Source organism: Elephas maximus, chromosome 12 (genome assembly GCF_024166365.1).
Source record: "Elephas maximus indicus isolate mEleMax1 chromosome 12, mEleMax1 primary haplotype, whole genome shotgun sequence".
Taxonomy (NCBI): domain Eukaryota; kingdom Metazoa; phylum Chordata; class Mammalia; order Proboscidea; family Elephantidae; genus Elephas; species Elephas maximus.
Window position 1 is genome coordinate 90,948,755 of NC_064830.1, and position 60,948 is coordinate 91,009,702.

The following is a 60,948-nucleotide window of genomic DNA, read 5'->3' on the forward strand; positions in this document are numbered from 1 at the left end:
TCAATTCTAGGGTAGACACAATTACTCTGCCACAACTACCCTCTAGAATCTGCCTATTCTGGAAGGTACTATGCTGCCTATTCTAGGTATGCTGGCAGGTAATACCATCCTGTATTGAAACAGGGTTGTCAGCTCCCTCCCTCCATCCACTTATGTTTCAAAGCTCTTTAAATTTTAACCCTCTTAGTACTACTAAGATGTGGTACTGGAGTTTCTAAGAGGCAGCTGTAAAATATATGTGACAAATATCACCCCGTATGGAAGTTTATTTGTCGTAGCAGAGCCACTCACAGAAAAGAGTTGGAAGTGTTACGGTAATTCCAGGTATGTCAAAGGGCACTTGGGCATCAAAGAAGCCAAGAAGCACTTTAAGTCTATGGAGACTAGGACAAAGAAACCAAAGGAGTTAAGGATAACGCTTCTGAAGATTTGCCAGAGACAAGAACTGCTGGGAGACAGTTGTAAATCCTCTATTTAAAAATCCCTTTTGTTTTAAACTATGCTTTTGCATATTTGTTTTTGTAAAGCAGCCAGGAAAAGTTTGTCCACAACTGTCCCAAATTATGTTTTAAAAAAAGAATAAATTGGATGTCACCATGAGCCTTTAATTCTTATCCTGGCTGAACCAACACAAAGGTCCAAACATTCCCCTCTTCAAGGCAATCACTCAGTACAGCTGTGGGGTCTGGCTGGAGGTCAGTAGCAACCTCCTCTGCACCAGGGAGCAAGCTGTATCAGATTAAGAGCCTGAGGTTATTCCAGAATGGCGAAGTATCCTTTACCCAGAGGGTACGAACGAGACTAGTACCTTAAAACACAACACAATGGTTCTAAAGAATAAGAGAAATTCTCTAACTAGCTTTGAACTCTTGTAGTCCTATGATCCCATGATTTTTGTTCCCTTCTTATTAGAACAAAAAAATTAGAATTTAGTACAGTGTGAGCCTCGCAGGAAGAGGAAGGTAGAGGGTCAGGTAATAATGAACATAAGAAACACCTTTAAAAGACTTTCAGCAGTTTTTCCTCCTTTTTAATTTTCTTTTTAAGATTTTAAACTTCAGAATCAATTTTATCAAAAAAAAAAAAAAGTAAAACATAGTGCATGTAAACATGAGACCTCTGTAGAGTAATTCAACTAATTTTAGTCCCTCCATTAACTTACCACTTTTGCTTGTCTCTATACAACAACAAATCTGATTGTGTTTGCAGTTGGAATCTATTTTTTAAGGTTTTGATAGAATTTTTGATTAGTAAACTGGTGAAGTATCTAAACAGAAATGGAGTCAGAGGAAAAAAAGATCTTGTACATAAAAAAAATCAAGGGTCTCCAAGCCATTGACTAAAATACAGCTCAGTAAACTGCTTGGATTAAACCAAAGCCATTTTGAATTTTAAAAGCTGAAACAGGATAAGGCTGTTCCAAGGCTTTCAAAAGTCCTGTCATGGGATTTGGTATAAATCTGCAGGAAGTCTACGAAAAAGGAAAAAAAAAGGGACTTGAGAGCAAAACCCAGAGATCCTTCCACCAGCCAGATGCTCAATGTGGACTGGGTTTCTTTCCTTCTGGTTTTGGTGGATCAGGCATTGTATATGTATATGGTCCATACTATGGGTTAACTTACTTATTACCCACTAACTAGCTCTCTGGAAGTACACCAGCCATCTTTTGACATTGAAGACCAAAGTCAAGTACTAAGGAAAGTGAAACAGGGCACCAGAGGAGCCTCGTGCCCTCAGGACTTCTCTGAAGAGTTGCATCAGCTGTGCCCTAACTACCTCAAACCTTCAGATAATTCATTAACATGGCTGAGTAAAAAATTCATATATATAAAACAGTCCCCAAATATTAAAAACAAAAAAGAGTATTAATTGGAAGAAAAACCCTATTTACAACATCAACAATAACTTAAAGTGCTCAGGAACAGATGTAAGAAAAAAACAAGAACCCCGGTGGTTTAGCAGTTAACTGCTATGGCTGCTAACCAAAAGGTTGGCAGTTCAAATCTACCAGGCACTCCTTGGAAACTCCATGGGGCAGCTCTACTCTGTCCTATAGGGTCACTATGACTCGACAGCAACGGGTTTGGTTTTGGTTTTATATGAATAAAACTTGAAAATCCTTCAGAGGGACACACAAGGAAACACACGAGCAAATGGAAAGGCATACAATGAATATGGACAAGATGGCTCAAAAATATAATGATACCAATCCCAAATTAATACATGATTTCATGTAATCCCAAAAAAATATCAACAGGATTTTTGGGGTGGGGGAAAGTAATTCACTCTAAAGTTCATAAAGAAAAAACTACAATACTGAAAAAAACTTGGAGGGGAGAAGAGTAGGGTACCAGGTACCAACATTTTACAGAGCTCAAATAATTAAAACACAAATACATGAACAGACAGTAAGATAAACAAAATGGAACAGAAAGTTTAGAAATGGACCCAAACGCACGCAGAAATTTGGTAGATGACATTTACTCAGGAAAAAAAGAATTACATTATAAACGCTGCTTGGGCAACTAACTGCACAGACATCAGGAAAAAAATAAAGTTGTAATCATCCCAAACACTATACACCAAAACAAATGCCAAATGGATCAGTCATTTAAAAGTGTTAAAAAAAAGAAAAGAAATGATGAGAAAAATTTTTCACAACATTGTAGTGGCGAAGGCCTTTCTAAGTATGGCACAAAACTCAGAAGCCATAAACGATTTTAATTTATTACATTTTTTTAAAAAACTTGCAAAATAATAATCTCCTTAAAAAAAAAAAAAGCAAAAAACTGGAAAAATAATATTTGCCACTTATATGACAGACATAGAGCTTATCTTTTCTAAAGGTAAAAAATATAAACAGATTATTCACAAAAAGGGTATACAAATAGCTCTTAAAACTCACGCATAAGAGAAATGCAAATTAAAGGTGCACAAAAATGGAATATTTCATCTTTCATATTGGCAATAGTCAGAAAGTTTGGTAACATACTGTGTTGTCAGGCTGAGTCCAAAAATTCCTCTTATACAGTGCTGGTGGGAATGTAAATGGGCATAACTTCTGGTTTAACCTCTCTGGAAGGCAATCTGTTGACAGCTATCAAAATTACAAATACTTATGGCCTCTGAGCCAACAATTTAACTTCTAAGAATTCATTCTACAATTACTTATGAATGTAAAGGATATTCACTACAGCGAAGTTTGTTATAGTAAACATTTTGAAACAATCTATAGGAACAACCTAAGTAGGTGTTCAACAGGCATTAAATAATCATGGCACATCTCTACAATGGAATGTAATGTCCTTTCAAAAAGTGAGGCAGCTGTATTTGCATTGACATGGAACAAATGAAGATATAAGAAAAAGCAACAGGTAGAAGTATACAGTGGCTTAAAAACATGTTTGTTTTTAAAGCATGTCATACACATGTACACTTATATAAAATATAGTATATCTCTGTAAGGATATAACTACAAGATATAAACATCCATGTAATAGTGGTTGCCTCTGGTGAGCAGAACTAGGCAGCTGGGGCATTGGAGGTGGGAGGGAAACTTACTTTTCATTAGACCCTTATGAACTTTTTGAATTTTGTACCATGGCATTCAAAAACTAAATGCAGTAATTTTAAACACAAACAAATAAAATCGCAGGTTGTCTTCTCCAGGTTAACACACCAGACATCGCTTCTCTTTCCTGGAATGGCAGGAATTCTCCAGTGTACCTAATCCCAGGAGAACAAAGGAATATGAATGAAGCACCAGAGGGCTAAAGACCTCATCCCTGCTCAGCGGCCCCTTAACTCTGTCCTCTTGCCTCACTGCTCACTTACATCCTCTTCCACTCACCTGCTGCCTGCGTTCCTCAAGTTCTCTCTGTATATTTTCTACCACAGTCACAGCCTCTTCCCCGCTTTCGGGGTGCTGGTCTCTCACCCAGGTCTGGAACTCTTCAGGCAAGATGGTCAGGAATTGTTCCAGCACCAGCAGCTCCAGGATCTGCTCTTTGGTGTGCAGCTCTGGTCTCAGCCACTCACAGCAGAGCACCCGGAGTTGGCTGAGTGCCTCCCGGGGCCCTGATGCCTCATGGTATTGGAAGTGCTTGAAGCGCTGGTAAAAAGTCTCAAATGTTGGCGGATTGTACTCCTGCATCCAGGTGCAGTCTTCTTCTTCCACCTTCACTATTAGAAGGTCTTCCTGCTCCTGTGAAGTCTGAGCTGGAGGGTCTAAGTCTATAACTTCCCGGGATTCTGTCATTATCATTCCCACTCAGAACAATCAAATTCTTTTTGAGCTGTTTAAGATCTTCTAAAGGGCACCTTCAGTAGTGTGCAACCTACTGACACATTGAAAATCATTATTAGCAAAGCGAGATGACAAAATGGTCACAGACACCGAACAGAGTAATTTACTTAAAATATGGACTATAAGGCAGCCATCAATCCACCCACAAAATGATTACTAATAGAGTCTATTTCCAACATTTAGGAAATTTTAAAGGAGAGCCAAAAATCCTACACTAGACCCAACGTAAAGCACACCTTTAAGAGGCGAAGAACGGTTAAATTTCAGATAAGTAACAGAACAAGACTTACTAACTAGTCCAGACGCATCTGCTCCTTCTCTCTACAGTAAGTCAAAGAAGTCAGAACAGGGATCAGAAACATTACAACGCTCAAAACTGGCCCTGTCCTTCAACCCACAAGAGCCCGACAGGCCAACGGGTGTCTACATTGGACCTGGACTCCTTGGAACCCGGGTCCGGACACAAACCCCCTTCCCCTCAGCCCAGTCCTGGGGAACTGTCCTGGAAGCCCAGGCTCCACGTAGCCGAGGCTAAGATGTGCCTGTTACAGACTGAAAACCAACGCCGACGCGTCCCAACACTTCCTCGCCGGAAGTAAGCAAACCCAATCCTTCCCAAGCCAACTGGGTTGAGCCATAAGTCCCACCCCCGAGAGCACTTCCGGGTCCTTTCTAGGGCTCCCGGAGGACGCGGTCTCGCAGCTAGAGGGAGGTGCCTACACGGTTTCGCCCCGGAGCGGGATAAGCTCCAATCATCGGGGAGGTGGGGCGAGAGACCGGGATCCCCAGCCTATCTCCCGTAACGGTGTCATTCCCTGGTCCACTGAAGCAACACGTTATGTGTCACTAGAGCGGAAAATCAAATTGAGAAAGAAAACAATGCCATTTAAACAGCCTGAGTTCCTCCTCTTTATTTGGAGTTAGGGTGGCTGGCCTCAGGCGGCTGGAATGGGTTGCTGAGGCAACAGTTGCCACTGTCTGATTGGCTGTGGAACTTGCGTCTCCACCGCTCCCACTCCCACCAACGCTCTCCATCCAAATTTAGTAATACGCTATTCGAAGTACGTCCATGCCCTTCTGCTAGCCCGTAATAGTTACCTAGCTTTAATTTTCGAGCCTTCGGTTTTTCAGCAACCCTCGCCACTCCCCGTACCCGCTCTCTACAAACACTCCCACCTCCTTAACTCTTACTTCACCACTTGCCTCAGTCAGTTAAAAAAAAAAAAAATTACCAGGGTCCAAATCTACTTCACACCTGCGAGTCGCAGGAGTCAGAGGGTCCGAGGACTACACCTCCCAGAAAGCCCCGCGCAGGTCAAGTTGGCTAGCCAATGCAGCTGCGTGTCTCTTTCTAGCGTCAGTCCTACAGGCCTATCAGAATGCGGTAGGGCAAGGAAGTGTGACCTCGGCAGTTAGGCCTGAAAGGTGGGCGTGGTGTGGAACAGGTTGTCCTGGGGCTGGGTAGAGTCCGGGTTGACATCCCTGCATTCATGTGGAAACAGGGGAATTATTTTTGCGGGGTTCCCTTTAGCCAAAGCGTTTCTCATCCTTAATAATCTCTTATCTTGATATTGTGTGTTACGGTTTTCCACGTCTTTTGCCGTTTACAAAGCTGTTTCTACAGGCAGGACAAGAGTTACTATCAACACTCAACATACCGCGAAAGTGAGGTTCAGAATTTCAGCATCTGTAGACAGATGAAAAGCCAAAAACCAAACCCAGTGCCGTCGAGTCGATTCCGACTCATGGCGACCCAATGAGATGGTAATTATTAGTTACAAGTCTCTTCAGGGAGCCTAAAATCATGCATTTTAGGTAGCTTTCTATCTAGGATCAAACTCCTGGTGAATGTCTTCATTGCCGCAGAGGCGGCTCCAACTCATAGCGACCTTATGTATAACGGAACCAAACGTTGCCTGGCCCTGCACCATCATCACAATTGTTATGCTTGAGCCCATTATTGCAGCCACTGTGTCAATCCATTTCGTTGAGGGCCTTCCTCTCTTTCACTAACCCTCTACCAAGCATGATGTCCTTCTCCAGGGATTGATCCCTCCTGATAACTGTCCAAATTACATGAGATGGAGTCTCGCCATTCTTGCTTCTGAGGAGCAATCTGGCTGTACTTCTTCCAAGGCAGATTTGTTTGTTCTTCTGGCAGTCTGTGGTATATTCAATATTCTTCAATAACACCATAATTCAAAGGCATCAATTGTTCTTCAGTCTTCTTATTCATTGTCCAGCTTTTGCATGCATTACGAGGCGATTGAAAATACCGTGACCTGGGTCAGGCGTACCTTGGTCCTCAAAGTAACATCTTTGCTTTTTAACACTTTAAAGAGATCTTTGCAGCAGATTCGCTCAATGGAGTATGTCATTTGATTTCTTGACTGCTGCTTCCATAGGTGTTGATTGTGGATCCAAGTAAAATGAAATTCCTGACAACTTCAATATTTTTTCTGTTTATCATGATGTTGCTTATTGGGCCAGTTGTGAGGATTTTTGTTTTCTTTATGTTGAGGTGCAATCCATACCCATACCGAAGGCTTTATTCTTTGGTCTTTATCAGTAAGTGCTTCAAGTCCTCTTCACTTTCAGCAAGCAAATTTGTGTCATCTGCATATCGCAGGTTGTTAATGAGTCTTCCTCCAATCCTGATGCCCCGTTCTTCTTCATATAGTCCAGCTTCTTGGATTATCTGCTCAGCATATAGACTGAATAAGTATGGTGAAAGCATACAACCTTGATACTTACCTTTACTGACTTTAAACCATGCAGCAGCCCCTTGTTCTGTTTGAATGACTGCCTCTTGGTCTATGTACAGGTTCCTCATGAGCACAATTAAGTATTCCAGAATTACCATTCTTCACAATGTTATCCATAATTTGTTATGATTCACACAGTCAAATGCCTTTGCATAGTCAATAAAACAAAGGTAAACATCTTTCTGGTATTCTCTGCTTTCAGCCATGATCCATCTGACATCAGCAATGATATCCCTTGTTTCACATTCTCTTCTGAATCCAGCTTGAATTTCTGGCAGTTCCCTGTTGATACACTGCTGCAACCATTTTTGAATTATCTTCTGCAAAATTTTACTTGTGTATGATATTGTTCGATAATTTCTGCATTCTGTTGGGTCACCTTTCTTTGGAATGGGCACAAATATGGATCTCCTTCAGTCAGTTGGCCAGGTAGTTGTCTTCCAAATTTCTTGGTAAAGATGACTGAGCACCTCCAATGCTGGATCCATTCGTTGAAACATCTTAATTGGTATTTCATCAATTTCTGGAGACTTGTAATGTTACCTCCTGAAATGTCAACCAATTCTTTTTGGTACAGTGACTCTGTGTATTCCTTCCATTTTCTTTTGATGCTTCCTGAGTCGTTCAATACTATCACTGTAGAATCCTTCAATATTACAACTCAAGGCTTGAATTTTTTCAATTGTTTCAGCTTTCTAACTACTTTGTCTTCTTGAGCTGCCCTTTGAAATTTTCTACTCAGCTCTTTAACTTCATCATTTCTTCCTTTCACTTTAGCTACTGTATGTTCAAGAGCAAGTTTCAGAGTCTCTTCTGACATCCGTTTTGATCTTTTCTTTCTTTCCTGTCTTTTTAATGCCCTTTTGCTTTCTTCATGTATGATGTCCTTGATGTCATCCCACAAGTCATCTGGTCTTCTGTCCTTAGTGTTCAATGTGTCAAATCTGTTCCTGAGATGGCCTCTAAACTCAGGTGGGATATACCCAAGGTTGTATTTTGGCTCTCGTGGACTTGCGCTAATTTTCTTCAGCTTCAACTCAAAATTGCATATGAGCAATTGATGGTCTATTCTGAACCTGGCTGCTGGCCTTGTTCTGACTGATGGTATTGAGCTTCTCCATCATCTCTTTCCACAGATGTAGTCGACTTGATTCCTGTGTATTCCATCTGATGAGGTCTATTTGTATAGTCGCCATTTATGTTGCTGAATAAAGGTATTTGCAATGAAGCTGTTGTTGGTCTTACAAAATTCTACATGTAATCTCCCACATCATTTCTATCACCAAGGCTATATTTTCCAAATACTGATCCTTTTTTGTCTCCAACTTTTACATTCCAATCACCCACTAAACCAAAACCAAACCTGCTGCCGTCAAGTTGATTCCGACTCATAGTGACCCTATAGGGCAAAGTAGAACTGCCCCATAGAGTTTCCAAGGTGTGCCTGGTGGATTCAAACTGCCAGCCTTTTTTGTTAGCAGCTGTAGCACTTAACTACTACGCCACCAGGGTTTCCAATCACCACTAGGATGGTTATTATCACAAAAACAGAAAATAAGTGTTGATGAAGATGTGGAGAAACTGGAACCCTTGTGCATTGTTAGTGGGAATGTAAAATAGCGCAGCTTCTGGGCAAATAGTTTGGTAGTTCCTCAAAAATTTAAACATAAAATTACCATATGATCCAACAATTCCACTCCTAGGTATATACTCAAAAGACTTGAAAGTCGGGACTCATACAGATACTTGTATGTCAGTGTTCACTGCAATACTATTCACAATAGCTCAAGGTAGAAACAACTTGAGTGTCGAATGGATAAACCAAACATGGTGTATCCATACGATGGAGATCATTCATCCCTAAAGAAAAAAGTTCCGATAGATACTGTGACAGGAATGAACTTTGTAAACATTATACTGAATGAAATAAGTCAGATACTGAAGGACAAATATTGTATGATCCCACTTATATGAAATATCTAGAATAGGCAAATTCATAGAGATCAAAGTTATTAGTGGTTACCAGGGGCTGGGAGGAGGGCAAATGGGAAGTCATTGCTTAAGGGGTACTGAATTTCTGTTTGGGGCAATGAAAAACTTTTGGAAATGGATAGTGGTGATGGTTGCACAACACAGTGAAAGTAATTAATGTCATTGATTTGTATACTTAATAATGGTTAAAATTGAAAACTTTTTGTTATATATATTTTATTACAATAAAAAAAATAGAATTGGAATTACATACCCTACTATTGTTCCCCCTTTTACAGCTGAGGAAACCAAGGCACAGAGAGATTAAGTAACTGGCTCAAGGTCAGTAGAAGGTGTGATTCTAACCCAAGCAGTTTGGTCACAAGTTCCATGTTCTGAACTGCTACATAATGACAAGAAAACAATACTGGGATATAAACAGGGTGGCCAGAGAGCTCAGGACCTCAATCATTCGTTCCTCATTTATTGAGAGATACAACTATGAACTTGATGTAGGCTCTGGCCTTTTATAGCCCATAGGCTTCTGCACTGGGTTGTGAATTTAGATTAACCTTGGGGTTTGTGAACCTACTGCCATCAAGTCAATTCTGACTCATAGCTACCCTACAGGACAGAGTAGAACTGCCCCATAGGGTTTCCAAGGATGCAATCTTTATGGAAGCAGACTGCCACATCTTTCTCCTTGGGGGGGTTTGTGAAGAGGGGAAGAAAAAGTCTGGAAACTACATTTTCATAAACATGGGTGTGTAACTTTACAGAAACCCTGAGGAAGAGAATCAGGTTATTTCTTGGAAGAAGTTGGACCTCATTGGCCCTTCTGAGGTCGCCCCTATTGGCCTGGGCCTGGCCTGAGGCCCACAGCCTATAGCAAGAGGACCTCACAGATACTGGCTACCAGGCGAAGGCCACCTGGTCTTTATACTCAGGGTGCAGGTGGTTCTCTTTGGTCAGTTCGGTACAGGGAGCAGGAAGGGTCAGCCAGACATGGGATGTCTGCCCACAGCCCTGGGAAAGGTCTGCTGAGCCAAAGCAGGCCAGGCTCTTGGAAGCCGTCAGGCTGGTCAGAGCAGGTATGAAAAGTTCAAACTAGGGTTCCCCTGCTCCAGAAAGGTCGTACCCTATACACTTCCCCTAATGGGAGTGTCAGAGACCCGATTCCCTACTCTCTCATCAACGCTCACATTATCACTCCATTCACCTTTGCCAGTCTTATAGCTGACAAATGGAGCTGAGGGTTGAATTATGTCCCCCAGAAAGATATGTTCAAATCCTAATCCCTGCACCTGTGAATGTGAACTTGTTTGGAAATAGGGTTTTTTAAAATGTTATCAGTAAAATTAAGGTGATGTCATACTGGATCAGAGTGTCTCCTAATCCAATATGAATCATGACATCCTTAAAAAAGTGAGAGGAGACACAAACAGAGTGGAAGACAGCCATGTGAAGACAGAGGCAGAGACTGGAATGATGCATCTACAAGGCAAGGAATGCCAAGGACCGCCAGGATAACCAGAAGATACAAAGAGGCAAAGAAGGATCTTCCCCTAGAGCCTTCAGAGAGACCATGGCCCTGATGACAAATTTATTTCAGATTTCTGGGCCCTAGAACTGTGAGACATTAAAGTTATGTTGTTTTAAGGCACCCACTTTGTAATACTTTGTTACAGCAGTCCTAGAAATCGAATACAAATAGCATCCCTAGTGTCGTCACTAGTGAGGTTGAGTTTTTCCCAAGGTTTTTTTTTTTTTTTTTAATACCATTTGTACTATCTTCCATGAGTTTTCTGTTCATATCCTTTGTCTGCTTTTCAATTTCATGGTTTTTAAAAAAGTTATTATTGATTTTAAGAGCTTTTTACTCCCCCAATTTTTGTGTATTTTTTTAAACTGTTTATACTGGTAAAATAAAACATTTGCCATTTCAACCACGGTTAAGTGCTCAGCTGCTAACCATAGTTAGCAGTTCACACCCACCAGTGGTTCTACAGGAGTAAAGACCTGGAGATCTGCTTCTGTAAAGTGACCATTCGGCTAGTAAACTGACCACCCCTACAAGCCACTTATGTGGACAGTAACAAATGAATTACTTGAAAGTCTGTGGCCTTATCAATCATTTTGGGAGAATTACAAACCCAAGGCCAGAAAGGCCATACATATAAGAGAAACCCATTGCACCGCAAGCTTCCTTTCCAACAATTTCCATCTGGTTTTAACTGTTCCCCATAGTGATGTTCCTCATCCCTAGTTTACTGACCTTGCATGCAAACGTGAGGTGACCCTGAAGGAGATGCGCCACCACGGGAAGCTCCAGAGATGATAGAGTATCCAGAGATAGACTCAGGAGACCACTACCTGTAGTGTCTGTAGGAGCTTCACTCCAGAAAAGAGCATGGTAGAACTTCTCTCCAAAATGGAGGTGGGAGCACTTGCCACACTAGCACACAGACTACAAAGGAGACTGGGAAAAACTCTAAGTTAGATTGTGGAGTTGTATATGTCAGTTTAAGTCCCAAACACCCCCCTGGTCACAGCCCTCATATTTCTGGCGGGGGAGGGGGGTACTGCTAATGGTGACAGTACATAGGTTTGTCTGAAAACAACAAAAATGACCCGCTTGCTTTACTGCACACTGCACCTTTATGACCATAGCTGCTCTCTGCAGCAACTTCTCTGTTGGGGTCTCTACCTGGAAGGTGGGCATTTGCCTAAAGCCTGACTTCAGGCCAGCTTAGCCAGTCTGTTTCCTAGAAGGCCTTTGAAAGGCTGTTGAATTTGAAGCTATGCTTTGGTGTATCTCTTAAGTATCTCTTATGCTCTTTCTTCTTAAAGCTGTCCTCTTATTCCAATATCATACTACCTTAGAAGGTGGAGAATCTCTCATTTTTCTTGATTGAAAGTTTTTTTTTGAGACTCCCGTAATAGCTCACAGTGTAATGGTGTAACGCAGCTGGAGCTGGGGAATACAGAGGCATACAAATAATTACTACACAGTGTGATAAAAGTTATATTTCTATGGCTAAAGAGTTGTGAGAGTAGAGATGAAGCAGCTATTAATCCCATCTGAGGATATAAAACTAAAACTACAAAGAGGATTAAATTTGAGCTGAGATTTAGAAGATGGTTGGGAATGCATCTAAAAAACCAGAGGAAGAAGTAAGAGATGCAAGATTGCATGGTGTACTCAAATATTTAGGAGGCCGATGTGGTTATAACACAGAATGCCTGAAGTTGAAGCTGAAGAAAAAATATCCCCTTTGTTTTCTTCATGCCAATCTAAGTAATTTCTGTGAAATTTTCCTTTTCACCTAGCCTTTATTCGGGTCCTATATCCTCTCCTGAGCTCTCTTTGGTTTCTCTTCTCACACATTGACTTGACTCTTGCCCTGACCAATTTATAGAACCCAACAAGCTAGGTACTTTTAATATTTTCAGCTTGAATTTCTACATAGGTTTATTGTGAATATTAAAAGAATACCTGTAAAAGCTTAAAACTGTGCCTTGTCCTGACGTTCATTTAGTGCCCAGTAAATGTTACCTATTATTATTGTCCTCTCTTTCTTATAATTGAGATGTCCTAGAAATAGGCTTGTAATATTATATCATATGTCCTCCCAGGCTACCTCCATAAACACCACTGTTCTTTTTCACCTGAGTTCTGAACAATTTGAGGAATAACACAAGAAGAAAATAGAAGTCAAAACATCATTTTTATCACTCATACAGGCTAAGTTGGAACGCACAGCTAAATAATGCCAGTAGATTCTGTAAAATTAACCCCAGAGCTAGGTAGATTTGCCCACAAGTCCTACGCAACACTGGGAGCAATGGAACCATGCTCCCTGCAGGCAGCTGATTTCCAAGAGAAGAATGGGTAGATCTAAGTTGCATATACCCAGTTTTTTTTTTTTCCCATACTTATCAGCCAGATGTGTCACTCTACTGCAACTGAGATGCATGGGTGAAAGGGAGGATAGGCTGGGGATGTATTTGGAGAAAACACCTCCAGAGGAGTAGGCAAAAGTTGTTCCCCACTAACCTCATAGTTCACTTCTTCTCCTTTTTTCTCCTACCTTCAAGGTATCACAAAATTCAGCTGCTTTTCCACAGAGTGGAGACTGCTGGATTAAGGTCTCACATTTGTGTAGTAAGAATTACCCAGGGAACATATGAAAATTCACATTTCTGTGTCTCACTTCCACAAAGTCAAGTTCTATGTTTGGAGTTGAATCAGGAATCTGCATTTTTAAAATAAGCATACTCAATGCCATGGATTGAATTATGTCTCCCCCAAATATCCATCAACTTGGCTAGGTCATGATTCCCTTGCGTGATTGTCTACCATTTTATCTTCTGATGTGATTTTCCTATATGTTGCAAATCCTATCAGTGTGATGTAATGAGATGGGTTAGCGGCAATTACACTGATGAGGTCCGCGAGATTAGGTAGTGTCTTAAGCCGATTTCTTTTGAGATATAAGAGAGATGCTAGCAGAGAGACATGGGGACCTCATACCACCAAGAAAGCAGGGCCGGGAGCAGAGCGCATCCTTTGGACCTGAGGTTCCTGCGCTGAGATGCTCCCAGAACAAGGGAAGACTGATGACAAGGACCTTCCTCCAGAGCCGACAGAGAGAGAAAGCTTCCCCTGGAGCCGGCGCCCTGAATTCAGACTTTTAGCCTATTGAACTGTGAGAGAATAAACTTCTCTTCATTAAAGCCACCCACTTGTGGTATTTCTGTTATAGCAGCACTAGATGACTAAGACACTTGGTGATCACGATTCAGGTGGTCATGGATCACACTTTGAGTAACAGTGCTCTAGACTGCTTATTGTTTTCAGATTCCATATTCAGACCTCTGACCACCTCCTGTCCATATAAATTATTGTATTAAAACTATGATTCCATTTTGGAAATGGACAGTGGTGATGGTAGCACAACAGAATGAATGTTACTAGTATCACTAAATTGTACACATAGAAATGGTTAAAACGGCAATTTTTTTTTAAGGGTGAAATGTTGAAAATATTTTTTTTTTGGTATTTTTTTAGCTCTTTTTTTTGTGCTTTAGGTGAAAGTTTACAGCTCAAGTTAGTTTCTCATACAAAAATTTATATGCACATTGTTATGTGACCCTAGTTGCTATCCCTATAATGTGACTGCACATTCCTCCTTTCCACCCCGGATTTCCCGTGTCCATTCAATCACCTCCTATCCCTTTCCGCCTTCTTATCTCGCCTCTGGACAGTTGCTGCCAATTTAGTCTCATGTATCTACTTGAACTAAGAAGCACACTCTTAAGGAGTATTATTTTTATGTCTTATAGTCCAGTCTATTCTTTGTCTGAAGAGCTGGCTTTGGGAATGGTTTTAGTTCTGGGTTAACAGAGTCTAGAAGACTAAAATGGCATTAATATATTTTACCACAATAAAAAAAAATTCAATCCCTTGTCTGTTATTTGGAACAGTGGTATTCAAAGTAGGATGCATTGCAAAATAATATGCTTATATTGCTATTTCTCAATTTATTAACTTTAAATATTATTGATTTCCTGCTAGGACTGATGTAGAATTAGCTCCTATAGATCTTATTCCCTGCCCTCCCCAATATCTTCTGAGTATGGTGAAATTATCAGTCCCTGCAAGTGTGTTCCTAAGTTCTAGCTTTTGGATTCCAAGGACAAGAAGTTAATATAGACCAACTCCACCTTGGATCAGAAGGCATATATTCTTGGATTCTCTAGTAGAGTTCTTTTTTAGTGTATGGGCTGAAATTTTACTCCAGTGAGGGGTATGATTTTGAGAGTATCTTTCCAGGGCTGTCTTCCACCTGGCCAGAATGAAGGAATTCAGAAAATCCCCTACTATCTCCAAAGAGACCTTTAGCCTGCTGTTGTTAGGTGCTGTCAAGTCAGTTCCGACTCACAGTCACTCTATGTACAATAGAACAAAGCATTGCCTGGTCCTGTGCCATCCTCAAAACAGTAGTTATGCTTCAGTCCATTGTTGCAGCCACTGTGTCAATCCATCTTGTTGAGGGTCTTCCTCTTTTTTGCTGGCCCTCTATTTTACCAGGAAATCCTGGTGGTGTAGTGGTTAAGAGCTACGGCTGCTAACCAAAAGATCGGCAGTTCAAATCCACCAGGCACTGCTTGGCAACTCCATGGGGCAGTCCTACTCTGTCCTATAGGGTTGCTATGAGTCGGAACTGACTCGACAGCAACGAGTTTTTATCTGCTTTACCAAGCATGATGTCCTTCTCCAGGGACTGATCCCTTCTGATAACATGTCCAAAGTATGTGAGATGTACTCTTGCCATTCTTGCTTCTAAGCAGCATTCTGGTTGTACTTCTTCCAAGATGGATTTGTTTGTTCTCTTGGCAGTCCGTGGTATAGTCAATATTCTTTGCCAATACCACAATTCAAAAGTGTCAATTCTTCGATCTTCCTTATTCATTGTCCGGCTTTCACATGCATGTGAGGCGATTGAAAACCGTGGCTTGGGTTAGGGGCAACTTAGTCTTGAAACTAACATCTTTGCTTTTCAACACTTTAAAGAGCCCCTTTGCAGCAGATTTTCCCAATGCAATGTGTCTTTTGATTTCCTGACTGCTACTTCCATGGGTGTTAATTGTGGACCAAGTAAAATGAAATCCTTGACAACTTCAATCTTTTCTCCATTTATTATAATGTTGCTTATTGGTCCAGTTGTAAGGATTTTTGTTTTTTCTTTATGTTGAGGTGTAATCCATACTGAAGGCTGTGGTCTTTGATTTTCATCATATTCTTGTCCAATTCAAAATGGCCAACACCAGTCCATTTCAGCAGAACTGAATGACTGTTACCTAAGTAATCTCACTCTGAGGACTTTTTGCCCTACTGAAAGACTAATTGTTAATGACTGTTTTGTACTGGCAAAATAATTGGAAGGAGGAAGAAGTTATCCTCCAAGTATGAAAGAACCATGGCTTGAAAATCCAGGCAGTGGCCTGTGATGCTATTCATGGCTTTTATATGGCCTTTCTAGCCGTGGTCTTGTAACTTCCACTGAATGATTGGGTGGGCCTATGGAAATAAGGTACTTGTAGCCCACCAACTGACAGCTTGCCAATAATGTAAATAAGGCACATGGCACCCTTTCAGGGGTAGGACCATGCAAATAAGGTGTATGGAACCCTAACGAGGGGATTGGTTTTGCCATTCACTACACTTAAAAGACAGCCAATCCCAGAGCAGAGGGGGGCCTATCTATCACAAAGAAAGAAGAGATGGGAGGGAAGCGTGTCCTTTGCACCTGGGGTTCCTGCACTGAGAACCTTCTAGACCCAGGAGATGGAGAGGGAGATCTGTAAAATCAGAGACAACATGAGATGGTGAGAAGTAGTGGCAGAGAAATGGTAGCAGAAGAACCAGAAGACAGGCGTGAGATGGTGTAGTAGGCTTCCTGGTCCACAGAGCAAGGAGGTTACAGCTGGCCTGCCGACCCATGGAGCAAAAGAGTGGAGAGCCCTCAGGCAGGAGGCTTCCTGGCAGAGTGGGGGTGCCTCTAGGCACTTGTCTGTGGAGCTGAAGAACTTTGTAAGACTTGCCAGAGCAGGGCAGAGGCCACCCTGAGGGGCCCAGGGCCAGAGGGAGAGCCCTGCCTGTGGACACCCCTGAGGAGCTATCCTGCCCGAAGAACTGAATCCTGAGTCATTCCTGGTCCTGAATTGTACCTGTTACCTCCCTAATAAGGAGCCCTGGTGGTGCAGTGGTTGTGAGCTTGGCTGCTAACCAAAAGGTGGACAGTTTGAATCCACCAGCCACTCCTTGGAAACCCTATGCAGCAGTTCTAAGTCTGTCCTCTAGGTTCACTATGAGTCGCAATCGACTTGACGGCAATGGGTTTGATATTTTGGTTTTTAACCTCACTAAAAACCCTTTTTTTTTTTTTTTAATAAACCATAATTGTGAGTATTTTCTGTGAGTTCTGTGTGGCCATTGCAACGAATTATTAACCTGCAGAGAAGTAGAGAGTGCCGTGGGAAGGACAGCTGGTGTCAGAGCTGGTGAAGTTTGGAGGGCAGAGGAATGTTTGACCTATGTCTCATAGCAATCAGCCTTGGGCTGTTGTTGATACTGATGATGATTCCGCCCCCGACCCCCGCCACCCCGTGAAGTTACAGGAGGAGACTGGATGCCTCCACCGTGCCATTTTTACATGTCTCTTATGTAATTTTTAAACTCTGACCAAGTTGAAAGTAAGTGTTTATTTATATCACTCCAGCATGTTGTTAGGTTTTGTTTTATTTTTAATTATGTGAGTTCCTGTGTGGCACATATAGCTAAGTGCTGTACTGCTAATAAAGTTGATGCTGCAAACCCACGCAAAGGCACCTCAGAAGACAGGTCTGGAAATCTGCTTCTGAAAGCTCACGGCCTATGAAACCCTATGGAGCAGTACTACTCTGCACAGATAGGGCTGCCATGAGTTGGAATTGACTAGATAGCAACTACAAAAACGACAAGAAGAATGAAAGTTAGCATTGCTGTGTATATTCCAAAAGTTGCTAATATTTGCCATTACAATATAGCTTTTTGCAGCAACAATTTTAGACCAATAAAATCTTGTAGCTGAAAAATCTTAGTGATGCCACTCTCATTTTAAAGATGAACAGGAGGCACGGAAAGACTTACAGTCACAAAACTACTTAAGACAGAAAAAGCATTGTTCTGGGAGTTAATATGTTCAGATTCCAGTGATCATCTCTCTCTCTCCCAGCCACGACTTAGTTTTCTTGGGCCTCTGTTTCCTCATCTATAAAAAAATGTGATTCAATCAAATAATGAGAGCATCCTCTGCTTTTGATTTCTGGTTAATCCTGCGTGCCTGCATACATCTTATTTACAGTGCTAGTTATTTTTTGTTTTGCAGGTTTTAAAACACAGAGGTATGGGAGGCCCTTCAAAAGAGTGCTTGGAAAATAGGGTAATCTTGGGATTCATTGGTCTACGCAGCCCTGTGGTCTGACCTGATGATCTTGGGTTCACAAGACTCTGTGGCTCTGTGAGTCAGAAGAAGCCATCAGTCTGACACACAGACTTGAGACTTTCCAGCCTCTACAAACACATGAGCCATTTCCTTGATATAAATCTCTCTATATATTTATATGCTTTACTGGCTTTGCTTCTCTAAAGAACCCAGCCCAAGACAGACCCTTATCAGATATATAGTCCCCCAAATTTTCTGCCACTATGTAGGTTATCCCTTAACTTTGTTGATAAAGTCCTTTGACAAACAAAAGTTTTTAATTTTGATGAGGTCTCACTTCTCCATTTTGTCTTTTCTTCTTTGGGCTTTCAATATCATATCTAAGAATCCACTGTTGAAAACTAGATCCTGAAGCATTACCCCTGTGTTTTCTTCTAAGAGTTTTATACTTTCTATCTTAACATTTCCTCCACGTGTCTGTCAGTTTGTCGTACACTGGGGGCTTGTGTGTTGCTGTGATGCTGGAAGCTATGCCACCAGTATTCAGATACCAGCAGGGTCACCCATGGAGGACAGGTTTCAGCTGAACTTCCAGACTAAGACAGATGAGGAAGAAGGACCTGGCAGTCTACTTCTGAAAAGCATTAGCCAGTGAAAACCTTATGAATAGCAGCAGAACATTGTCTGATACAGTGTTGGAAGATGAGCCCCCCAGGTTGGAAGGCACTCAAAAGATGACTGGGGAAGAGCTGCCTCCTCAAAGTAGAGTCGACCTTAATGATGTGGATGGAGTCAAGCTTTCAGGACCTTCATTTGCTGATGTGGTATGACTCAAAATGAGAAGAAACAGCTGCAAACATCCATTAATAATTGGAACCTGGAATGTAAGAAGTATGACTCTAGGAAAATTGGAAATCATCAAAAATGAGACAGAATGCATAAACATCGATATCCTAGGCATTAGTGAGCTGAAATGGACTGGTACTGGCCATTTTGAATCAGATAATCATATAGTCTACTATGCTGGGAATGACAACTTGAAGAGGAATGGTGTTGCATTCATCGTCAAAAAGAACATTTCAAGATCTATCCTGAAGTACAACGCTGTCAGTGATATAGGATAATATCCTTACGCCTACAAGGAAAACCAGTTAATACGACCATTATTCAAATTTGCACACCAACCACTAAGGCCAAAGATGAAGAAATAGAAGATTTTTATTAGCTGCTACAGTCTGAAATTGATCGAACATGCAATCAGGATGCATTGATAATCACTGGTGATTGGAATGAGAAAATTGGAAACAAAGAAGAAGGATTGGTAGGGTAGTCGGAAAATATGGCCTTGGTGATAGAAATAATGCTGGAGATCGAATGATAGAATTTTGCAAGACCAACGACTTCTTCATTGCAAATACCTTCTTTCACCAACATAAACGGTTACTATATACATGGACCTCTCCAGATGGAACACACAGGAATCAAATTGACTACATCTGTGGAAAGAGATGATGGAAAAGCTCCATATCATCAGTTAGAACAAGGCCAGGGGCTGACTGTGGAACAGACCATCAATTGCTCATATTCAGGTTCAAGCTGAAACTGTAGAAAATCTGAACAAATCCACGGGAACCAAAATGTGACCTTGAGTATATCCCACCTGAATTTAGAGACCACCTCAAGAATAGATTTGACACATTCAACACTAGTGACCAAAGACCAGATGAGTTGTGGAATGACATCAAGGACATCATACATGAAGAAAGCAAGAGGTCACTGAAAAGACAGAAAGGAAAGAAAAGACCAAGATGGATGTCAGAGGAGACTCTGAAACTTGCTCACAAATGTCGAGCAGCTAAAAAAGAAAAGGAAGAAATGATGAGGTAAAAGAACTGAACAGATTTCAAAGGGCGGCTCAAGAAGACAAAGAAAAGTATTACAATGACATGTGCAAAGAGCTGGAGATGGAAAACCAAAAGGGAAGAACATGCTCAACGTTTCTCAAGCTGAAAGAGCTGAATTAAAAACTCAAGGCTCAAGTTCCAATAGTGAAGAATTCTATGGGGAAAATATTAAATGACGCAGGAAGCATCAAAAGAAGGTGGAAGGAATACACAGAGTCATTATACCAAAAAGAATTAGTCGATGTTCAACCATTTGAAGAGATAGCATATGATCAGGAACCGATGGTACTGAAGGAAGAAGCCCACACTGCTCTGAAAAAGAAGGCACTGGCAAAAAACAATGCTCCGGGAATTGACGGAATATCAATTGAAATGTTTCAACAAACGGATGCAGCGCTGGAGGTGCTCACTCTGGAGGTGCTCACTCATCTATGCCCAGAAATAGGGAAGACAGGTTCCTGGCCAACTGACTGGAAGAGGTCCATATTTATACCTGTTCCCAAGAAAGGTGATCCAACCGAATGCGGAAATTATAGAACAATACCATTAATATCACAAGCAAGCAAAATTTTCCTGAAGATCATTCAAAAACAGCTGCAGCAGTATATTGACAGGGAACGGCCAGAAATTCAGGCCAGTTTCAGAAGAGGACACGGAAGCAGGGATATCATTGCTGATGTCAGATGGATCCTGGCCAAAAGCAGAGAATACCAGAAGGATGTTTACCTGTGTTTTATTGACTATGGAAAGACATTTGACTGTGTGGATCATAACAAATTATGGATAATGTTGCAAAGAATGGGAATTCCGGAACACATAATTTTGCTCATTAGGAGCATTTACATAGATTAAGAGGCAGCTGTTTGAACAGAACAAGGGGATACTGATTGGTTTAAAGTCAGGAAAGGTGTGTGCCAGGGTTGTATCCTTTCACCACACCTATTCAATCTGTATGCCAAGCAAATAATCTGAGAAGCTGGGCTATATGAAGAAGAATGGGGCATCAGGATTGGAGGAAGACTCATTAACAACCTGCCTCATGCAGATGACACAACCTTGCTTGCTGAAAGTGAAAAGGACTTGAAGCACTGAATTGATTAAGATCAATGACCACAGCCTTCAGTGTGGATTGCTCCTCAATATAAAGAAAACAAAAATCCTCACAACTGGACCAATAAGCAACATCATGATAAACACAGAAAAGATTGAAGTTGTCAAGGATTTCATTTTACTTGGATCCACAATCAACACCCATGGAAGCAGCAGTCAAGAAATCAAAAGACGCATTGCATTGGGCAAATCTGCTGCAAAGGACCTCTTTAAAATGTTGAAAAGCAAAGATGTCACCTTGAAGACTACGGTGTGCCTGACTCAAGCCATGGTATTTTCAATCACATCATATGCATGTGAAAGCTGGACAATGAATAAGAAGACCAAAGAAGAATTGACGCCTTTGAATTGTGGTGTTAGCGAAGAATATTGAATATACCATGGACTGCCAAAAGAACAAACAAATCTGTCTTGCAAGAAGTACAACCAGAATGCTCCTTAGAAGCAAGGATGGCGAGACTGTGTCTAACATACTTTGGACATGTTGTCAGGAGGGATCAGTCCCTAGAGAAGGACATCATGCTTTGTAAAGTACAAGGTCAGTGGAAAAAAGGAAGACCCTCAACAAGGTGGATTGACACAGCGGCTGCAACAATGGGCTCAAGCATAACAATGTAAGGATGGCGCAGGACCGGGCAGTGTTCTGTTGTGCATAGGGTCGCTATGAGTCAGAACCGACTCGGCGGCACCTAACAACAGCCATTTCCCAAAAGTCACTCAAACTTGTGGTTCATTCCAATAACAATATCCCATTGCAAAGATAAGCACTGTCTTGTCTTCAAGCAATATAGATTAGTTTTACCTATTTGTGTACTTTCTATAAATGGAATCTCCTAGTATGTGTCTTAGTTATCTAGCGCTATAACAGAAATACTGCAAGTGGATGGCTTTAACAAACAAAAATTTATTTCCTCACAGTTTAGGAGGCTAGAAGTCCGAGTTCAGGGCACTGGCTCTAGGGGAACGCTTTCTATCTCTGTTGGCTCTGGAGGAAGGTCCTTGTGTCTTCTGAGCTTCTGTCCCAGGGCAATGTCCGTGTGGTTGGGCATCTCTCTTCCCTCATCTCTCCTTGCTCATTTTATCTCTTGTAAGAGACTGACTCAAGACACACCCTACACTAATCCTGCCTCATTAACAGAAAACTCATTCCCAAATGGGATTATAACTACAGGCATAGAGGTTAGGATTTACATTTTTGGGGGGACACAATTCATCTATAGGAGTGCTTTTCTGTGCCTGTCTTATTTCACTTATATTTGTGAAATTTACCCATATTGTTGCATGTAGTTTTGGATACTCACTCTTTTTACTGCATAGTATGTCATTGTTTAAACAAACCGCAATTTGATTTTTCCATTCTCCTGTTGATGAGAATTGGGTAGTTTCTAGTTTGGAGATTATTAGGAATAGTGCTGCTGCGAACATTCTAATACACATATTTTATTGAACATGTATGTACGTTCTCTTGGGTATATACACAGAAGTGGATTGCTAGGTCCGAGGGTACACATATGTTCACTTTTAGTTAAAAACAAAACAAACCTGCTGCCCTCAAGTCAATTCTGACTCATGGCAACCCCATGTGTTACACAGTAGCACTGCTCCATAGGACTATTTTGGCTGTAATCTTGATGGATTCAGACCATGGAGTCTGTCTTCGGTGCTGCTGGGTGGGTGTGAACCACCACTGTTTGGGTTAACAGTCTAGCACAGGCTGTTTTCACCACCCAGGTACCTTCACCTCTAGTAGATACTTCCAAATAGTTTCCTAAAGTAGTTGTGACAATTTATATTCCCACCAGCAGTGTAAGAGACTTCTAGTTTCTGCATACTGGTGGGCATGTAGTGGTATACCATTGTTGTTTTAATTCGCCTTTCCTCAAGGCCATTTAAGTAGTAGATTTTAAGTTTATTTTCCTCTTATTATAAAATACATGTTTATTTAGAAACTTTGAAAAATGCAGAAATGAAATAGAAAATAAAAATTATGTTCACCTTTCAAAATAGTCATATTATTTGGGTATATGTTCATCTTTTAAAAATAAAATTTGGATATGTTTATATATTTCATACAGGAATCAGTTTTGTATTTGAAAACTGTGTGTGCAATCTTTTGTCTTTATTATTTAGATGTACCATGACTTTATTTACTCATCCCCCTCATGACAATTACTTTATTCCCAACTTTTGTTTTGTTTTGTTTTTTTGATCAGAGTCCTGTTGCTGCTCTAACAAATTACCACATATTTTGTGGCTTAAAACTATAAACATTTATTATATTACTGTTCTGGAGGTCAAAAAGTCTGAAATGGGCCTCACTGGGCTAAAATCAAGAGAAAATGCAGGTTTTATGTTTCTCTTGGGGGCCCTAGGGGAGAATCCATTCCCTCCTTCTAGAATTTGCCTGCATTCCTTGGCTTGTGGCCCCCTTCCATCTTCAAAGCCAGCAATGGCTTTCCCACACTGTGGCATTCTAATTAACACTGACCCTTCCGCCTCCCTTTTTCACATTTCAGGAGCCTTGTGATTACTTTAGACCCACTCATATAATCCAAAATAATCTCCCAATCTCAACGGTAGCTCATCAGCAATCTTAATTCTATTTGACACTCCAATTCATCCTTGCCATGTAACGTAACATAATCACAGGTTCTGAGGACTAGGATGTAGATATCTTTGAGGGGTCATTATTTTGCCTTTCACAGTATCCATTGGAAACCCTGGTGGTGTAGTGGTTAAGTGCTACAGCTGCTAACCAAAGGGTCGGCAGTTAGAATCCACCAGGGACTCCTTGGAAACTCTATGGGGCAGTTCTACTCTGTCCTATAGGGTCACTATGAGTAGGAATCAACTTGACAGCTCTGGGTTTGGTTTTTGGTTTTTCAGTATCTACTAGACCACTGTGGTAACTTCTCAGGTACAATAATTTCAGCCTTATCTTCTTTCCTCAATTTATTTCAAGTGGAATTACTCGATCAAAAAGAATGAACAATTTTAAGGTTTTCTGTACATATTACAAAATGAATTTTCACAAAGATTGTGCCAATTTCTATTCTCATCAGCCCTTTTAAACACTGTAGACCAAAGGGATTGAGACTGAGCTCTGGGACATCTCTCTACAACTCACTAACCACCACATCCCATTTACTTCCCCATGAGTAGGATTTCAGTTCCCCAAACCTGAGGTGAGCTCTCAGCTGGAGGACGGGGAAGAGCTATGGGTCCTGGATCTACCAAGAGCTGGGAACACGAAGGCTTCCAGTAGTGTTTGCCCAAGAGGGTGAGGAAGAGACCCAGTCAGGTGGAAATAGCCACACTAATGATGCTCCTTCTGTGTGTCAGACACAAAGGCAGGTTGGCATGCATCCCACTTATTCATCCCTACTGCCCTGTGAAGGTACTAGGCATGATTGTCATTAAAACAAAACAAAACCCATTGCCACTGAGTCAACTCAAACTCATAGTGACCCTATAAGACAGAATAAAACTGCCCCATAGAGTTTCCAAGGAGCGGTTGGTAGATTTGAATTGCTGACCTTTTGCTTAGCAGCCAGTGTCTTAACCACTGCACAACCAGGGCTTCATGATCATCATAAGTGTATTGAATTTGTGGACTTCAGGCTTGCTCTTCTTACTACTAGACTTCATTCAACAACAGTGATGCCTCGTTTTGGTCATAAAAGTAACAAGTTCCTTCAAAACTTTAAATTTATTCAAGATCAGCATGCTTGTATAGGGAAGAAGTAGAACAATATGGTGACTATAGAAAACTTTGCAATCACAGCACATTGTTTTCTAGGCATAAAAGAATCCTCATTAAAGCAAAATCTTATACTGAGGCTGGTAAACTTCTCCCCACCCATCCAAGCCAAAGTGAGAGAATAGCTGAGTTAGTTAAATTTCATTATGCTTAGAAATGGCTGGGTGAATTAGTACAGAAAGTGGGTTTCTCCTCTCTAGGTTATATGCGAAATGAAGTGAAGCTGGGCATCTGTTCTCAGCTTTTGTAGGAGCACTTTCCATCTTGGTCAGGAGGCTACTTTTCCTCTTGGCTGCAGGTGAGCTGGGGCAGAAATTATAAGTAGGCAGAAGAAGCCTCTGGCTGGAGGAGCTATCAGGAAGGGGCGATAATTCAGCACTGTCCCTGAGAAAACACACAAAGCAGATCTCTGTGGCTAAACTGGGATGCTGATGTTTGCTCCTGTGTTCTAGAAACTGAAGGGTCTCTGGACTGGACGAATCCCATAGCTTCCTCTAAAGGTTGAAATCCCACCTTTGGCTGGGACATGGACATGCTCACTTTTTTGTGGCAAAGCCTCACTGGACCTGGTATGTCCCTGTGGCTCAAAGGATTGGGGATGGTTCTCTTGTGTTTGCACCTTCTTTAAGCAAGAGGACTAATCTGACTGATGAATGCCTGGATGCTTTAACTGATCATTGCACAGAATCAGAAATACAAACTCTTTTTATCAGCTAGGCTACCTCCCGTGGAGAGTAGTTGGTTGTGTTTCTTTAATCACTATTTTTTAAATGTTCTAAGGCTGTGCTTTATGCAGACCATGGTTTTCTGACCTGCACAAAGACAGGTATTTCTGTAGTCCAGATTTTCTCAGGACTTCTTGGAAAATAAGTTTAGCTGAATGTTGCTACTCATTTTGGTCATTCGGTACTCTTTTAGTCAATGCAATTTTTAAAAACTTGAGTGAGTGCCTTAGTGGCTACTTCCACCTGTGTGTATAAAAAGTATCAGTCATGGCTGGTAACAATGATTTCCTATAAGAAAACAAAACTCAGCAAAAATCTGAAAAATTGTGTATCTCTGCTTGATGGAGCCTTTGGAGCTGTTCGGGTTGGAATGTCTCCCAAACTCAAGTGGTCCTTGGCCAGAGCTTTGCCTGCTCCACAAGGAAGGCAAGCTCTCAGGGAAAAAAACAATAAAAATTGCTGTCAAGTTGATTCAACTCATGTGACCTTACATATTAGAGCAGAATTGCTTCATATGGTTTTCTTGGCTGTACTCTTTATGGAATAACATTGCCAGGCCTTTCTTTTGTGGCACTGCTGGGTGGGTTCAAACATTAACCTTTAGGTTTGTAGACTAATACAAACCATTTGCACCACCCAGGGACTTGGGATATTACTTCAAAATGGAAATGGGGAAAATAACCATTTGTAATAGCGACACACATAATTAGCAATAAATTTAACAACACGGAAAAAAATCAAAGAACTTAACCTGAAAAAAATGTATTTTGCCAAGAAATCATCTATTTCTCCGCTATTTTAAAATTAATTTGGAACTTCATATGGCATCTTTGTTGTATAATCTCTTGCATCCTACTTCCTCTTCTTCATTTCTACCAGCTGAGAAATGTTTAGCAAATGGAGAAGCTACCTTTGTGTTTGAGATGAAGGGTACTGTTGAGAATGTAGCTGAACAAGGTACAAGGTGTTTTAGTGTTGTCAAAAGTCCCATGGTGAGTTGTGTATGGTGTAAGCTACACATACTTGTCACGCATGGTAAGATCATGTTACAACATACGGCATTTTACAGTTAGTCAAATATAACCCAAGTGTATAACAATGAGAAAATGAAAGCATTTATCAATTTTTATACCTTATTTTATGTCATTTTAATTTTTAACACAGCCGGCTTTTAAATTTGTAGTCTAACATTAACTACAGAAATAACATTTTTCACTATGATTTAAATATGGTAAAAAAAAAAAAAAAGGCTTTGCTAGTCTTATCAAGACCCCCTTTTGAGTCCAATGGAATTCTACACTGTAGATGCCAGTCTCCTCCAAACAGGGATAGACACCTTCACTGAGTGAGCTGATAGCTGTTCTCTGAAAGCATGAAGGACAATAGGTCTAGTCCATTAGCTAAGTGAGAACTACTGGAGGCCAATCATCACCTGTTATCATACCCCTTAAGGAAAACCAAAACGTGAGCATCTCTTCCCGACTGCCTTCTTTTGAGGGCTACCTTGGAGCTCTTGCCATTCTGCTACATGTTAACAAACACAAACATATATTGAAGCTGGCATTGTTAATCTGAGCTTTTGGCTATGGCATCTGCCTAACCTCTTGGGGAAGGCGATCAGACTAACCTGGCATTCTTTGGGTATTCTTCTGAGGTGGGTGCTCCTTAAGAGCAGTGGTGGTGTTCACCCTTCCTCCCAAATCATTCCTGCAAAGTTTCTATGCCAACTTGTTTCTCACCCTTCTGAATCCCCCATTCCTCCTCCTTTTGGGACCCAGGAATTCTACCGAAATAAGAATTTTCAGTGAGTCAGACATTTTATAGGGGGCCATTTATAAAATGAAAAGAGGTCTACTTAATTTAGTTGTAAACAAGTGGCACCAAATAAATTTTTCTACCCATTTCTCAACAGAAAGTCCTTAGGGTCTTCCAGTGCTGTCCAATAGACCTTTCCGTGATGATGGGAATGTTCTATATCTGTGCTGATCCTGAAATGTGTTGACTGAGGAATTTAATTAAAAATTTTAATTAATTTAAATAGCCTCTTTTAACTAGAGACTACCATACGTAACATCTCAGCTCTAGATATTCTCGTGCCAACTGTGACCGATGGTAGGTGTGTCCCATGTTATTTTTTGTTCCTTAGTTGTGCCTGTGTCTTCCTAGAGAGCTGGCAGCTTGTGTATCATGTAAACAGACTTAACGCCCTTAGCCAGACTTCTGTGTACTCAGGCTTGTACCTGTTTTCCACAGGCCCCCATGTCCCAAGGTTTAAGTGCGCTTATCTGTCTTACTCAGTTATTTCCTCAGTGATTTGTTTCCTCCTAAGCCAAAAGTGGAAACCCTAGTGGAATAGTAGTTAAGTGCTACGGCTGCTAACCAAAGGGTTGGCAGTTCGAATCCACCAGGCACTCCTTGGAAACTCTATGGGGCAGTTCTACTCTGTCCTATAGGGTCGCTATGAGTTGAAATCGCCTCAACGGCACTGGGCTTGGTTTGGTTTGGTTTTGGTTAAGCCAAAAGTATCAGTTTCTTCGTTTTGCTTAGGGAAAAACAATTTGACAATCCTGTCTTCTAGCCAATTCGTGCTAACCAGTACAAAAATACTATGTATTTTGAACCCAATTTACAATCAAAGCCTAATTCCCCTGTCAGGGTTAAGATTTCTCAAGTGTTTAATACTGATTAAGAAGTCATGAAATTGGTAGGGGCAAGAAAATAATAAAATTAAGAGGAAACTAAAGGGGATCTGAGAGGGTCTAAATAGCAGGACAGAGTAAGTTGATCCTAACAAATTATGGATAACATTGTGAAGAACGGGAAATTTCAGAACACTTAACTGTGCTCCTATGGAACCTGTGCATGAATCAAGAAACAGTTGTTTGAACAGAACAAGTGGCTACTGCATAGTTCAAAATGGGAAAAGGGGTGTGGCAGGATTGTATCCTTTCACCTTATTTATTCAATCTGTATGCTGAACAAAAAACCCAAGAAGCCAACTATATGAAGAACGCAGTATCAGGATTCAAGGCAGACACATTAAGAATCTGTGATATGAGGCATCACAGTAGAGGGTCCAGGACAGAGCTGAAGAAAAGTGTAGTACAAAATTCTAACTCACAGAAAAAGACCAAACTTACTGGCCTGACTGAGACTGGAGATACCCAGAGTATATGGTCCCCAGGCACCCTTTTAGCTCAGTAATGAAGTCACTTCTGAGGTTTACCCTTCATCCAAAGATTAGACAGGCCCATAAAATAAACCAAGACTAAAGGGCATACCAGCGCAGGGGCAAGGACTAGAAGGCAGGAGGGGATAGGAAAGCTGGTAATAGGGGATCCGAGGTGGAGAAGGGAGGGTGTTGACATGCCGTGGAATTGTTAGCCAATGTCAAAAAATATGCACACCAAAAAAAAAAAGTGAATACGTGTCAACCACTTGGAAGCATCCCTGGCACACACGGTTAAGCCTTAGTTATTATTTTTCCCTGTCAGAATATTTTCTCAAATAAATATGTGGCACTGAAAAAAGAAAAAGTAACTAATGATGCTAAGGAGCCCAGATGGCCCAGTGGTTAAATGCTTGGCTGCAAACCAAAAGGTCGGCGGTTTGAACACACTAGCTGTTCAACGGGAGAAAGATGTGGCAGTCTTGTCCTATGGGACAGTTCTTTTCTGTCTGAAAGGGTCACTATGAGTCAGAATTGACTTGAAGGCAATGGGTTATAATGACGCTAGATTAGGAATCTGCAGCTAGGCTTGACACAATGGCTGTTACAAAGAGCTCAAACACGGCAACAGTTGTGAGGATGGGGCCGGACCAGGCAGTGTTTCATTTTGTTGCACACAGGGTCACTGTGAGTCTGAACTGCCTTAACGGCACCTAACAACAACAGTGTTTGGAACTAGAATTATGCCTTAATTAGAACATTTGCCCAAATTTAATTTTCCTTAAAAGCAAATTATTTAAAAAAAAGTTAAGAAAGCATTGCTAAGAAATGTCCTTGAAAGAAAATTTGTACAGAACTATATTCTATGAATGATGTCTACACTTGTAATCAAATGATAGTGGATCTTTAGAGAATAGTAATTGCGTTATCCTATTTATCTTTTCACGTTGATTTCCATTAGGAAATGGAACAATATATATCCAGGAAATAATCATAAAAAGAATAATTTGGCATCATTCTTATTTTCTCCATGTAAAGAATCTACCCATGTCATCTTGGAAATAAAGTTTCCTAAATATAAAAAAAAAAAAAAAAGAATCTGCAATATGAACATGACACAATCTTGCTTGCTGAAAGTGAAAAGGATTTAAAGCACTTACTGATGAAGATCAAAGACTAAAGCCTTAAGTATGGACTACACCTGAACATGAAGAAGAAGAAAAAAAAATCCTTACAACTGGATCAATAAACAAGACAGAAGAAACTGAAGTTGCCAACAATTTCATCCTACTGGATCAACAATGAATGTCCATGGAAGCAGGAGTCAAAAAAATCAAATGATGTACTGCATCGGGCAAATCTCCTGCAAAACACTTCTTTACAGTTTTCAGAAGCAAAGATGTCACTTTGATGACTAAGGTAACTCTCACCCAAGTCATGGTCTTTTCAGTAGTCCCATATGCACGTGAAATCTCAATAATGAAAAAAACAAGACAGAAGAACTGATGTGCTCAAACTGTGGGGTTGCTGAAGAATACTGATTATTCTGTGAACTGCCAAAAGAATGAACAAACCAGTCTTAGAAGAAATACAACCAGAATGTTCCTAAAAAGCCAGGATGGCTAGACTTCAACTCACTTACTTTAGACACATCAGGAAAGATCAATCCCTAGAAAGGACATCATGTTTGGTACAAGGGCAATCAAAACAAGGGAAACCCTCCATGAGATGGGTTGACACGGTAGGTACAACAATGGATTCAAAAACACCAGTGAAAGAAGATGGCGCAGGACCAGGCAATGTTTCGTTCTATTATACGTAAGGTTGCCGTGAGATGCAGCCAACTCCAGGGCAACTAACGACGACGACTAGGAAGAGGTTAGGACGTTAGAATAATTTCAAATAGATTTGTTGTTTTGGTGAACTGTAGGGAGAATAATACAATCACCTTAATTTATTTAACCTGAACGTAAGAACGTGCTTGGCATATAGAAGGGATATAGCTTCTCGAGGACTAAAGTTGATAGCTTTGAGCACAAGCAGTTTATTTGGGGGTGGGTGGGTTGAGGAAACACTGGTAGGGAAGTAGAGAAGAGACACAGTGAAGGCAAGACAGCTAATAAAGCAGCTTCCACCGTGGGTGAATGTGTGTAAAGCCATGGTGGAACCTGGGAAACAGTGTAAAACGCAGGCTTCAGAGATCTTCAACCCCAAAGGGAGAGGGAAAGCCAGTGTTTAAACTCAACTTCCCATCCATTACTGTGTTGAGGGCTACTCGCAGGATGAGTTAATTACCCAGCAGGAGTAGTGGCCTTTCTTGGTTTTAGAAAAAGCCTGCAGGTAAAGATACAGACGCTCCAAGTCAGATGAAACAACAGAAAGGATAAAACAGGGCACCAATAGCCATCTACAAATATTGACTTGGAACTTTCAGTAGGAGCTAGTACCATACTAATTTTAGTTTTATGATTAAATTTTAGTAATGGTTAATATCTCACTAATTAGTAATGAGTAGACCTTTTTTTTTTCTTTAGCCCTTAGTTTTTTTGAAAAGCCTATGCAATATTTTTCTATACGAACCGCAGAAAGACACTCTTAAATTGTTCACAATCCATCAAATAGTCCCCAACTTGAGGAACCACAGAACAAAGCTACTATGCCTCCCTTCTGTCTTAACTAGACTGGAGGGAATGAAGGTACAGGGTGTTCAAGAGACTAGATACAAGAGCTTATTACATTTTCTATAAAGTTAATTCTTGACTACGACAGGAGATAAGTCACAAAAAGAGGGTCCCCACAGAAACACCATTTCAGTTCCTTTTTATTACATTTCAGGAAACAAATGAAATTATATATGCTTGCAGTAGTTGATCGTTGTTCGCTTGATACATTTTTTTCCGTCCGAGTTTTAGTTTGTGTCTTTAAGTCTAATGTACATCTCTTGTAGGCAGCATATAGATGGACTGTGTTTTTTTATCCATTCTGCCACTCTTTATTGGTGCATTATTCCACTTACATTCAGCATAATTATTGATAGGTATGATTTTAGTGCTGTCATTTTGATGTCTTTTGTGTGTGTGTCCTTGACAGTTCCTTTGTTCCACTTCGTTTTCTGTGCCGAGTCATTTTTCTTTACGTATTTTCTTTTCCTCTTTTTCACTGTTGTTGGTTTTGTATTTGCTGAGTCTTTATGTTTTTCTTGTTTTTCATTTTGATGTGTAGGATTGTTAGTTTCCTTTGTGGTTATCTTAATATTTACCCCTATTTTTCTAAGTTTAAACCAATCTTTTATTTCTTTACATTGCCTTGACTTCCTCTCCATACGAAAGATCCATGATTACATTTTAGTCCTATTTTCTGTTTTAATGTTGTCATCTTTTACATAATGATGTTATCAGCGTTTTAGCTTTATTTTTGTGATCTGCCTATCCGGGTTGATATTTGGTTGCTCTGTCCTGTGTTCTAGTTTTGGGTTATCTGATGTTACTGACTTTCTAACCAGAGGACTCCCTTTAGTATTTCTTGTAATTTTGGTTTGTGTTTTTGCAAATTTCCTAAACTTCTGTTTGTCTGGAAATGTCCTAATTTCATAATCACATTTGAGAGACAGTTTTGCTGGATATATAATTCTTGGCTGGCAATTTTTTCCTCCAAGGCTTTATAAATGTCATCCCATTGCCTTCTTGCCTGCATGGTTCCTGCCAAGTAGTTCGAGCTTAGTTTTACTGACTCTCCTTTACAAGTGACTTTTCATTCATCCCTAGCAGCTCTTAAAATTCTCTATCTTTGGTTTTGGCAAGTTTGATTATAGCACGTCTTGGTAACTTTCTTTTGGGATCTACCTTGTGTGGGGGTTGATGAGCCTCTTGGATAGATATCTTCTCATCTTTTGAGGCATCAGGGAACTTTTCTGCCAACAAATCTTCAACAATTCTCTGTATTTTCTGTTATCCCCCTGTTCTGGTACTCCAATCACTTGTAAGCTATTCCCCTTGATAGAGCCCCATGTAATTCTCAGGGTTTCTTCATTTTTCTTAATTCTTTTATCTGATTTTTCCTCAAATATGTTGGTGTCAAGTGCTTTATCTTCAAAATCTCACTAATTCTGACTTCCATTGCCTCAATTCTGCTTATCACTTTCTATTGAATTGTCTGATTCTGAAATTTTATTGTTTATCTTCTGAATTTGTTTGCTCTCTATGGATTCTTGTAGCCTACTAAATTTGTCATTATGCTCTTGTTTAATCTGCTTAAGTTCCTCCCAATGCTTTGTCTGTGTGTTGCTTGGCTTGTTCTGTGTTTTGCCTGATCTCCTTCCTGATCTCTTAAGAGTTCTGTATATTAATCTTTTGTACTCTACCTCCAGTAATTCCAGGAAGTTCTCTTCATCCGGAATATGTCTTGGTTCTTTGTTTTGGGACCTTGCTGAAGCCATCATGGTCTGCCTTTTTATGTGACTTGATATTGACTGTTATCTCTGAGCCATCAATATGTTACTGTATTTACTTATTTATGTTTGCTTACTGTGTCCTAGGTTCTTGTTTTGATATGCCCAAATAGGCTGCTCACGTGAGCTAGTTTGAATATTGGTGCCTCTGAAGCTCTAATATCCTGTCACCAGGTGCCTCTGAAGCTCTAATGCCGTTACTAGGTATGTAAGCCCAGCAGTCCGTTCACTTTTCTTGTTCACTTCTCAGCTCAGGTGTCCAGGTAGTCAGTCACCAAGTGTGTAGTGCAGGCTCTCACCTATAGTCCTAGACAAGAAGGGGTGACTGGTGTAGGCACAGGTATCTGGCCACAGGGGGGCATGTGCTGAGCAAGACAGGGGGCTGACAACTGCCCCTGAGTATCTGTGACGAAAGCGTTTTCCTGTTACCTAGAGCACATAGATGGGTGGGTTTTGCAGCCAGACTATAGGCACCCAGTGCTGTTGGCTGTAGGACTGGGAGGCACCACTTATTCTTGTACCCCTGTCATGGGTGGCTAGGTGTCGTGGGTGGAGCCACCAGTCCTCAGGCCCCTGATGTGGGTAGGTGAGAGCCTTGCTTAATAGACAGAGCGGTGTCAAATGTCACGAACCTACCTCTCCAACATGTAGCTGAAACAGTTGAGGTTAGGCTTCAGATATATAACCTGTTGTACTTTGCTAAAAAGGGCCTATGCTGATGAAATGGGCCCACGCAGGTATGCAGAGGTGAAAGGCATTCAAAGTCCATGGGCCCCTTATGCCTGTGCCTAGGCAAAGGAGTGGTTTCTTCCCTGAGTTCCTGGCTTAGGGGAACCAGCAGAGTATTTTTTCCCTGTTTGTTAATTTGTTCCCTCTCCAAGGCCAGGAGCATGGCTCAGGGCGAGTGCAGGGTCCTTCTTCTGGCCCAGGGGATGTGGTCGGCTGGGACTCAGTGCAGAGTGGGAAGGGATCAGGTAAGTAGGAGATAGGTTCTTCCCAAAGGAGTATTTTTGGATCCACAAGGTAGGTTTACTGCAGGTACTTGTTTTTTGCCGGGTAAGGGCTGCTTCTCGCTTGTTCTGGAGGGTTGAGCAGACTCTCAGCCATTTGTTCTCTCCTGATGTGGAAAATGCATCCCAAATGCCACTGCTTGCCTCACTGCATTCACACCAGCAGAATCAGCCTGCAGGGTGCTGGTTCCCACCGGGTCAGGTTTGGCAATTCCTTGCCACTTCTGAACCATTTCTCCCTCCTCCTGACACTCAGTCCAATTCCTCAACTTTGCCTTTGATGTTCAGGGCTCCCAGCTTGTCATATACAATTGATTCACTTGTTTTTTTCAGGTCTTTGTTTTAAGAGGGACCACAGGAAGCATCTGACTACTCCGCCATCTTGGCCCTGCCCTGCAGTAGTTGATTAGGTTGTCATTTCTACATGGTAGCTTTTCCTGTTAACATCTTGTAGATATCCGTCCTCTGTGAGTACCCTGATGCTTAATAAGGCTTGTGCGCCAGCTGAAAGATTTTCCGCATTTGTCACACCTATATGGTCTCTGTCCAGTATGAATGACCTCATGTCGATAAAGATTTGACTTAAAACTAAACGTTTTCCCACATTCTCTACACTGAAAGAATTCCTCTTTGGTATGGGTTCTTTGATGTTGAATGAGATCTACGTTTCGACTAAAGGACTGCCCGCATTCACTACATCTATGGGTGTTCTCTCTAATATGAATTTGTTGATGGCTGATAAGGGTTGAGTGCCTGCTGAAGGCTTTTCCACATTCTAGGCATTTATGGGGTTTTTCTCCACTATGGGTTAACTGATGTCGAATACGGGTTGAATTTTGACTAAATGTTTTCTCACATTCACTACATTTATAGGGTTTTTCTTTCGTATGAATCCTTTTATGTTCAACAAGATATGAGATCTGACGAAAAAACTTTCCACAATCCCGACATTCATATGGTTTTTCTGGTGGGTGACAACATTTATGGACAATAAGAGCCGACTTCTGTTTGAAGGCTTGTCCACAAATGTTACACTCAAAAGGATACTTTGAAGTGTGAATTCTTTGATGCTGAACAAAATCTGTCTCACATCTGATCACTATTCCACATTTGCTGCATTTATAACATTTTGGTCTTTTAAGAATTTGCTTATGCCTAAAAAGCAATGACCTCTGATTGAAAGGTTTCCCATATTCGGCATATCTGCCCTGCTCCTTTGTTTGAGAGTTCTGATCTTCAATAAAATTAAGGTTTTCAAAGAAGCCCTCCTCACAATCATCACTACTAACAGGGAGTGCAAGTCTGAAACTGTCCACAAATTCATTACATTTATATAACTTTTCAGAGGTTTTCTTGGCCTTCTCTTGCTTTACCACTGATACCTCATATGATACTAATTCTTCAGAAATCTTCTGCATTGAAGTTAACTTTTTCATCTTGTGTCTGGCTTCAGAACCTAGCCAAACAAACAAAAAAATATAAAGAAAACATATAAATGATCTGTCCACTGGAGAAGGAAAAAACTAAAAGGAAAAGAAGCTGATTGTTCAGGATACAGGACAATCTAATGAAATTATCGAGTGCTTACTTGGGTACAGCATTATACTCAAGAGGCCAAAATTATGAATTTAATAATACTCAGCCTTCACAACAGAAAGAGCTCTTTATATGAGCTAACTAGAAAATGGAAACCCTGGTGGTGTAGTAGTTAAGCGCTACAGCTGCTAACCAAAAGGTCAGCAGTTCAAATCCAGCAGGTGCTCCTTGGAAACTCTATGGGGCAGTTCTACTCTGACCTAGAGAGTCACTCTGAGTCAGAATCAACTCAACCATTTTTTTAAACTAGAAAATCTGAGACTAGAACATGTCTATCACCATAATTGGAAAAACAACTTCCTCTGGTCATGTATTACTGATAAGAATCAGTAGTATCACATAAATACAGGAGAGGTACCATCTTACACTTCCTAGATATGCATGTCTGTAATGATTCTAGGTTAAAAAAACTCCTTAAAAATAGAGAAAATATAGATAGAGCAGAAAAGGAACCAGAGGGGAAATAGGTACGAAAGCCAACTGAATACAGCAGTGGTTCTCAACCATGTTGATTTTACTCCCCAGGGGATATTTAGTAATATCAGGAGACATTCTCGTCACAAATGGAATGCTGCTACTGGCACCTAGTGGGTAATGGCCAAGGATACTGTTAAACAATGCATAGGACATCCCTCCACCCCCAACAAAGAATTATTCAGCCCAAAATGTCACCAGTGCCAAGGCTGAGAAACCTTCGAGTAGAGGAATGTGAAAAAGGGTAGAAGGATAATCAGGAAAAAAGTAAGTACATAAAAGAACACTGATCAAATACGAAAAACAAAACGAAAGTAAGAGAACACGAGATAGTATGGTAAAAGGATAAGTAATGACAGTAGAATAAAGGAGTACCTAGAGTCTAGGGTGGTTGTCATTTAGAAAACACTAGACCAGCTACTTCAGAGAAAGAGTACACTGCAGTGGAAAGAGGATCAGCTTCATAGAAACTTGAAATCAATCCCAATTCTATCAACCTATGACAAATATTTTAATTTTGAGTTTCTTCACCTAGAAAATGGAAAGGGCAGTAGGGATAAATGAAAGGGATACAGGCCAAGCACCTGGCTCAGTGTCTGGCACAAGAAGGGGCATCGTTAATGTGACTTCCCTTCCTCTTTACCATTTCCACTTGACTGGATCTCTTCCTCACCCACCTGGGCAAGCACTACTGGAAGCTTTCCTATTCCCAGCGCTTGGTAGATCCAGGATCCATGGCTCTTCCCAGTCCTCCAGCTGAGAGATCACCTCAGGTTTGGGGAACTGAAATCCTACTCATGGGGAAGTAAATGGGATGTGGTGGTTAGTGAGTTACAGACAGGTACTGGAGCTCAGTCTCAACGCCTCTGGTCTACAGTGGTAAGCAGAGTGATATGTAGGACGGTGTCTGAAAGGGCTGGTGATGATAGAAACTGGCACAATCTCTGCGAAAATCTGGCAATCTTCTATGAAAGTCTGAACAATCTTCATACCCTTGGACTTGGTAATTACACTTTTAGAAATATAGCCTAAAGACCAACTAGGAAAAGATTAATGCAATAGAGATGTTCAACAGTGTTAAAACAGTGCAAAACTGGAAATAAGCTGAATGTCAACAGGGGAATGATAATGAAGCCTATGAGGTCATAGTTACTAGGTTACTAGGCAGATATTAAAAATTCGTGTGTTCAAAGAGGATTTATCAAAATAGGAAAATGGTCCCTACATATTTTAAAGAGGAATAGAAAACTCACTTATACCATTTTGTAGTAATTTTTAAAAACTATATACAGGAAAAGACTAGGAAAAAAGTAAACCAAAATGTTAACAGTGGTTATTTCTGGGCAATCGGTCTGCAGATGCTTTTTATTTTCTACTTTATTTACTGATGTAGCTTCCAAAATTTCTATTATGAACATGTATTATTTTTATACTTAGTAAACTCCCTAAAGGAGTGCAGTGATATGGTAAAGAAGCACTCCCAAACACTGCTGTTCAATAAGCAGAAGAGCAGAAATTCTCTTAAAAACTCATTCATCAATATATATTAAGAAACTTAAAGTGCCCGTATTCTTTAACTCCCAATTCTAATCCTTGGGGAATCATCAGAAATGCATATGAAGATTTATAGTCAGAGGCATCCTTTGGAACACCGTAACACAGAAAATGATACACACACAAGCAAACCAAGTTGAACATCTCCAAATGTGGAAATAATTAAATATTTTTATGTATGAGATAGTGGAATTATGTTACAATCATGTACTATATTTATAGAGAATTTTAATCACAGGGAAAATGATGTTATAATGTTAAGAATTATGGCATTATTAATATAATTTATAAAATGTTCTACATTCTACTTTGGTGAGTAGCATCTGGGGTCTTAGAAGCTTGGGAGCACCCATCTAAGATACTCCATTGGTTTTACCACATCTGAAGCAAGGGAGAATGAAGAAAACCAAAGACAAAGGAAAGATTAGTCCAAAGGACTAATGGACCGCAACTACCACAGCCTTCATCAGGCTGAGTCCAGCACAACTAGATGGTACCCAAAATTCTAATTCACAAAAAAAGACCAGACTTATTGGCCTGACAGAGACTGGAGAAACCCTGAGAATATGGCCCCTGGACACTCTTTTAGCTCAGTAATGAAGTCACTCCTGAGGTTCACCCTTCAGCCAAAGATTAGACAGGCCCATACAACAAACGAGACCAAAGGGGTACACCAGCCCAGGCGCAAGAAAGAGAAGGCAGTAGGGGATAGGAAAGCTGGTAACAGGGAACTCAAGTTCGAGAAGGGAGAGTGTTGACATGTCATTTGGTAACCAATGTCACAAAACAATATGTGTACTAATTTTTTAATGGGAAGCTAAGTTTGCTGTGTAAACCTTCATCTAACGCACAAAAAAAAAAAAAAAAAAGAATTATGGCATTATATACAGAATATGCTTACATACAGTTTTAAAAGCATAGGAAAAAAGACTGGAAGTAAATATTCCAAATTGTTAACAGTGTTACAGTTGAATATTTTTCCCTTCCCTTGATGCTTTTCTGTACCTTCCACATATTCAATTATGCCCCTGTAATGCTTTTGAAAAGAAAATAAACATTACAAAAAACAGAGGTTGTTGGACAATCCCACAAGAGGTGGTCACAACTATGCCAACAGCATCAATGTGGGGGGTCAATTATGTGGCCCCAGAAAGAAAACTATTATCAGCCCCCACACCTCAGAGAGGGCAGGGAAACTCCGTATTAGGAGACTGTGCTGGAATAAGGCAAACATAGGCTCTTGGGAAGATGAAAGTAGTAAGAGTTCAGAAATGAAGTTAGTTAGGAGTGATTTCCAGGACACCCCTGGCTGTTACAAACAAAGTTACCCATTCCGGACAGAAAAAAGAAAGAAACTTCAAGAGAAGAAGAAGCCGGCCTTTGGAATCCAAATTGGCCATAATTTTTTCTACCCCTAGAGGTCTAATAGATGTAGATATGAAAGGCAGGCATGGAGAATGGATTTAGTGTATCTAAACTCTAAAACAAAAACCAACTATTCATCGCCCACGTCTACAATCCCTTTTCGGACACCCCAGGGACAGATGTATTGCAGAATTCAGAACTGTTCAAGATCTTAGAAGGGTGAGCTGGCCTATACATTTATATTACATCATGTCTCCAACAGGGCTTGGAGCTGCATCCCCAATCAAACACATTGGTATTTCTTAATCATACAGATTAGGCACACCAGGTGATTACTTCTTAGGCTAACTCTTGATAAGCGCAAAAATAGGTTCATGGCAAATAAAATCCGATTTTGCCACTGATGGTTTCAGGTCAGATTTTTGTAGCCAAATAAATTATGAAAAATTGTCCAGTTCTCAGCTTTTTCTGATTTTAGAATTGCAGATAAGGGACTGAAGACTTGGGCAGACACGAAAACACACAAACAAAGCCAAACCTTAAAGCCCAAGTCATTACCCAAGAAGATCAGGTTTCTGTAATTCTCCAGCATAACATCTCTGTAGAGGTACTTCTGGGCTGAATCAAGGTTTTCCCATTCCTCTCTGGTGAAGAACATAGCCACATCCTCAAATGACAGCAACTCCTGAAAAAACAGCAAAGAAGTGTAACTTCAATTCTTACAATAACTGTGTGGGTTGTTATTCTAGCGGTGAGGAAACTGAGATTTGACGAAGTCAAGTAACTTGGCCAAAGTAGTGGATTTAGGGCTTGACTTTTGGTCTTCTGACACTCAGGCCAGGCAAGCTCCTTCAGTTCCTTCTTCTATACCGTAAGTCAACACATGGGCCAGATGATAAATATTTAAGGCTTTGCAGGACAGTTGACCTCTGATGCAAATATTCAACTCTGGTGTGGCAGTGAAAAAGTAGCCACAGATTGCTTTTTAAATGAGTGGGCATGGCTGTGTTCCAATAAAACTTTACTAACAGATCCAGGCCTGTCTGCCAACTCCTGCTCTATACAACGCTAGTTTTTATAAATAAGGTCCGTAGGTGGTGCAGTAGATGGTTATCATTAGGTAAAGGTAACCACATAGTTGGGTTCAGAAAGGTTACAGTATATAACTGAATATTAAAAAAAAAAAAATATTAGAAGCTGCCAAAAGGAGAACTTCCTAAGAAGTCAGCCTGCTGCCTGAAAGATACTGAGTTTGCAGGGAAAACTTTCTGAGGGACTAGGGCGACAAGGCAAGGACATGGCTGCCCTTTTGCCACTCCACTCGGCACAATAGCTGGACCAAATGCCAGAAGACTGGGCTGCCATGGCCTTACCCTCGGCCCTGTACCTGTTAGGGTTTTTTCTTTTCCCAGCTGCAGTGGCTGCTGACCTGGCTGGGCCACCTGTTATGTTTAAGTACAGGGAGCAGGCGAGTGGACTCTGCAGTGTCCACATCCTCTGCACCAGCTGCATGGACACCAGGCTCAGGCACAGCCAGCCTGTGAACAGTTTTATCGAGGCTGAGGCTGTTTACAGCTGCTGGTGGTAGAAGGCACTGTTGACCGCAGCCATCACTGCTGCTGAGGCTGGAGCCACTGTGCTTAACCTGCCCGTCCAACCCCTCTAGGGGAAAAGGCAGAGGAATGGAGAGAAGTGGCCGGCACACAGCCTTCCCACTACCTCCTTCCCTTCTGCCCAGAGAACACTGTCACTCACGGCAGGAGCTTCCACCCAGAGAAAGTACAAGCTGCTGGGGCACATCCTCTCCAGGGCATACTCTCTAGGTTTAATCAGCAGGCAGGATGGGAGCCGGAAAAAAGTCAGTCAACATTGCTCTGGTCTGATTTACATAGTTATTAAATTAGATAAGTCTGCCAAGCAAGGTTTATAAATTTCAGCTAAATTTGTAAATCCCTGGGTTAACTTGTGGGGGGTTTACGTGAACTGGGAAAGTACAATGGTATTAAGTTCTTTAGACCATGGGGTAAATGTAACATAAGGAGGTTCCTCAGCCCCTTGCAGACATTTAAAAGGTATTACAGAAACGAGTTTTTCCTCTTCCAAAGGTTCTTTGGGGTAGTATGAGAGTTCAGATATTTTCGGGGGGGAGGTTAGGACGGTAAAGGTAGGTAAAGAGTAGTGGCTATTGGAGAGTGGAGGGAGAGGAAGGAAGCTGGGCATCTGAGGCTAGGGACTCAGCCATTTTGGGAAAGGGAGAGTATAGGGGCTGTTGCCAGGTAAGTAGCTGGAGAGGTCACAGAGCTTTGATGGTATACCTTTTTAATTTGTTTAGCTTTTTTCAAAATGTTCTATCAGGAGGCAATTTTATTATTTTTATTTCTTTTGTAACCTTCAAGTATTAATTGAAAAAAGAAAAAAACCCTCTGTTAGGCTTGTTTGATACAGGAGTCCTTAGCTTCTGTCTACTATGCAGATTAACGTAAACTAAGTGACCCCTAAAATGATCACTGGTCTTTAAAATTTCCTTCAGCAAGTACATGGCAGCAGCCTAAATACAAGACTAAACTGGGGTCAGAGAGAGCTGCAGGAGTCCCATAGGGGGTCCTGGCCCAGTCTTGGACATGGCATTCACAATCTTACTGAGAAACTTTCAAGTATTAAAGAGTCAAATGCACGCAAAAATCTTATGGTGCACCAAAAAGAAACAAAGAGAGTTGAATAATGAACCCAGTGAGATGCTCTGAAGATGAGCAGAATATGAAGGTATAAAGATAGACAATAAATCTCTCAAAGAGCCATCCTCACAATAAGCAGAGGCTTTAATCTGAGAGACTTACCTCCAGCAGGTCCTGAGAATTTGAGGAGATAGTCTGGCCACAAAGGCCCCTTGCCGGTACCAGGACAAGTCAGTTCTGCGACTTTCCCGGAATGCTGAAGATAAACGTGCCTTCAGAAATCCTGCCAACTACGCCACTGAAAGTCATAGAGTAATCATCTATACTCTGATTAGTGTGAAGCTGAGAGATTAAAAGTAAAATGACAACTCAAGCTGGAGATAGACTGAATTCCATGTGGTGGAATCCAGTAATCCAACATGGCAACTCAGCAGTGACATTTTAGAAGGGTGAAACAAAGGACCTGAAGTACTTGATTGGTATTTACAAACTTGCATCACTGAAAGACATTACTTGATTAGTAATTATGGGCTTAGATAAACAAAAGACATTACTGGATTGGTAGTAGATCATTTAAAGGCTAGACTTCCTGCGGAGGGAACTTGTAAGACTGGACTGCCTGTAGTGGAAGCTGGTAAAGTGATCGGCTTATATAGATATACACGTCTTTCATAGACTGGTTACAATGTGGCAAATATCAATGGTATGTAATGGGTGAGGGGAGGTCGCAGGGCAGTTACCTCATCATTAACGGACATTCAGCTCTCAGGGGAGTCACAGTATAGTTACATTATCATAGCCAGACATTTCTTAGTTTCATGATTATGTCTGCACAAAAAATCGCTGTTGCTGGGGTGGAAATGGAACTAATCACAGTGGAGTTGTACTCAAACCTCAAGCTGGCCACTTCAGATTTTCTCAGGTACCTCAAATTTTAAAATTCCCTTACACAGAACAAAGGCCAAATTCTTTGGGTAAAGTTAAGGTAAACCCCACACAAGTGCTGAGGAATAAAATGGCTTAATCACCAAAAACCAAACCAAACCCACTACCGTCGAGTCGATTCCAACTCATAGTGACCCTATAGGACAGAGCAGAACTGCCCCATAGAGTTTCCAAGGAGCGCCTGATGGATTTGAACTGCCAACCTCTTTGTTAGCAGCCATAGCACTTAACCACTACGCCACCAGGGTTTCCATATATTTCTCCCTCCAAATTTATAGTTTTATATTTGGGCCCTTAATGTTGCTCAGCAATTCTTGCTCTCATATTCCTCACAAATGGTATCCTATGCCTTCATCACTCTTGTTCCTTCAAAAGCATCTATTTAGCACAAGTATGTGCCTGGCTTTGTGTTATATGACAGGATTAATTAGTTAATCAGCTACTTAATTAATTAATGTTAAGTTTCCTGCTGAAGCCAAGGATATAGCTCTTCACGTTGTATACAGCACAACTCTAGAGGCCATCACTCACGTCACAGCTATGTGAGTAGTGCCCCCTGGAGTTGCTAAGCGCACAACCTGTACAACCCTAGAGCAACCTTAGTCCCTGCTTCTGGAAGTGAACCATCGAATGGGGGTGTAATGAGATCTAAACATAATAATAACCCAGTGGTCAATTACACAAGGAGGTAGAGGGGCCTGTGAAGACATGTAGATGTACGCAAATTGCCTACCCTACCTCCTGCCTCTCAGAACGTATTGCCAGTCCCTTCCCAGAAACAGTCCATAGGGCACCATATGCCTCATGCTCTTTCAGTTCCCTCACCAACTTCCCTACACATCACATACATTTTACCCATCCCTCCCTTGTGTCTCAGAGGAAGACACTGCCCTTCTCCTGGTAATCCCTCCTTCTCTAACTTTGAGTTCATTCTATCATGTCTCCTCCAGGGTCTTAATCCAACAACTCTTCCTCTTCTATATTTTTAACCCTTTCCCCCTCCATCGGTTCTTTGCTTTTAGCCTGTAAAAATGCTAAAAATCATTCTTATCTTTAAATAGATGTTCCTTGCTCCTTCTATCCCAACTTGTTACCACTCTCTCCTTCCCTTACTGGACACACCTTTGTAAAAAAAAAACTCTACAAGCTCACCTCCCAATCATTCCACAACTCTCCATCTGGCTTAAGCCTTCAACACTCCCCTGAAACTCTTATTCTGAGCCACTGTAGTGATTGTATACTTTGGGAACACAGGAAAGAGTAATTTACTCAACACAACCTGAGGAAGCAGAAAAGATTCCCGAGAAGACACTTTTTGAGTTGAGTTTTACAATACGAGTAGGTATGATCAAGTGGGATTTACCCCAGTAATGCAAGGGTGGTTTGACATTAGAAAATCAATGTTATACACCACATTAATGGAAGAAAATAAAAACAAAAAAGATTATCTCAATAGATACAGAAAAGGCATTTGACAAAATTCAACACCCTTTCATGATAAAAACACTCAGCAAGATATGAATAAAAGGAAAATTCCTCATTATAATAAAGGGCATTTATGAAAAAACCATAGCTAACATCATATGAGAGCTCTCTCATTAAGGTTAGGGACAAGACAGGAATGCATGCTCCCCCACTGCTATTCAACATCATTCTGGAAATTCCAGCCAGAGCAATTAGCCTACAGAAAAAAAGTATCCAAACTGGGAAGGAGGAAGTAAAACTATCCCTTTTCACAGATGATATTATCCTATATATAGAAAACCCCCAAAGAATCCACAAGAAAACTATTAGAACTAATAAATGAATTCAGCAACAGGACAAGGTATAAGGTCAACACACAAAAATCAGTCAGGTATCAATTCTTCTTCGGTCTTCCTTATTCACTGTCCAGCTTTCACATGCATATGATGCAATTGAAAACACCATGGCTTGGGTCAGGCGCACCTTAGTCTTCAAGGTGACATCTTTCCTTTTCAACACTTTAAAGATGTCCTCTGCAAAAGATTTACCAAATGCAAAGTGTCTTTTGATTTCTTGACTGCTGCTTCCGTGGCTGTTGATTGTGGATCCAAGTAAAATGAAATCTTTGACAACTTCAATCTTTTCTCTGTTTATCATGTTTCCACCTTTTTGCTATTGTGAAAAGTGCTGCAGTAAACGCTGGTGTACAGGTTTCTGTTTGCATTTCTGTCTTCACTTCTGGGTATATAACTCGGACTGGGATTGCTGACCCATATGGTAGTTCTATGTTTAACTTTTTGAGAAACCACTAAACTGTGTGTTGCAGTGGCTGTACACCATTTTACATTCCCACCAGCAATGGATGAGAGTTCCAGTTCCTCCACAACCTTGCCAGCACCTGTTATCTTCCTTTATTTTTTGAACATTGACACTCTAGTAGGGGTGAGGTGGTATCTCACTGTAGTTTAGATTTGCATTTCCTTGGTGGCATGGTGGTTAGGAGCTCAGCTGCTACCAAGAGTTCGGCAGTTCCAATCCACCAGTCACTCCTTGGAAACCCTACGGGGCAGTTCTACTCAGTCCTATAAGGTTGCTATGAATTGGAACCGACTCAATGGCAACAGGTGTTTTCTTTCAATGGCTAATGACATTAAGCGTGTCTTCTAACCACTTTCCATAATGTTACAAATTCAATAACTTAGCTTCCTCTGCAGCCTTTAACACCGACAGTTCGGAATTCATTTCCATAAACTTCTTCAGATAAGCGTTTACCTCCCAGCTAAAAGTGCAGTATGTGGTATCTTTATTTCCCAGCACAAAGGACAGTACATGCTGTATAGTAGGAACACAACAATGCTCACTGAGAGAAACAATGAGCAAGGATGGCAATAATAGATTAAATTGACAAAGCATCTAAAATGTAACTACATATTATGCAAAACATTTTCCATGCCTTATTTTATCTAATCCATGTAACCTTTTGTGGTACATACTACATTATTTCATTTTATAGATAAGGAAAACAGTGGCCCGGAGAGTTTACGTAAGGATTAGAAGGTAACACACCTAAAAAGTAACAGAGCCTGGATTTGAACCTAACTACAGAGTTCCATCTCTTTACATCATACTTTCCATGAGGGAAAAATCCCCAAATTGATTAAGAAGGTCAACAAAGGAGTTAAAGCTATACCCTGGTTGCTGTTGTTGTTGTTAGGCGCCGTTGAGTCCGTTCCGACTCATAGCGACCCTATGCACAACAGAACGAAACACTGCCTGGTCCTGCTTGAGCTCATTGTTGCAGTCACTGTGTCAATCCACCTCGTTGAGGGTCTTCCTCTTTTCCGCTGACCCTGTACTCTGCCAAGCATGATGTCCTTCTCCAGGGACTCATCCCTCCTGACAACATGTCCAAAGTATGTAAGACGCAGTCTCCCCATCCTTGCCTCTAAGGAGCATTCTGGCCGCTCTTCTTCCAAAACAGATTTGTTCGTTCTTTTGGCAGTCCATGGTATATTCAATATTCTTCGCCAACACCACAATTCAAAGGCGTCAACTCTTCTTCGGTCTTCCTTATTCATTGTCCAGCTTTCACATGCATATGATGTGACTGAAAATACCATGGCTTGGGTCAGGAGCACCTTAGTCTTCAGGGTGACATCTTTGCTCTTCAACACTTTAAAGAGGTCCTTTGCAGCAGATTTACCCAATGCATTGCATCTTTTGATTTCTTGACTGCTGCTTCCATGGCTGTTGATTGTGGATCCAAGTAAAATTAAATCCTTGACAACTTCAATCTTTTCTCCATTTATCATGATGTTGCTCATTGGTCCAGTTGTGAGGATTTTTGTTTTCTTTACATTGAGGTGTAATCCATACTGAAGGCTGTGGTCTTTGATCTTCATTAGTAAGTGCTTCAAGTCCCCTTCACTTTCAGCAAGCAAGGTTGTGTCGTCTGCATAACGCAGGTTGTTAATGAGTCCTCCTCCAATCTTGATGCCCCGTTCTTCTTCACATAGTCCAGCTTCTCGGATTATTTGTTCAGCATACAGATTAAATAGGTATGGTGAAAGAATACAACCCTGACGCACACCTTTCCTGACTTTAAACCTATCAGTATCCCCTTGTTCTGTCCGAACAACTGCCTCTGGATCTATGTAAAGGTTCCTCATGAGCACAATTAAGTGTTCTGGAATTCCCATTCTTCACAGTGTTATCCACAGTTTGTTATGATCCACACAGTCAAATGCCTTTGCATAATCAATAAAACACAGGTAAACATCCTTCTGGTATTCTCTGCTTTCAGCCAGGATTCATCCGGGGGTACAGCCCAGCAGTAGAGCACACGCTTAGCATGCGCAAGGTCCTGGGTTTGATGCCCAGTACTTCCACTTTTCCCCCACGTGTCTGTCAGCTGGAAACCCTGGTGGTGTAGCGGTTAAGTGCTACGGCTGCTAACCAAAAGGTCAGCAGTTCGAATCCACCAGGCGCTCCTTGGAAACTCTATGGGGCAGTTCTACTCTGCCCTATAGGGTCGCTATGAGTCGGAATTGACTCGACGGCAGCGGGTTTGGTTTTTGGTTTGGTCTGTCAGTTTGTCATACTGTGGGGGCTTGTGAGTTGCTGTGATGCTGGAAGCTATGCCACCAGTATTCAGATACCAGCAGGGTCACCCATGGAGGACAGGTTTCAGCTGAGCTTCCAGACTAAGACAGACTAGGAAGAAGGACCTTGCAGTCTACTTCTGAAAAGCATTAGCCAGTGAGAAACTTACGAATAGCAGTGGAACATTGTCTGATATAGTGCTGGAAGATGAGCCCACCAGGTTGGAAGGCACTCAAAAGATGACTGGGGAAAAGCTGCCTCCTCAAAGTAGAGTTGACCTTAATAACGTGGATGGAGTAACACTTTCGGGACCTTCATTTGCTGATGTGGCACGACTCAAAATGAGAAGAAACAGCTGCAAACATCCATTAATAATCAGAACCTGGAATGTAAGAAGTATGACTCTAGGAAAATTGGAAATCATCAAAAATGAAATGGAACACATAAACATCGATATCCTAGGCATTAGTGAGCTGAAATGGACTGGTATTGGCCATTTTGAATCGGACAATCATACAGTCTACTGTGCTGGGAATGACGACTCGAAGAAGAACGGTGTTGCATTCATCACCAAAAAGAACGTTTCAAGATCTATCCTGAAGTACAACGCTGACAGTGATAGGATAATATCCATACGCCTACAAGGAAGACCAGTTAATACGACTATTATTCAAATTCATGCATCAACCACTAGGGCCAAAGATGAAGAAATAGTAGATTTTTATCAGCTGCTGCAGTCTGAAACTGAAGTGATACCCTGGCTGCAGCTGACTATAACCAAGAAGCAGAGGAGAAAGCACAGCTCACCTTCCATGTGGCTGTCAGGAGCATAGCTTCCATAGCCTGGTCTTTCAGAAGGGGCAGGATCCTGGTATTCAGGTTAAGCTGAAAGGTTTAAAAAAAAAAAAAAAAAAAAAAACCATAGTGAGTGAGGCCTGCAGTAATTTGAATCTTCTTATAGGGCCAACAATGAAGTCTTCCCAAATACCTCAGCTAATATAAAGTCATTGTGTTTGCTGTTGGAACATGTGATGAAATGAAATGAGCTGCTAAAGTAGTCCTCTCAAGAATTTCTGAAGCTAGATCAACTTACAAAGCTTTTTCCAAGGGAACCCACAGTCTTGTTAGTTCCTTCCTGCTAGAGGATGTTCTCCAGCATCTCATATAGTCAGCTGAGGGAATGCCCAAACGATTTTAGGACAGTTATCAGAGTTTCAGGCTGCATCTCATATACAAGGAGGTAATTATAAATTCAATATTGTTACCCTCATGGCCTCTACACAAGTGATGGGATACAGGTGATTTCCATTTTCTTCTTGTAGTTATCTGTATTTTCCAAATTCTACAATGAATTTTACTCTCATTGAACAAACAAACTCATATACACGGTAAGTAGATTTTATCTTTTTTCCCTGTTATTTGAAAATAAAGTTAACCATCAGTTTAGCTTGGCCTGGAGACATTAATCTCCAAATTTAACTCCCCTTCCCTAAATCTAGTCTTACAGCACTACAGAAAGCCAGGTCATTTCAGGTAGTGCCACAGAGCTATATCTTTGTTTTTCTAAAGACTTTAAACATTTACCTATTACCAACTCTCCTCCTGCTAAAAGCCCCACTGACTAAATAGCTGACCTAGTTGCTGTCAGGTGCTGTTGAGCCTGTTCTAACTCACAGTGACCATATGTACGACAGAACGAAACACTGCCCGATCCTGAATCATCCTCAGAATCATTGGTATGCTTGAGCTCATCGTTGTAGCCACTAGGTCAATCTCATTGAGGGTCTTCCTCTTTCGTTGACCCTCTACCTGACCAAGCATTACGTCCTTCTCCTAGGACTGATCTTTCCAGATGACTTATCCAAAGTACATGAAATGAAGTCTTGCCATCCTAGCTTCTAAGAAGCATTGTGGTTGTACTTCTTCCAAGAGAGATTTGTTCATTCTTTTGGCAGTCCATGGTATGTTCGATACACTTAGCCAACACCATAATTCAAAGGCATCAGTTCTTCTTTGGTCTTCCGTATTCATTGTCCAGCTTTCACATGCATATGAGGCAACTGAAAATACCATGGCTTGGATCAGATGCACCTTAGTACTAAATGGGACATCTTTGCTTTTTAACACTTTAAAAAGGTCTTTTGCAGCAAATTTGCCCAATGTAATAAATACATTGTTTCATTTTGTGACTGCTGCTTCCATGGGTGTTGACTGTAGTTGTAGATCCAAGTAAAATAAAATATAAAGTAAAATGAAATCCTTGAAAACTTCAGTCTTTCCTTTGTTTATCATGATGTTGCTTATTGGTCCAGTTGTGAGAGTTTTTGTTTTCCTTACATTGGGTATAGTCCATACTGAAGGCTGTGGTCTTTGACCTTCATCAGTAAGTGCTTCAAGTCCTCTTCACTTTCAGCAAGCAAGATTGTATCCTCTGCATATCATAGGATGTTAATGAGTCTTCCTCCAATCCTAATGCAGCGTTTTTCATATAGCCCAGCTTCTCAGATTGTTTGCTCAACATACAGACTGAATAAGTGTGGTGAAAGGATACAACGCTGACACACACCTTTCCTGATCTTAAACCACGCAGCATCTCCTTGTTCTGTTCAAATGACTGCCTTTTGGTCTGTGTAAGGTTCTCAGGAGCACAATTTAGTGTTCTGGAATTCACATTCTTCATAATGTTATCCATAATTTGCTATAATCCATACAGATGAATGCCTTTGGACAGTCAATAAAACACAGGTAAACATCTTTCCGGTATTGTCTGCTTTCAGCCAGGATCCATCTGACATCAGCAATAATATACCTTATTCCACTTTCTCTCTTCTGAGTAGGGCTTGAATCTCTGGCAGTTCCCTGTTGAGGTACTGCCACAATCATTTTTGAATTATCTACAGCAAAATTTTACATGTGTGTGACAGTAAGGATACTGTTCCATAATTTCTGTGTTCCATTGGATCACCTTTCTTTGGAATGGGCAAAAATATGGATCTCTTCCAGTCGGTTGGCCAGGTAGCTGTCTTCCAAATCTCTCGGCATAGACAAGTGAGTACCTCCAGTGCTGCATCCATTTGTTGAAACATCTTAATTGGTATTTCATCAATTCCTGGGGCCTTGTTTTTTGCCAATGTCTTCAGTGCAGCTTGCACTTCTTTCTTCAATACCATCAGTTCTTAATCATATGCTACCTCCTGAAATGGTTGAAAGTCAACCAATTCCTTTTGGCACAGTGATTCTGTGTATTCCTTTCACCTTTTTTTTTTTTTTTTTTTTTGATGTTTCCTGTATCAATCAATATTTTACCCATAGAATCAATCAATATTGCAACTCAAGGCTTGAAACTTTTCTTCATTTCTTTCGGCTTAAGCAATTCTGAGCATGTTCTTCTCCTTCAGTTTTCTAATTACAGGTCTTTGTACATTTCATTATAATACTTTACAATTTATCTTCTCCTGCCACCCTTTGAAATCTGTTTAAGTCTTTTACTTCATCATTTCTTCCATTTGCTTTGACTGCTCTGCATTCAAGGTCATTAAAAAGACAGAAAAGACCAAAATGGATGTCAGAAGAGACTCTGAAACAAACTACAGAGGTATTTCAGGGGCCTACAACTACCGTCTAGAAGGACTTACAATAACAAGACACGCTTTCTATGCTTTCTTTCCATCTGTACACTTCAGGGACACATCTGCAAGGCTGTCTCAGGTCTCAGGGTCTAGAGCTATTGCAGAAAGTGGATCCCATAAGCACACTTTGGCACTCAGGACCCCAAAATGAGTGACAGATGCATAACATAAATCTTGATATTTACATTAAACAATTCTGATAAGCTGGTGTTAAATAAAAATTAATGTTTGTTTATTCTGAATCCCACTTTGAAGAGAGGCGTCTGGGGTCTTAAACGCTAGCAAGCAGCCATCTAGGATGCATCGATTGGTCTCAACCCACCTAGACCAAAGGAGAATGAAGAACACCAAGGACACAAGGCGATTATGAGCCCAAGAGACAGAAAGGGCCACATGAACCAGAGACTACATCATCCTGAGACCAGAAGAACTAGACGGTGCCCAGGTACAAGCAATGACTGCCCTGACAGGGAACACAACAGAGAACCTCTGAGGGAGCAGGACAGCAGTGGGATGCAGGCCCCAAATTCTCATAAGACCAGACTTGGTGGTCTGACTGAGGCTGGAAGGACCCCAGTGGTCACGGCCCCCAGACCTTCTGTTGCCCCAGGACAGGAATCATTCCCAAAGCCAACTCTTCAGACATGGATTGGACTGGACAATGGGTTGGAGAGGGATGCTGGTGAGGAATGAGCTTCTTGGATCAGGTGGACACTTGAGACTGTGTTGGCATATCCTGCCTGGAGGGGAGATGAGAGGGTGGAGGGGGTTAGAAGCTGGCAAAATGGACACAAAAAGAGAGAGTGGAGGGAGAAAGCGGGCTGTCTCATTAGGGGAAGAGTAACTGGGAGTGTGTAGCAAGGTGTATATGGGTTTTTGTGTGAGAGACTGACTTGGTTTATAAACTTTCACTTAAAGCATAATAAAAATTATTTAAAAAAAATTAATGGTTGTTGACGCCAGGTATAGACCTTTCCAAGAATGGGGAGTTTTTAAAAATATTCTAACTGTAAGGACATTCTGAAAAAAACAACTTCACATGGAAGGATATTTATGATTTACCCTACAGATCATAAACAATCCCCAACAAACAAAGTATACCTATAAAACAGACCCCCACTTTGTAAGACTCTCCCTTTAATTAAGGAAATACCTAAGACCCAGTCATTGTAACTTCCCTACTGGAAATCCTCTAACTGCCTTTAAAAACCCTATACTTGTGCAGCCTAAAATAGTTCCTCTCTACTTTTGGTTTGGATGCTGCTTGACTGCAACCAGCTCTTGCTGAATAAACCCCACAATGATAATCAACTCTGGTGGTCTTTGATTTTTTTTGTCACTGCTATGTCATCACCCTGGGTGCATAAAACATCACCGTTAACCATGTGTCTGTATTATGACTCCAAGCTTTCCCTGGGTGCATAAAACGTCACCATTAATCAAGGGTCTGTACCATGACTCCAAGATAAGTAACAGCAAACTAGGTCTGCTGCCTTAATTGTTTTCTTGCAGGAGTTTTTAATTATATTCAGATTTCTAGGGCTATCACTGCTTAAGTTTAAGAAAAAACTTAAAGTTGTTTTCCAGTAAAAATTACAAGTGTCAAAGAAAAATGGCCTTTTTGTTTGAGCTTAACTTGAACCCTTCTGAGAAACTGGGAGCCTCTAGTAAGAACAGTTTTGGGAAAAATCAGCTAAGGCTTTTTTTTTTAAACAATATTTTATTGTTTTCAGTGAAGATTTACACAGCATTTTAGGTTTCCATTCAACAACTTCTACACAAATTGTTCAATGACATTAGTTACATTCTTCACAATGTGTAAACATTCTCATTACTTCTGTTCTGGTTGTTCCGTTTCCATTAATCTAGTTTCCCTGTCTCTTTACATTCTTATGTTTGTTTTAAAGTAACTGCTGACTGTTTGGTCTCATACAGATAATTTTTTAAAGGAGCACAATACTGACAGGTGATAGTCATTATTCTGTACGAGAATGTTATGTAGCTAAAAGGTGGCCTCAGGGGATACTTTCAATTCAAGGTTAAAGGAGAATCTCAGGGTAAAAGTCTCGAGAGTCCTCCATTTTCAACAAGTCCAGTAAGTGTGTTCTTCTGTTTTTAAGAACTTGCAGTTGTGTTCCACATTTTTCTCCCATTCTATCAGGAGCCCTCTATCGTGACCTCGATCAGAACGGTCAGTGGTAGGAGCCAAGCACCATAATTCTTCTGGTCTCAGGAGAGATGAGACCATGGTTTGTGTAGACTATTAGTCCTGAAGACTAGTTTTTTCTTTGAGTCTTTGGATTACTGCTTTCTCTTTTGCTCCAGACTAGTAGAGACCAACACTTGCATCTTAGATGGACACTCATAAGCTTTTAAGACCCCAGACACTACTCACCAAACTAGGATGTAAAATGTAAACTTTATGAACAATATTATGCCAAATGACTGAGATGTCCCACAAGACTATGGTTCTGATGCTTCAAACCCAGAAAATCAATCCTGCGAGGTATCTGGTTATGTCTAAAAAGTATCCGTAACTATGTCCCCTGTGTACTTTATTCTATATATGAATACATATGTGTCTTAAATACCTGGTGCTGCTATAACAGAAATACCACAAGTGGATGGCTTTAACAGAAATTTACTCTCTCACAGTCTAAGAGGCTAGAAGTCCAAATTCAGGATGCTAGCTCCAGGGGAAGGCTTTCTCTCTGTCAGTTTTGGGGGAAGGTCTTTGTCATCAATCTTCCCCTGGCCAGGGAGCTTCTCAGAGCAGGGATCCCAGGTCCAAAGGACACAGCCTGCTCCTGGCACTACTTTCTTGCTGGCATGAGGTCCCTCTGTCTCTTTGCTAGCTTCTCTCTTTTATATCTCAAAAGAGAGTGACTCAAGATACAGTGTGATCTTGTAGATTGAGTCCTGCCTCATTAACATAACTGTCTCTAATCCTGCCTCATTAACATCATAGAGGTAGGATTTATAACACACTGAGAATCACATCAGATGACAAAAGGGAAGACAATCACACAATACTAGGAATCTTTGTCTAGCCAAGTTGACACACATTTTTTTTGGGGGGGGGCACAATTCAATCCATAACAACAGGCACAGTCACATATATGCATATACATATATGTGACAATGTTTGGTTTTTTGTGATTGGCTTATTTTGCTCAACAAAATGTCCTCCAGGTTCATTTGTGTTCCAAGATGTTTCAGAAATTCACTTTCCTTTATCATTGAGTAGTATTCCACATATGTACGTACCACATTTTACTTATCCATTCATCCACTGATGGGTAGCACTCAGGTTGTTTCCATCTTTTTGCTATTGCGAATAGTGTGGTGATGAACATAAACGTGCACATGTCTGTTCGTGTCACTTCTATTAGATTCTTAGGGTATATACCCAGGAGCGGAATTGCTAGATCTTATCCGCCAGGCGCTCCTTGGAAACTCTATGGGGCAGTTCTACTCTGTCCTATAGGGTCGCTATGGGTCGGAATCAGCTTGACGGCACTGGGTTTGGTTTTTTTTGGTTTACGGCAGCTCTACCTCTAGTTTTCTGAGGAACCGCCAAATGGTGTTCCACAACAGCGGTACCATTTTGCATTCCCATCAGCAATAAATTAGGGTCCCAATTACTCCACACCCCCTCCAACACTTGTTATTTTCCTTTTTTTAAATATATCTTAGCCATCCTAGTAGGAGTGAAATGGTATTTCATTGTGGTTTTAAATTGTATTTCTCTGACAGCTAATGATGCTGAGCACCTTTTCATGTGTCTGTTGGCATTTTAGTACCATTTTGGTGAAATGTCTGTTCATGTCCTTTACCCAGTTTTTGATTGGGTTGTCTTTTTATTGTTAAGCTGTAGAAGTTTTCTACATATCTTAGATATTAGACTCTTACCAGTTATATCATTCCCAAAGATTTTTTCTCTGTCTGTGGGCTGTCTCTTTAATCTTGATAAAATCTTCGATGAACGTAAGTATTTAACTTTTATGAGGTTCCAGTTATCTATTTTGCTTTCTGTTGCTCATGCATTCGTTGTTGTGTTTGATAATCTATTATTGAATAAAAATTAGTCCCAAAGATTTGCTCCTATATTTTCTTCCAAGAAATTTACAGTTTAGGTTTAACATTTAGGTCCTTGATCCATTTTGAATCAGTTTTTGTGTATGGTGTGAGGTATGGATCTTGTCTCACTTTTCTGCATGTGGAAATCAGCTAAGAACTTTTTAAAATAAAATGGTGGAATACATCTAACCATAAATGATTAAGTCAATTTAAACTACCCTACAGGTTACAGATCTGCAACCTTAAGGAACCAATCTGAACTGAAGCTTCACTTTTAGAGAGCCCACCTACTGCCAATTAAGGAAATGTCAATCAATCAACGTAACTTTCCCTTTGAAAATTCCACTTTTACTGTGTATATAAAACCAAAAAACCCAAACCCATTGCCATTGAGTTGATTCTGAATCATGACAGCGCATATGTCCCACAGGGTTTCCTTGCCTGTAATCTTTATGGAAACAGATTGCCAGGTCTTTCTCCCATGGTCCTGTTGAGTAGGTTTGAACCACCAACCTTTTGGTTAGTAGCTCAGAGCAAGCTATTTTCAGCACCCTGGGAGAATCAGCGTGTCTTACAATTTTTTTTTTAATTTGTTGTTTGAGAATATACACAGAACACACACCAGTTCAGTAATTTCTACATGTACAATTCAGTTACATTGATTATATTTTTCTAGTTGTGCAACCATGCAGGGTTTAGCTGAGGGACATAGGATAACTAAAAAAACTTTTCCCTAGGCTGCATGTACGAAAAAGAAATTTAACTCAAATTAAATTTTGAGCTGATAGCGTTTACTGAAGAACATCTGTTCTTGAACAGGGGTAGTCTCCTCTCTGCTTAGGCTAAACCCAGCATTGAATCATAAATCAGATGGAGGAGTGAGGAGGAGACTAAAGAAAGGGACTTTTTAAAAATGTAAATGCATTTTAAAGACAGCCCTGCACATACAGGATAGAGTAGAACTGCCCCATAGGGTTTCCAAGGAGGGCTAGTAGATTCCAACTCCCGACCTCCAAGGTGAGAGCAGGGGCCTCATCCCTTTCATTATCTAAGCTGTATTTATTGACTACCTATTGTGAACCACAGAGCCCTGGTGGTGCAGCGGTTAAGCACTCGGCTGTTAACTGAAAGGTCGGCGCTTTGAACCAACCAGCCAGCCTCTCTCCTTGGGAGAATGATGTGGTAGTCTGCTCCTTCCATAAACATTTACCCCTTTGGTAACCCTGTGGAGCAGTTCTACTCTATGCTATAGGGGCACTAGGAGTCAGATCGACTCTGTGGCAACGGGTTTTTATTGTGAACCAGGCACTGTGCATCTGGAAGTCAACGTCATAGCATAATCAAAATGCTACTTCAGAATATTGTGAACATCTTAAATTTATAATCACATCCTGTTTTCCCCCTATTACAACACCAAACCAAACATTAGTACTAACCAAACGATCGCGCCACCGACCCTGAATACCTCCGTAAATGCCCTGTAATGGTCTCTTAAACCTGGCAGTGTCTCGAGCAGTTGCACCTTGGCTGCCAAAACCCCCACTGCTTCTCCGCGGCACCAAACCCTCCCAGCCGAAGAGTTACTTTCTCCCCAAACCTGCTCTGCGCCTCCGACCTTCAGCCGCGTCGCCTCCTCCGGGAAGTTTTCTACTTAGTCTTTTCTGTCTACCTGCGGTGGCCAAGGCGGCTGGGCTCCCCTCTCCAGGTTCCCGGGACGGACTGGATGTCAAGTTGACGCCCCTCTTCTCACCTTCACCTGGTGGCCAGAGAGTAACACTAACGAAGTCTCCGTTTCAGCATCTGGTGGCCTCCAGAGCCTCCCCCAGCCCCTACTTCCGCAAGCCGACCAGGAACGCCCCCCTCCTGCGTCCTCTCTAGGAACAGCGGAGGCTTCGAAACTCTCTGGTCGGGTTGGTGAGAGACAGGCTTTCGGCCTCAAGCCACGTGACTACCTGGCCCCGCCTCTGCCGTGGGCGCCTACCAAGGGCCTTAGGAACTTTTTTATAAAGTGTGGTTTCAATTCCAGGACCGTTACGTTCAAAATTCGTAAAAGTACTAATGACCATACTGCCGCCTTCTCCTCCGGACCAAATTTTTGAAAATTTAAAAAGGTCCTCTTGTGATTCTAATGTACTTTAACCAGCCTATTAGAAAACCATCCGGGGACAGGGCCATAGGAGACAGCAAAGGCGTGGGCGGGAGGGGGGAAAATACGTATATATTCCAAAGTCAAACCTAGGTAGAGTTGATTCCGACTTGTAGAGACCCTGTAGCACAGATTAGAACTGCCCCACAGGATTTCTAAGCCTGTAAACTTTATGGAAGCCAACTGCCACATTTTTCTCTTGTGGAGCCCCTGGTGGGTTCTATCGACTGATGCTTCCCTTAGCAGTGAAGTGCTTAAATAATATGCCACCAGGGCTCTTTCCATGTATGTTTCTGTGTGTGTGTATATATGTATGTATGTATGTATTTTGTTTTTTATATATGTATGTATTTGTATATATTTCTATATATACACATATACACACTTGACAACTTCAATCTTTTCTCCGTTTATTATGATGTTGCTCATTTGTCCAGTTGTGAGGATTTTTGTTTTCATTACGTTGAGGTGTAATCCATACTGAAGGCTGTGGTCTTTGATCTTCATTAGTAAGTGCTTCAAGTCCCCCTCACTTTCAGCAAGCAAAGTTGTGTCATCTGCATAACGCAGGTTGTTAATGAGTCTTCCTCCAGTCCTGATGCCCCGTTCTTCTTCATATAGTCCAGCTCCTCGGATTATTTGTTCAGCATACAGATTAAATAGGTATGGTGACAGAATACAACCCTGACGCACACCTTTCCTGACTTTAAACCTATCAGTATCCCCTTGTTCTGTCCGAACAACTGCCTCTTGATCTATGTAAAGGTTCCTCATGAGCACAATTAAGTGTTCTGGAATTCCTATTCTTCACAGTGGTATCCATAGTTTGTTATGATCCACACAGTCGAATGCCTTTGCATAGTCAATAAAACACAGGTAAACATTCTTGTGGTATTCTCTGCTTTCAGCCAGGATGCATCTGACATCAGCAATGATATCCCCGGTTCCACGCACTCTTCTGAAGCCGGCCTGAATTTGTGGCAGTTCCCTGTCGATATACTGCTGCAGCCGTTTTTGAATGATCTTCAGCAAAACTTTGCATTGCATTGGGCAAATCTGCTGCAAAGGACCTCTTCAAAATGTTGAAGAGCAAAGATGGCACCCTGAAGACTAGGGTGTGCCTGACCCAAGCCATGGTATTTTCAATCACATCATATGCATGTGAAAGCTGGACAATGAATAAGGAAGACCAAAGAAGAGTTGACACCTTTGAACTGTGGTGTTGGCAAAGAATGTTGAACATACCATGGACTGCCAAAAGAACGAACAAATCTGTCTTAGAGGAAGTACAACCAGAATGCTCCTTAGAAGCAAGGATGGCGAGACTGCGTCTTACATACTTTGCACGTGTTGTCAGGAGGGATCAGTCCCTGGAGAAGGACATCATGCTTGGCAGAGTACAGGGTCAGTGGAAAAGAGGAAGACCCTCAACGAGGTGGATTGACACAGTGGCTGCAACAATGAGCTCAAGCATAACAACGATTGTAAGGATGGCGCAGGACCGGGCAGTGTTTCGTTCTGTTGTGCCTAGGGTCGCTATGAGTCAGAACCGACTCGACGGCACCTAACAACAACAACAACACACACATATGTATATAAAAACGAAAAACCCATTGCCGTTGAGTCGATTCCAACCCATAGTGACCCTATAGGACACAGTAAAACTGCCCCATAGGGCTTCCAAGGAGCGGCTGGTGGATTTAAACTGCCAACCTTTTGGTTAGCAGCAGTATCACTTAACCACTGCACCACCAGCACTCCTATATGTAAAAGAGTATGTATATAATATGTACCTATGTATGCTCTATATATAACATAGATATATATAAAGTATGTATTATATAATATACTATACGCCATGGTGTGTATACCGTTATTTTATATACATTTGGTGGCACAACAATTAAGCTTGCGGCTAATCAGAAAAGTGGATTCTAACCCACCCAGCCACTCTGTGGGAAAAAAACCTGGCAATCTGCTCCAAAGCTTACAGCCTAAAGAACCCTGTGGGGCAATCTACTCTTTCACATGGCTTAGCTATGAGTTGGAAAATCTAACAACATATGTCATTATAATATAGAGTGAATTATTATACGTGTTACTATTTTAACATAAAAATATGAAAGTATGTGTTTATTTGAAAATATGTGTTATACTGTGTAATTTTTCTGTTACATAAATGCTATTATTTAAACAAAACAATAGGATCTGTTACCAGTGGCAATTAGTTGTAACTAACAGTAAGACTAAACAACTAATAGCATGCAAAAATATAATCGTTTTATAGTGTTTCTTTCCACTAATACGGCAACTTATTTTACCTCTTTTGATCTCTTTATTGGCTATTAAAATTTTGTAGGCTTTATTATTCTGTGTTTTTAAGGTACATAAAAGTAAAACTTTTTTAAAAGAACAGAAATATAGTAGGACTAATGAAACAGAGGAGTCCATGGCTGGGGCAAATGTTTAACCAACTTGACTGTTAACAGAAAGATTGAAAGTTCAAGTTCATTTAGAGACACCTAAAAAGAAAAAACCCCTTGTGGTTGAGTTGATTCCAGCTCATAGCAATCCTGTAGGACAGAGTAGAACTGCCTCATAGGGTTTGCAAGGAGCAGCTGGCAGATTCAAAGTGCCAACCTTTTGGTTAGCAGCCAAGCTCTTAACCACTGCACCACCAGGGCACCTAGAAAGAAAGACTTGGCGATCTACTTTTGAAACATCACCTGTTGAGAACTCTATGGAGGACAGTTGTATCCTGACAAACATGGAGTTGCCATGAGTGGAAACCGATCTGACAGCAACTGATTTTTTTTTTTTTTTTGTAAAACTGAGTACAGGTAAAAGTAGAATTCGCGCTGACTTGCAACTCTGCCATTATCAAGCCCTCATTACACTGATTGGTTGAGTCTGTCCAATATGATAGCATCAAGCTAAATATCCTCTCAACAAAAACATTTGGGTAGGGGATACTTAGGACTTTACTTACCAGCAATAGCAAGTTTTTAGATTTTTAGGAATTAGTTTCCAGTTCTCCAAAGTTTTATGTCCACTTTGTATCTTAGGGCTTGTTTTGGTAGAGCAGCTGTTTGTCAATTGAATTATTTGCATCTGTAAATTTATCATATAGGTCAGCGGTTAAAACTCATGATTACAATGCGCTCAAGTTGCATACTAGAGTCACATCACATGGATTGATACAATGAATGATTCAATATGTAAACCACAAATCATAGTTGACAACATCAGCGGTCTAGGTGACACTGACTTCGGAAGATGGATAACCTCTACCAAATCCACTTGACAGCCCAAACGCTCTCAGCTTTCTAGATCAGTAGGCTAGCGAGCCCATGGCAGTTTCCTTGAGCCAATATTCTGGTCCCTTTTACTAGAACTGCAGTCATTGTTTCTCTGCTGCTGAGCTCTGCTGTGGTTGCTGTCGTTTCTCACCATCTCATTCCATCTTCAGTGTTACAGCTCTCTCTCTCTCTCCTAGGTCTAGAAAGCTCTTAGCCCAGGCACCTGGAGTCCAAAGAACATGCTGGACTCCAGCCTCTTCCTGATCGTAACGAGGTCGCCCTAACCTTTGCAGAACTGACCCTATTATAAGCCTACTTTCTGTCGGATTTCAAGTCATGGGCCTCCCATCGGGGCCTAATTGCTAGGAAGAAACTCTAATAATGTTTTTTTTTTTTCAGTAAAAAAATGTGTATTGCATTTTTTATGCCTGTCACACACTACCTACTGATCAAGGTGAAAAT

General features: G+C 41.0%; 1 protein-coding gene across 7 annotated transcripts; it reads right to left on the bottom strand.

Moving 5' to 3' along the window:
• Window positions 1–5,540: 5,540 nt before the first annotated feature.
• LOC126087233 (zinc finger protein 789-like) lies at window positions 5,541–56,878 on the bottom strand. Of its 7 annotated transcripts, XM_049904506.1 has the most exons (6): window positions 56,639–56,878; window positions 48,140–48,217; window positions 47,502–47,714; window positions 39,705–39,831; window positions 36,905–37,018; window positions 31,500–35,613 (listed from the first exon to the last, which is right to left on the bottom strand). In XM_049904506.1, the coding sequence occupies exons 4-6, from the start codon at window positions 39,802–39,804 to the stop codon at window positions 34,598–34,600; spliced, it is 1,230 nt and encodes a 409-aa protein (XP_049760463.1). In that variant the 5' UTR covers window positions 39,805–39,831; window positions 47,502–47,714; window positions 48,140–48,217; window positions 56,639–56,878; the 3' UTR covers window positions 31,500–34,597. The 7 variants fall into 7 exon arrangements, with proteins under 7 accessions (XP_049760467.1, XP_049760466.1, XP_049760463.1 ...); XM_049904504.1 differs by lacking the exon at window positions 47,502–47,714 and having other exon boundaries at window positions 56,792–56,878; XM_049904505.1 differs by lacking the exon at window positions 47,502–47,714 and having other exon boundaries at window positions 56,711–56,878.
• Window positions 56,879–60,948: the final 4,070 nt, after the last annotated feature.

What these genes read in the sequence shown, in the direction of transcription:
- LOC126087233 (XM_049904504.1), bottom strand. Translation starts at nt 48,172, where the DNA reads ATGGAAGCTATGCTCCTGACAGCCACATGGAAG. An exon ending in TCCTGACAGCCACATGGAAG is followed by an intron (nt 39,832 to 48,139) that starts GTGAGCTGTGCT and finishes CTGTTTTTTCAG; the next exon opens with GAGTTGCTGTCATTTGAGGA. An exon ending in TTCCAGTAGTGCTTGCCCAG is followed by an intron (nt 35,614 to 36,904) that starts GTGGGTGAGGAA and finishes TTGTTTGGCTAG; the next exon opens with GTTCTGAAGCCAGACACAAG.